General features: G+C 48.9%; 2 protein-coding genes across 2 annotated transcripts; both read left to right on the plus strand.

The window, feature by feature from the left end:
• Nucleotides 1–5,361: 5,361 nt before the first annotated feature.
• Nucleotides 5,362–18,419, plus strand: LOC146356682 (vomeronasal type-2 receptor 26-like). The gene is made up of 8 exons (XM_084830257.1): nt 5,362–5,614; nt 7,454–7,562; nt 10,628–10,795; nt 11,731–11,818; nt 12,323–12,424; nt 14,359–14,592; nt 15,309–15,435; nt 17,515–18,419. The coding sequence occupies exons 1-8, from the start codon at nt 5,362–5,364 to the stop codon at nt 18,417–18,419; spliced, it is 1,986 nt and encodes a 661-aa protein (XP_084686383.1).
• A 17,504-nt stretch (nt 18,420–35,923) lies between these two features.
• On the plus strand, nt 35,924–45,179 carry LOC146356683 (vomeronasal type-2 receptor 26-like). Its single transcript, XM_084832660.1, has 3 exons — nt 35,924–36,150; nt 41,836–42,158; nt 43,938–45,179. The coding sequence occupies exons 2-3, from the start codon at nt 42,043–42,045 to the stop codon at nt 44,731–44,733; spliced, it is 912 nt and encodes a 303-aa protein (XP_084688786.1). The 5' UTR covers nt 35,924–36,150; nt 41,836–42,042; the 3' UTR covers nt 44,734–45,179.
• Nucleotides 45,180–71,306: the final 26,127 nt, after the last annotated feature.

Here is a 71,306-nt window from a genome sequence, read left to right on the forward strand (position 1 = left end):
CAATCAGAAATACATAGGCACATGGATTAATCTTGGAATGCCCAGGAGGATGGGGAATGGTGTCCTTACAGACTAACAATGGCTCCTGGAGGATGCCTTCCCTCCCACCCAGTTCCCCCCACCCCTACCCATTCAGAAATGCATAGGCACATGGATTAACCCTGGAAAGCCCAGGAAGATGGGGGATGGAGTCCTTGCAGACCAGCAATGGCTGCTGGAGGATGCCTTCCCTCCCACCCAGTTCCCCCCACCCCAACCCACTCAGAAATGCATAGGCACATGGATTAATCCTGGAAAGCCCAGAATGATGGGGGATGGAGTCCTCACCCAGTTCCCCCCGCCCCAACCCACTGAGAAATACGTAGGCACATGGATTAATCCTGGAAAGCCCAGGATGCTGGGGGATGGAGTCCTTCCCGGCCCCGGCACACTAACAAAGGCTGCTGGAGAGAGGATGCCTTCCCACCCAGTTCCCCCTGCTCCTCCAACTCACCCTACAATCACTAAGCATAGTGGCACATTCAGGTAAAGTAAACATACCTTCAGTGTAATAAAGGTTGAACTGCAGTGCCGTAGAACGGGGGGATGCAGAAACACATTCCTTGCAGCTGCTGGGACGGACACTCTGTGTGCAGCAGCGGCACCTCTGTTCTAGTCTGGACTCTGGAGTCTGGACTGGAGCAACTGAGGCTGCAGGACATACACCGCCATCCTATGTAAAGGTGGGACTCCGCGGGATAAATGGTCAAGAAGTTCCCTCCTGTCAATGATGTTATTTTCCGGGGGGGGTGGGGGGGTGGCCTGGAGGGATCTCGCTCACCTGACTTCACCTGATCTGAACCTGACCTCACCTTTACACACAGACAATAAAATAAAAGATGAGGCTACGTGCAGTTCGTGACCCCGTCCCTCTCAGCGAAAGAAAGCCACGTCGTAGCAGGAAACTGTGTATTTATTAAATAGTTTCGTAAAGTCCCTTTCGCCATCTTTCGTCCCAATTTGCGAAGTTTCCTTCGTAAAATTTTCGGCAGAGAAAAAAAAAGTACCGCGTGAGCTCCGGTTTGAGTAGACCGGGGTGCCCCGTCCTGGGGGAGGGTTCGGCGGGCCAAATGTGTTTGAATTCGGTCCCATTTGACTTTCGAGTGGATTTCTCTGACATCCCTAGTTAGTACCACCTCTCTGATCAGAGCCACTTGGCTTAGGGAATTCTCCCTAGCCCCCACCTATGCATGCATTTCCAAGCCCCATTCTTCTTTCCTTCTTCCCACCCCTATCCTGTTCTTTCTTTCTCTCCTTTATTCCATCCAGAGCATATTTCGGGGAATTCTTAAGGAACATTCTCTTTGGTGGGGAAGAGAAGTACTGATCTTTTGACTTTAAACAGACAAGAGTGTTTTTTTTTTCTCCTTCTTCTCACTCAAGCCTTCGAGAAAAGTGGGTTCACGGGGTTGCAGAGACACAAATCTGGGGCTGTTTTTTTTGTCAGTTGCCATTATCCAGCCACAGGAAGGGCTGTAGCAGAAGTTCCCAGGAGGGCTAGGAAAGAATCGGGCCTGAAACCCCGGACAGCTGATGCCGCCAGTCAGTGTCAACAGTACTGTGCTAGATGGACCCAGGGTCTGGCTCCATGTAAGGCAGCTTCCTATGTTCCTATAAACAGAAAGCTTTAATAGAAATAGGAGATTTTGGTTTGTTATTTAAGTGCAGGGAGATAAATATTGCCAATTTATGCAATCCTATGTACGCCTACTCTGAAGTCCCATTAAGTTTACTGAGGCTTACCTGCAGGAAAGTGTGCATAGGATTCCAGCACAAGTTACTTTTGCAGGGAGGTTTGCACCTTGATGTTCTGCATGTTTACTCAGAAATAAGTCCCAAGTTGTGAGCATGGTACTGCAGGCTTAATACAGTGCCTACCCAATTTTGTCTAAGGAATTGACTACCCTTCCTGCTCAGTCCTATGCATGTTTTGTCATTTGTGGGTTTTTGTTGTTTTTGCATGAACTCTAGGTTCAGTGGTGAGGGAAAGGCCCTTAGTACATGCTCAGAGATTCTCCATAACTTAGCCCAAGTTTTGAAAACAGGCTCATTGGCTGAATCCTGGTGAAGTCTTGGCACACATGAACTCACGGGGAGGAAGATGCAGTGAAAGCTTGTGCAGAAAAAGGAGGAGGTGGAGGAGAGTTGCACAAAGCAAGACATCTGTTTTCATGAAGAGTTGCTGGAGGATGGTAGGATGAGGAGGGATGGTTGCATGGAGGGGAACTGAATTGGTAGGGGGAGAATGTAAGTGCCCAGTGCTGAAAGAAAAACATTCTGCACATGCTCCCTATTTAAGAACATAAGAAGAGCCATGCTGCATCAGACCAAGGTCCATCTAGTCCAGCATTCTGTTCATGCAGTGGCCAGCCAGATGCCCATGGGAAACCCACAAGCAGGGCATGAGTGCAACAGCACCTTACACCCATGTTCTCCTGCAGCTAACATTGGTGAAATGTAAATAAATTCGAGTGACTCTAACTTTTCATGCATGTATCCTTGAGAAACTTTGGATGTTTCTTGCCCGGGGGACACCTCTCATGACCTGTGTAGTTTCATACAAATTTACCCAAACATATTGGGGAAGGGGGGAAGGGAAAGCAAATCACTCCCTCCCCCAAATTGGAGAATTCCCCTTCCACATGAACTGCTGCACCTATCCTTCTGAAACTCTGCTGGTTTTTTACTTAGGGACAACTCTAGGCTGTCTGTAATTTTCACAGCAGTGGTCCACAAGGAATATAGGGAGACAAGTATGTCCTCCTTTGAAGACCCCCCAAACCCTTGTGGCTATCATTCTGAACTTTGGCAGACATGATCTCCTCTGATGGTGCAATGAATCCTGAAGGTTTTATCCAATTCTTCCAAGTAATAAAAATGTTATTAGCAGTTCCCTTTAAAAGAAAATCAAAATATAAACTCTGCACCTATTTTTCTGACATTGGGCAGATGTAATCCCCTCCTAGGGCCTACTGTGCCTGAAATTATCATCCACTTCTGACCAAGAGAAAAAGGTACAGGTTTTTTCTAGGGATGGACGAAAGGCCCTTACCTGTTCCCGACGCTTGCTTCATGGTGGGGGGGAGGCGCTCTGCCCCTCCCCGCCGAAATTCTGGCCGGTGGGGAGGCGCCCAATCTCCCCGGCTGCGAAACCTCATCGTCTGCCATGACGCAAATGGCGGCGGCCGTAGTCACCGCCATTTTCGTCACTGGCCTGCAGTCAGCCATGATAGGCTATGTAAACTTTTACGTAGCCTATCACGGTGTTTTTTGAAAATTTACCCGTGATAGGCTACGTAAAGATTTATGTAGCCTATCACGTTTGTTGTTGTTGTTGTTTTCACTTAGAAATTGTGGCGGTGGCAGCTGGTCAGAAGACCGGCCACCGCCGCCGTCGCACCACCGCCGCCCCACAGCCGGGAGCCGCTGCCACGAGGGACATTCGCACAAGGTAAGTCCCATCCCAGGGGGTGGTGGGAGGGGTGACGGACCGTTTCTCCACCAATTTCGGGGGGCTGAATGCGTTGGCATTAAGCCTCCCGGAGATTCGTGGAGAAATTCTCCGACATCCCTAGTTTTTTCTAGTTTTCCATGGTAGTCAACAGGAAGCATAAAGACTCATTTTTCCACACATTGACTCAGGTTTCATGATGAGCTGAAGCAGTCTGACTACCAATTGGCCTGAGCAGAAGCACGATATTTTCCAATATGCTGAACTGGGTGTCTGACCGTGCAACTCTTAGGTAAGTATGTATATAACCTCTATATATACACAAGCACGCCGCATGCACAGCCATATATATTTTAGAGGTGCGCTTCAACATAGATAGGTAGATAGATAGATAGGTAGTTAGATAGATAGATAGATAGATAGATAGATAGATAGATGCAAATATGTGTTATTCACCCCTGCCCCTGATCTTTTAAGAACCTAGCAATGCCCCTGATCTTGATCCTGGTTCATGTGAAGGTGTTCCACAGGTAGGAATGGACGAAAGGGACTTACCTCATCCTGCAGCTTGCTTCGCAGTGGGGGGGAGGTGCCTCAGTTCTCCCCCTGAAATTCAGGCAAGGGGGGGGAAGTGACCCGCCTCGCCCGACCCTAATTCAGTCTGGGGGGGAGGTGCCCCATCCCTCGCCGCCGAAATTCAGGCCAGGTAGGAGCGCCCCGTCTACCCGGCCGCAAAAAAAAAAAAGTAAAAACACACACACACCCGTGATAGGCTACGGAACGATTTAGTGTATCGTTAATTTTGCCGTCATTTGCGTTCCTTATTTTGGCACGTCTAGTCTACGTAAAGATTTATGTAGACTACGGCGAAAATAAGGGCAACGCAAATAGTGTTCCCTTATTTTCGCCGTAGTCTACGTAAATCTTTTTTATGTAGACTACGGCGCCGCCGCAAATGGGCGCCGCCATTTATGTTCGCGCTTTTGTTTTGTTTTTTCAAAGTTACCCGTGATAGGCTACGTGACTATTTACGTAGCCTATAACAGCTGACTTTGGAAATCTAGCGGTGATAGGCTACGTAAATCGTTACGTAGCCTATCACGGGTGTGTGTGTGTGTGTTTTTACATAACTTTTTTTTTTTTGCAATGGCGGCGGCGGCCAGTCAGGAGACTGGCCGCCATCCCCGCCCCCGCCGAAACGCCTCCAAAACGCCGCCGGGACCCGCTGCCGAGAGGGACATTCGCCGAAGGTAAGTCCCATCCTGGGGGGGGGCGGGAGGCCGGCGGAGAATTTCTCCACCAATTTCGGGGGGCTGAATGCACTGGCATTTGGCCTCCCTGAGATTCGTGGAGAAATTCTCTGACATCCCTTTAAAGTCCAGGCCAAGCTCACCTGTCCCCCCCCCCCGTCCCCTGTCAATATTGTTGAGCTGCATCTGTGAGTTGTCAGAAACATTTTTTCTCCAGCCGAATGGAGAGTTCAGGAAATTGCAGAGGTGATGCAACTTCCTCCACACATAATTATCAAAATCATAGTGGTTTATTCTTCTGTCTGCCAAAACTCAAGAGACGCTTTTTTCAAATTCCCCCTTTGACTCCGCTGAGGTAAACATCAGAATACCGAGCGACATGAAGCAGTGTCTTGCACACGCCTCCTGAGCCACAGAGAGCTTGGCTGAGCTCGAGCTCTGGTGAGGAGGGCTCTGCGAGGGGCTGTGTGGAGTGGATTTGCTCCCACCCCCTCCAGATGTGAACCCTCTCCTCCCTGGGCTTCATCTTTATGGGGGAAGCCACTGTCCCCTCCGTCTTGTAAGAGGACTTTGCCTCCCTCTAACTCCACATCCATTCAGCTCAGAGGAGCAGGCAGGAGGATGGAGGCTGCGCCAGGCGTACCCAGAACGAGAACGCTGCTGCTCTCGCTTCTGCTGCTGCCCCAGGCCAACTGCGGGATGCTCCGGGCCAGATGCCCCTTGACTTTGGAAAGGGATGAATCGGCCCCACTGAACCACTACAGGCCTGGGGACCTCCTCATTGGTGCAGTCATCTATGCCACGGGAGCGAAATTTCTGCCATCCCCGTTCGACCAGCCCCCGTCTACCAGGCTTCATGGGTATGTCATCCTGTGTGTGAGCTGGAGGGCAGTTGCTGATGCTCCATTCTCTACCATGTTCATAAGGGCCATGCATTCTGACTGGCCCTGGACTGTCCCTCTTAGCTGGGAACTGAGAAATCCCTGCCCTGTTTTGCCTTTGCTGGTGGTGGGGGGTGCATCATCACTCCATTCAGTGCCCAGCCTGCTGGCTCATTTTTAGCAGTGTGGCAACATAAGACAGGAAAATTTAATCTGCTGTCATGTGGTTGTGCAGAAGGAACATCTGCTCCTCTTTCCTAACCCATGTGAGCAGACCCAGGCTGTGCGAGGGGGGAAGAGCACTCTCTCCCCCGCCTCAACCACCCATGACTCTCCAGTAAGACTGCAAATGTTTGTCTGGACACCAACTCCTCTGAGGAAAGATCAAAAGAACTTTGGTATGTCTAGCCAGATGAAGGGGAGACATGAGAGCCATCCTCAAATATCTCCCAGGCTTTTGTGCTGAAAATGGAGCAGGATTGGTCTCTGTTGCTCTCATGGGGAAACCCGAAGACCAGAACCAGTGGTTGGAAGTTGCAGGGAAGTGGAACTGAGCTAAACATTAGGAGAAAGGTAGCAACCTGGGGCCCTCTACATCCTTTGGACTCCCAGTCTCAGCACCCCTACCATTTTCTGTGTTGGCTGGGGATGATGGGAGTTGATGTCTGAAACATCCGGAGGACACTGGGTGGGGGAAGTCTGCCTTAGGAGAAGCTTCCTCGTGAAACAAGCTGTTCAGGAGTGGAACAGGTGGCCTTGGGGAGTGGCAGGGTCTCCCTCCCTAAGGGGGTTTCAGCAGGGCTGGACGGCCACCTTTCAGACACGAGGTTGTTGCGTCCTACATAGGGATGTCAGAGAATTTCACCACGAATCTTGGGGAGGCCGAATGCCAGCGCAACCCCCTGAAATCGGTGGCGAAACGGTCTGCCCTTCCCACCTCCCCCGGGACATGACTTACCTTGGGCAAATCTCCCTGGCGGCAGCGGCTCCGGCAGCGGTTCGGCGGGTATTTGCGTTCCCCTTATTTTTGCTGTAGTCTACGTAAATGTTTACATAGACTAGACATGCCAAAATAAGGAACGCAAATGGCGGCGCCCATGGGTGCTGCCATTTGCGTACGCGCGGGTTGTTTTTTTTTTTTTTTTTTACTCAGCCGTGATAGGCTACATAAACATTTACGTAGCCTATCACGGCTGACTGCAGGGACGCAAACTGCGGCAGCTATGGCCGCCGCCGTTTGCAGACCCAGCCGGCCAGGATTCGTGGTGGGAGGGACACTGCAGCTCCTGCACTAAGCAGGGGGCAGAGCTAGATGGCCTCAAAGGTCCCGTCTCAGTGTGAACTGCTAGGGTTCATTTCCTAGTGATCCCCAACATGGACTTGGCCTTTTCCCACACATATTCCTACTCTCTGCTTTGTGTTCCTGTGAGCAACATTTTCACCGAGCTCTGCACCACCCGCTGGGATCCTATCAGCATATATGTGAAGTGAGGATTTTCTACCGAATATGCACAACTTTATACTTACATTAAATTGCATTTTCCATTTTAATGCATATTCTCCCAGTCTCGAGAATCTCCTCTTCATAATCTATTTTTTTCTTCTAACATGCTACATAATTTGATGGTCTCTGCAAACCAGGCCACCTAATGGTCCCAATACAAGCAATAGAAGAAGCGGTCCCAATACAGATCCCTGGGGATCCCCCCGCTTACATCCCTCCCCTGGGAGAATTTACCATTTCTTCCCACTCTCTGTTTTCTGTTCTTTAACCGCCACTGCCACACCTGCTGCCCCCGCTGCCGCCCACGCTGCGGCCCTTGCCGCTGCAGCACCTGCCACCCCACCCCCGCCCCTTCTGCCACCGCTGCTGGCGCTCGCCCGCACCCACCGCCACACCTGCCGCCACACCCGCTGCCAAATCCACCGCATCCGCCGCAGGTAAGTGCCATCCCGGGGGATTCTGCGGGGTGGGCGGGGGGTCAGGTGGCCGTTCCGCCACGGATTCCAGGGGACCGAATGCCAGTGCATTCGGCCTCATTGGAATCCGTGGCAGAATTCTCCGCCATCCCTAATTCCAGCACTGCTACATTTGCTGAGGACACGTTGGTGAGGGACTTCATCAGAACTCTGTTTCTCTATCCACCAGATCACCCCGCTTCACCTGAGTCTTGACACTGTCAAGGAACTCCCAAAGATCAATGGGACGAAACACATCCTTGCAGAAGACACCTTGATTCTTTTGCTGCAGGGCCGGTCATTTGATAGGCTTGAAAAAAAAACTTTAACTTTTCAGAAATCTACCCAGGCCAGAACACATGTCAAGCTAACTGGCTTCCCATTTCCTGGATTCTTCTTGGATTCCTTAAAACCACCAACCAACCAACCAACCAACCAACCAACCAACCAACATTAACATTATATTGGCCACTCTTTAGCCCTCCGGCGAATCTTAGGGCATGTTACATGTTTGTGTTGGAATATGTAGATATAACCATTTTCAACAATAAAAATGGGAGGATGTGGGATTTTCAGCTTCCGCAGGTTGTTGCAGGTGAGGTGCTTCTGCTGCTGCATGAGTTTGTGAGAGGCGGTGGAGGAACTTCCCTTGATTTGCAGGTTGACATAAGAACAGTGCACTACATTCCAGGGTTGTTGTGAGTGACACCACCTCAGCTTTTAACAGCACACAATACATTATGTGCCCAGTAAGTGTCTTGGGATTCTTGAACTAACTATGAAGATGATAATTAAAACAGGGATAACATGAGGCTAAAGATAAAAATTGCCTTGTAGATACGATGTGCTTTCATTACCTTAAAACACAAGATAAAAGCTAAAAATTGTACAGCTGCAGTAAAATTCACCTCCCTGCGGGGCAATGTAGATGAATACTAATTCTTCTTCTTCTTCTTCTTCTTCTTCTTCTTCTTCTTCTTCTTCTTCTTCTTCTTCGCCCCGCCTTCATCTTCTACTTGCTGTTGTGTTGTTATTACAACACAGTGACTTTGGAATGTATCCCACCACAGTCAACTCAGAACAGAAATCTCAGAAGAGATGCAGAGCAATTTACTTGAGGAAGAGCAGGAAGAGACATACGAACATAGGAAGAGCCCTCATGCTGGATCAGAACCAGGGTCCACCTTGTCCAGCACCCTGTTCACCTAGTGGCCAACCAGCTGCCCATGGGAAAGCTACAAGGAGGACATGAGTGCACCAGCACCTTCCCACCCATGTACAAAGCAACTGGTGTACATAGGCATACTGCCTCTGCTACTGGAAGTAGCATACAGCCATCAGGACTAGTAGCCATTGATAGCCTTACCTGGCTTCTCCCAAAACGTTCCCCAGCTCCTAACAAATCTGAACCCCTCCTCCCTGCACCACCATCTCATCCTCGCTTTGAGATTCCTCAGCTTCGCCTGTCTAGCTGGCCCTGAGCGTGAAGCAGGTAGCATTTCCGAGAAGCCACCTTGGTGGTCCTGGATTTCAGCTTCCTCCCTAGAAACCTAACTTTGACTTCCAGGACATCATGACTACATTTCCCCACATCAGTGGTACCAACATGGACCACAGCCACTGACTCCTCCCTGGCTATGCTACCTAGATGGTACATGCTGTCCACGACCTTTGCACCAGGCATTATAATTATAATTATAATTATTATTTATATTTGTATACCAATCCACAGCCAAAGCATTCGGGGAGGTTTACAGAGGTTAAAACATTAAAAGTACAATATGCACAATTTAAAGATTCACTATGTGGTCTTCACGCCCATGACAGACACAGCTGTCTATGTGTCTGCTGATCAAATCTCCCACTACCACAAGCCGCCCTCCCCGCAGAGACACATCCTTGGCATTAGAGGATATTTGTCATTTGAGGAATGGGTCCCTTACAAGGAATCATTTCCCTTTTCCTCAGAATGACTCCCTCGGACTCAGAGACCCCCTTTCTCCGTGACAGCAGACGAGCTGTCACCCAGGGATTGGGACACCACTGTCCGGTCTCTGAAGGCCTCTTCCACCAACCTCTCTGCCTCTCTTAGTTCCTCCAGGTCCGCAACCTTGTCTTCAAGGAGCTCATTGCACACAACCATAACTTCTATCCAGCAGGCAGAGAGTCATACCTTTATTTATTTATTGGTGGCATTTCTATGCCACTCAATATAAAATCTCTCAGTAGTTCACAATATTGAAATAGGACGGCATTCCAATGACAGTAAAAATCAAGGAAAGTAAAATGGAGCGGCCTGATTAATTGACTTACAGTACAAGGAAAGCCGGGGTGAAGAAGTGTGTTTTCAGGAGGCATTTGGAAGATGTCACATTTTCTGCCTCCCACACTACACGAGAGAGGGTTTTCCAGATGCCAGGTGCTGCTACATACATGTGGCGCTCCATGCAATACATGGGATATCCCCAACACCTGTGCTGACTTTCTATTTTCGTAACTTTTTTAAAAAATGAATTGCTTTGGTTGGGTTTTTTTTTTACCTGGAAAACTAACTTGTTACTAGATGAAGGTGGGGAGTTTATTTATATGTCTGTGTTTTTTACAGTTACTTAATATGAGCAGGAAGGGAAGAGCCAACTGCCCTGCTCTCCTCGCCTTGTTGCAAGGAGAAGAACGCCCCATCAGTTAAGAAATTGTCTCAATCCATTGTCCTGTCGCAGTTTCTGTCTCGATTCCAAGGGCTGCACACATGCCTAATTCTGGCACTGGGGTGTCCATCTGCTCTGTGGGTTTGTTTTGAAATGGATCCTGGATCCTGACCCTCGGCAAAGGCTCCTCCCCCTTTTCCTGGCTGCCTCTACACAAGCAAAGCACTAAGTGGGGATTGGGTGTTGTGCTTCTGGTTTGGGCTCTGGATGACTGCTAGCATGAGGAAAGCTCTGGAAATGTAACCCAGAGATATTTGCTTCGCAGTAAAAGAAGCAACAACGGAATGTTTTTGTCTCATTGCAGACAGGATGACAATGTGACACTTTTTGTTTAATCAGGAAAGGAGACACAGAGTACTGGAAGATTCTGCCCTTCTTGTTGGCCACCCAGGAGATCAACCAGAGTCCCAGACTCTTACCCAACGTCACGCTGGGCTACGACATCCATGACAACTATTTCGATGCAAGAATGACTTCAGATGCCCTGCTAGACCTGATCTCTCCTGGGCAGGGGAATGTTCCCAACTACAGCTGTGGAAGAAGGCATCACCCATTGGCTGTTCTGGAAGGTTCTCACTCTGACAACTCCATCCAGATTTCAACCATGCTGGGCATCTACAAAATCCCACAGGTGCAGTGGGGGGGGGTTATTTACAGGCTGACCCTAACTCTGCTTGGGGTTCTCTCCAAAGGAATCCAAAAGTTCTCCAGAGAACTTCAGTGGGAACTTCCCCCGCCCATGAAAGAGGTGACCTGGATCCACAGTGGGTTGTAAAGTGATAGGGCTCCTCCCTTGGGTCCGAATGTGTTTTGGGCACACACAGGGTATTTGTGGAAGAAAGCTCCTGCACTTATGAGCGAGTCTCGTAATTAAGGTCATGTGTGGTTTGCTCCTCATTCATGCTTATATCTCCGAAAATAAGGGGGCAGTCGGAGACACCGGTGAGGGGGAGGGCAAGCTGTTTGCAGCTGCTGGTCACACTTCAAAATCAAGTGTGTTCCTATTCGGGGTTCTGTTTTTGGCCACATTCAATACTGCTGGGAATGTGAGATTAACTGATGGGAACTTGCTTCCCTTCTGGACACTCAGGAGAAGCTCCATAGTTTGGGGCATATTCGTTTTGCACTGTCCTGTCATCCTTCAGCCTGAATGTTTTATTCATCATATAATTCTGACTGTTTGTTCCACTGCCATGAAAGATGGCACAGATATTTCCAATTAATCGGGGTCATCTGGCCATCTTTCAGAAGTATCCAATGAAGAACTGAAATGTGGTTGTGAAGCAAAACAAACCCTGAGTCTCTTCCTTGGTTTGCCAGGTCAGTTACGCTTTTGTTTCCCACGTTCTGAGTGATAAAACGGAGTTCCCTTTCTTCTACCGGATGGTCCCCAAAGAAGGAGCCCAGTATCCGGGGATTGTCAAACTGCTCCTGCATTTCAGATGGACGTTGATCGGTCTCATTGCTCCGGACACCGACAACGGAGAGAGATGCATGAGGGCCTTGACCCCCGAGCTCATCAGGGACGGTGTTTGTGTTGCTTTCTCACAAAGGATCTCAGGACTGAATACAAAAAAAATTTCCTTCCCTCAGGCTTCGTTCCACCACTGGAGACAAGTCAACGTCTTTGTTTATTGTGCAGAGACTAGATACTTCTTGAATGGAATACATCTTATGCAACATTATGTTGAAAAGTTAATGAAACCCATTGTAGGGAAAGTCTGGGTCACAACGGCTTTGTGGGAATTTGCCTTGGAGTTGACATCTCATCATCCTCCTCTCCACCTTATCCTAGGTATATTTTCCTTCACTCTCCAGCAAAATAAAAGCTCAAAATATGATGGCTTTTCACACTTCCGCTTTATTCTCAAGCAGTTTGTGAAGAAAGCATTTAATTGTGCCTATTCGAAGCATGCATTGTCTGTGAAAGGCTGGACAAGATGCAGAGAAAATGAGAAACTGGAGGCCCTGCCCCAAGAGGACGTGGAGAGAATCCTGTCTCTAGACAGCTACATCATTTACAACACTGTCCAGGCTGTGGCCCGTGCCTTGGATGCTGCCTATTTGTCTAGATCCAAGAGGAGGGTGGTGGAAAGTGGAGACAGGCTGGACGCTCAAAGGCTGCAGCCATGGCAGGTATTCCCTTTCCCATCACAGATAGAGATAGCCCTGCCGAATCAATGGTACAATTCAAGCATGATTGCCCTGGATTTAGAAGCTGAGAACATAAGACAGTGAGGTGAAATGTTGGATATCCATGGTGCAAAACCAGCTGCGAAACCCCCTGTGCTGCTCTCTCTTTTGGCCTCCTGACACCGGCCCCTGGGGACTCAACCCATCTGGCCGCAGTCCCAACACGGGCGCAGCCCCTCTGTCTCTGCCTGGCCCATTCCCCGTACTCCACCACTGGAGTCAGCCGTGCTGCTGGTCCTTCCTCCCTCCTTGACTGGGCTGCCAGTTGGACACCTACTGGGTCCACTGTTGCCCCTCCCTCCTTCCCTTTGTCCGTGATGGTGTCATGGGTGTAGTGCTGGCATCTGAAAAGGGTCTGCAAAGAAATGGATGGGTCACGTATTGATAGTGTTTAACTGGAAAGTACATTTCTGATTTTTCTGGTGACTTTTACAAAAGTGCCAAGCTGAACATTCCCCCATTATGCTGAATTAAACTTGCCTTTTTCCACAATGTGCAGAAAAGTTTCTTGCATCTGGTTTTATTTCATGGCAAGAATCATTTTCTGGCAGGACAGGAGCACTTTCAAACAATCAATTTGAACAATTTGATGGCTGATGCAAGAAATCCAGATTCTTTCCTAAATTTTAAAAATGTAAATGTTTACGTAGCCTATCACGGCTGACTTTGGGGAACAAAAAAAAGCGCGTACGCAAATGGTGGTGCCCATGGTCGCTGCCATTCGCATTCCTTATTATGGCACATGTAGTCTACGTACACATTTACGCAGACTACGGTGAAAATAAGGGGAACGCAAATAGTGTTCCCCTCATTTTCGCCGTAGTCTACGGAAATGTTTAAGTAGACTACACATGCCAAAATCAGGAATGCGTACGCACTTTCTGTTTATTTATTTTTTAAAGTCAGCCGTGATAGGCTATGTAAACATTTACGTAGCCTATCACAGCTGACTGCACGCACACAAACGGCGGCCCCTACGGCCGCCGCCATTTGTGTCCCAGCAGGAGAGGAGGTTTCGCTGCCAGAGGGATGAGGCGCCTCCCCCCCAGCCAGAATTTCGGGGGGAGGGTCGGAGAGCCTCCCCCCCACTGTGAAGCAAGCTTTGGGATCAGGTAAGGGACTTTCGTCCATCCCTAAACTTACTACAAGGTTTGGATGCGTAGGACCTCCGCCTTCATTACCTGACAGCTTGCTGCCTTTCAGCTGGGCTGAGATGGTGCCCCATGGAGAGGTCAGCCTCTCTTTGCAAGTGGAAATACCAAGCTCAGATTGCGGAACTAATTTATGCACCTACATTTTCTTAGCATTATTTATCACATGTCTATACTTCCCAATAGCCAAAGCTGCCTGGGTGGTTTACCAAAGATTAAAACCTGAAAACCAAATAGAAAACATAATCTAGAAACCGTTTCCATAGAACAAGGGAAGCACAATCCACACTAGAAATCCCAGGCCTGGTTTTTACCATATGCTGTCAAATGCCTGGGGGGAGAGGAAAGTCTTAGCCTGGCGCCAAAGGGACGGCACTGGGGCACTGGATGAACCTCACGGGGAAGCGGGATCCATCACCGAGGGGCCACGACCTGCCACGTTCCAGTCCTCCAAACCTCCCTCAGAGGAGGCACCTGGAGGGGGACCTCAGAGGGCGATTGTAGCATATGAGTCGGCTTCAGATCCCCAAAGGGCTAAAGCACAGAAATAACACTCAGGAATGAAACCAGGTCCCTTGGGAAGGTTAAGAGACACACCCAGCCAGTTGAGCCCTGACCCAACACTGAGCCATAGAAGATTCAAGCATGAGATGGGCAGCACTGAGAAATCGAGTGTGGTTTCTGCTTTGCTTCATGCTTTCCTCCATGCTTTCTCTGCTGTTCTAGCTTCACCCTTTCCTGAGAAACTCCGAGTTGTACAATAATTCCAAAGAGAGGCGGTATTTGGACGAGAACGGAGACCTGGCGGCAGCCGCCTTTGGCATTGTGAACTGGGTGAAGTTCCCCAACACGTCTGTGGTCAAAGTGAAGTTTGGGAGTATGGAAAGACGGGGATCCCCAGCAGACCTCAAGGTCACCATTGATCAGGATGCCATTGTGTGGCCCAAGTGGTTCAATAAGGTGAGGGAAACAATTCCTTTCATTCCACGGTATTTATTACCATCTCTTGGCCTCTGCTAAATGTAGCAGGTTCCCGGTCAGCCTGGAACTTGCAACTAGCAGCAATTTTTCAAGATTTTCAATTTGTTTTACCATCTCTTAACCTCTAATCAAGGTAGTTGGTTCCAGGTGACTATTCCCGACCCTGGTGCCCTCAAAATACATTGGAGTGCACCTTCCATGTTTCCAAGCCTTCATGGGCATTAGCTGAGAATGATGGGAGTTGCTGATGGGCACCAGGCTGGGGAAGGATGCTCCAGGCGGGGCTGCCTTTGACTCCCTGCCCATTCCAATGAGGAGCAGTTCTTCCAGATCTCAGAGAGAGGGGAACCCTTTCCCCGCTCCGCAACCCAGCTGTGCACCAGGATTGCCTCTGCACAAACACAGGTTGCAGGTAACTCGGTACTTCAACTCTTTGTACAGTTATATAGCTACACCAGGCTGTATGATACTTGATGGACTACAAGAGGACAGGTCCCTGAAAATTGGACACAAGGGAAACAAGAGAGGAAGGGGAGGTGAAGCCCCGGGGGGCGGGGAGGGAGGGGGTAGTAAACTGGGAAACGGTTTCACATTCAGTCCTAGAGGCCCTGTTGCGTCCTTCCGACTCTCTCTCATTTTTGTATCTCAATTGGCCCTAACACCTTTTCCTTGATGCTTCTTGTCTTTATGCATAGCCCCTGCCTCATTCCAGGTGTGTGGGAAGCTGTCGCCCTGGATCCGTCAAGGTGGTTCAGGAAGAAAAGCTGGTTTGCTGCTATGACTGTCCTCCCTGTGCGGAGGGGACCATCTCCAGCCAGGAAGGTGGGTGACTCCAGAGGAAAGTGCAGGCCCTGGGGAGGAGGGGAGAAGCCACAATCTATTCCACAAAATGACTAATGAAAAATAATCTGGGAGGATGGACAGAGGGTTGGGGCAGGGGGAGGCAGAGGATGGGGCAGGGATCAGCACCCCCAGCCTGCATGTGTCTCCTGCACTTTACGTCGCGTGCAAGCCCTCCATGGTTTCTATTGTTATGTTAGCGAGGCGGCTGGCTACAAGCAGGAGGGCTTTTTCTGCTGTGGCACCCTGGCTGTGGAATGAGCTCCCTAGGGAGGCTCACCTGGAATCTATGCTGTACTTCTTCCGGCACCTATTTATTCTCCCAGGCATTTTTAAATCCCTATCTTAAATCTCTGCATTGCTGCCCGGTCGTATTCTGGTGGTATTGTAATAATGTGGTGTTAATGCGTTAAATTTTAAATTGTTTAATCCTGAGCTTTTTAGTTTTAATTTTTGTGAACCGCACAGATAGCTTTGACTATTGGGTGGTATGGAAATGAAAGAAATCAAGTAAAATAAATAAATGTTCACCCGACGTCTCTGAGCAGTAAGAAATTCCATGGATGGAGTTTGTGCCAAGGTTTGGTTTCCTTTGGAAGGAGGTCAGTGGTGGCTTCGTGGCATTTTGTAATGTTTCAGTTTGTTCACAAATGAACACAGGAATAAAATCGCCATGCTGCATCAGATCAAAGGCCCGTCTACTCCTTTACCCTGTTCAGACAAGGGCCAACAAAATAAATGAGTGGGAAAACCACAAGTAGGACATGAGGGCAATAAAACCCTCCCACCCATGTTCCCCGTCAGTGGTGTACACAGGCTCACTGCCTCTGATACTGGAGGAAGCACATAGCTGTCAGGACTAGTATCGATGGATAGCCTTCTCCTCCAGGACTTTGTCCAACCCTCATTCAGAGCCATCCAAACTGGTGGCTGTCACAACCTCTTGCGGAAGTGAATTCCATTGTTCAGCTCTGCCTTTTGTGAAGGAGCCCTTCCCGTTATCTGTCCTGCCTCTCCCAGGAGGCAGGTTCACGGGATGATCCTGGTTGAGCCTTGGGTGAGCACAGGTGGAGTCACAGTGTAAACAAGGCTGGATGTAGGTGGTGGGAGTTGTAGTCCACTTTTCCCACATCCAGCACAATAAGGTGCTTGCAGAGCCCACGTTCAGCTCTCCGTGACCCTGTTCGCATGACCCAACAACCTGCAGTTGGTTGTCAGCACTGTTTGTCTCATGGTGGCTTATCGTGATATGCAAACTGGCTCTGTGTCCCCTCCTCTGTGTCAGTGAAACTTTGCTCTATTCTTTGTCTAAGCTGTGGGAGCAGGGTGGGGAAGACAGGCAAGCTCTTTCCCCAAATGGGTGTCCCCGTGCAGAGGAGTCACCAGGATCCTAGTCATCGTGGGCCATTGACCTGGAATTTCCCTCACAAGCGAGGAACTCCTTGGCAGCCATCTGAGGACTCCAAAGGCAGTCTCCGGGAATACTGCTGGATCCTCTCACCTGTCCTCCTCAAACAAAATTATTGTTACAGCAGAAGTGGGGGACTAAATTTTGTCGAGTGCCTTCCTAGCCTGCCCTCCGTGCCCTGAAAGACATCAGGGAGAGGGCCAGGCCCCAGACATCATGTCATTCCCAGCCACCGTACCACATGGATAATCCACAAAATCCACAAAATGCAAAAAACACACTCGGCCAGCCCACATTCCCCGCATTGATCTCCAGTCACAGGTTGGAGATAACAGCAGTGATTCTTTTAGGCATCCACTCTTCCCTCTGGAGTGATTCATGAAGGTTTCATGGAACAAATGGGGAACATTTGCAGGCCACATTAGGCCCACAGAAGGGAGTTTCCCCATCCCTGGGTTAAGGTCATGTTTAAACACATGGAACACTGAATGTGGATTGTGGCCATGGAAGACTGACGAGGCCCTGCAGGCCTGACCATGGCCTGCTTGTCATTAATATGTCCCGCCAATCACACCAGAAAAATATCTTTGGTGGAATGTAAAAGATCAGAGATTGGCAAGCATGCAAGGCAAAGGTTTCTCTTGTTTTTCCAGATGCAGACCATTGCACCAAGTGTCCGGATGATCAGCATCCAAACAAGGACCGGGATCAATGTATCCCCAAAGATATCACCTTCCTGTCCTACGAAGAATATTTGGGTATCATCCTGGCTTCCTTTGCCCTATTCTTGTCCTTAATCACTGGCTTTGTGTTAGGAATCTTCATCAAATACCTTGGCACTCCCGTAGTCAAAGCCAACAATCGGGACCTCTCCTACATTCTCCTTGTCTCCCTCCTGCTTTCCTTTCTGTCCTCCTTCCTCTTCATTGGTCAGCCATGGAAAGCAACCTGCCTCCTGCGACAAATGGCCTTCAGCATCATCTTCTCGGTTGCGGTCTCTTCTCTGTTGGCCAAAACGATCACTGTGGTGCTGGCCTTCCTGGCCACAAAGCCAGGGAACAGGGTGAGGGGATGGCTGGGGAAGAGTTTGGCCAGCTCCATCGTCCTTTCCTGTTCCGGTGTCCAAGTTGTCATCTGCTCCATCTGGCTTGGCATCTCTCCGCCTTTCCTTGACACTGACATGCACTCCCAGCCTGGACAGATCATCCTGCAATGCAACGAAGGGTCTGTCGCCATGTTTTATGCTGCCCTTGGCTACATGGGTTTCCTGGCTGCCATCTGCTTCATGGTGGCTTTTCTAGCCAGGAAGCTGCCTGGCGCCTTCAATGAAGCCAAGCTGATCACCTTCAGCATGCTGGTCTTCTGCAGTGTTTGGGTGTCCTTTGTGCCCACTTACCTGAGCACCAAGGGGAAATACATGGTAGCCGTGCAGGTCTTCTCCATCTTGGCCTCCAGTGCTGGCTTACTTGGATGCATCTTTCTCCCCAAGTGCTACATGATTGTACTGAGGCCTGATCTGAATACAAAGGAGCATCTGATGATGAAAACAAAAGAATAAAACTGATTCTTTATTCCAAATACACCAATAGTCTGCCATTTTTATAGGGGTGTAAAGGCTTCGGATGGTGGCCGTATTGGTTCATCCACCATTTTGTGCAACCCCTAATTCCACAGCACCATCTATTGGTTGGAGTTCATAGTCCAGTGTCACGATGAGTCATCCTTTTGACACTGAATCTTGCCAGCTTTAGACCATCATCACTTTGAATTCCAGTGCCCCAGACACATCCCACTTTATGCAATTGACCCCCAGGTCTGTCCCTCTTCGTACCAAAGATTCAAAAATGAAAATTGTAAGAACGTATGGCTTAGGTCTTGTTGTCATGACACTGTGAAATACGACTCCCTTCCCCTTCCCCTCTCCCCACTCCTCAAAGGGAGGGGGTTGGGGACTGGGGGATTGGTGGGGAATAGGTGGAGGAGGCCGATTAGGGCTGAAGCCCAACTACTCCTCCCTAACCACCTATTTCTTTGGAAGAATTGCCCCCTCCGGCCCATGTGCCCCAGCAACTGGTGTACACAGGTCTACTTCCTCTGAAACTGGAGCTTGCAAATATCCATCATGACCAGCAGCCATTGATAGCCTTCTCCGCCATACATTTGTCTAACCCCTTTTCAAGCGATCTCATCCAATATTTTTTGCTTATTTATTTTAAAGTTTTGTAAGACACCTTGCAGGGAAAACCTTTATCTCTAACTCTTGTTCTCCCTGCATTAGGGGTGGACGAAAGTCCCTTACCTGTTCTCGAAGGACGTTAGCGGTGGGGGGGAGGCGCTTCGCTGCTCCCCCCGCGAAGTTCCGGCCGGGGGGGAGGCTTCCCGCCTCGCCCCGGCCGAAATTCAGGCTGGGGGGGAGGCTTCCCGCCTCGACCCGGCTGAAATTCAGGCCGGGGAGGAGGCTTCCCACCTCGCCTGGCCGCGAACGCGAAAGATTTTTTTTTTTTTTAAACGCCCCCTGATAGGCTACGTGACGATTCACGTAGCCTATCACGGCTAGATCTGCAAAGTCAGCCATGATAGGCTATGTCAATCGTCACGTAGCCTATCACGGGTGACTTTAAAAAAAAAAAAGCGCGTACGCTAATGGCGGCCCCCATAGGGAGCTGCCATTCGCGTTCCTTATTTAGTCGCTGTAGTCTACGTAAATGTTTCGCCGTAAACATTTACGTAGACTACAGCGACCAAATAAGGAACGGGAATGGCGGCTCCCTATGGGGGCCGCCATTATCCATACACACTTTTTTTTTTTTTTTTTAAAGTCACCCGTGATAGGCTACGTGACGATTGACGTAGCCTATCACGGCTGAGTTTGCAAATCTAGCCGTGATAGGCTACGTTAATCATCACGTAGCCTATCAGGGGGCGTTTTTTTTTTTCTTTTATTGCAATGGCGGCGGCGGCAGCCGGTTGAAAGACCGGCTGCCGCTCCCGCCCCGCTCGAACACCCGCCGAACCGCCGGCCGGAACCGCCGCCGGGAGGGACATTCGGCGAAGGTAAGTCCCGTCCTGGGGGGGGTGCGGGGGGCGGGCGGGGTTCGGAGGATTTCTCCCCGAAACTTCTTCGAGGGGCCGAACATGTTGGCGCTCGGCCCCCCGAAGTTTCGGGAAAAATTCTCCGCTAACCCTACCCTGCATGTGTATGGTGCGTAATCCGGTACCATGCAACCAAAATAAAGAAGAAGCAGCAGAAAACCCAACATAGCTGCTGCCACCGCCACCAGGCCTTCCCTGTGGACTTCTGCCTGGCAGACCGCCAGTCCCTGCAGAACCAGGCCCCCAGGTACCGAGCCAGCTGTGCTGCTCCACCTGCCCCTCCCTGGAGGGGCTACATAAGCTGGCTGGCTGAGGTGGCCTGGGAGAGCCAGGGCCTGCAGGAGAAGCCACCACCACCACCACTGGGGAAGAGGCGTGCTTGCTGCTGCTGGGCCTGCTGCCGCCGCTACCACCGCCACCAGGCCTTCCCTGTGGACTCCTGCCTGGCATTTTTAAGGGGATTTTAATTGTTTTGTTTGTTTGTTTTATTTTGTTGGGGGGGATTTTGTTGTGTTTTTAGGGGTGGGTAGCCTGCCTGATAGGTGGGAGCGAGGGGGCATGTGTCCACCTGATGGAGGCAGTGGGGGGAGTGTTGGGGGCCAGAACATACCGAGGCTGGGCGGCAGGCGCTGGCGGAGCGCTAGGGGCAGGCCATGCCAGGTAAGGGGAACAAGGGAGAGATGTGTAGTATCTGTCCCCTGCTCCGGGCCTGTCCAGAGCCAAAGGATGGCTGGGGGAGGCGTGACCCCATCTTCTGGCCTTCGTTTGCTGCTCTGCAATGCCAGGTCTGTTACCCAGAAAACCTCCCTCATCCATGACATGATCCTGGATGAGGGTGCAGACCTGGCATGTATTACGGAGACCTGGCTGGCCGAGGCTGCTGCTCCAAGCCTTGCAGCCACGTGTCCAGCTGGATTTTCGTATGCACAGCAGCCGAGGGCTGGGGATCGGGGAGGGGGAGTGGCTGTTATCTACCGAGAGTCCTTGGTCTTCACCAGACCCCCTCTCCGGGAGACCAAGGTTGCTGAGTGCATGTACTGGAGGTTGGGCCCGAAGGGCAGTCTGGGGATTCTGCTCGTGTACCGTCCACCCTGCTGCACGACTGACTCCCTGGCCAAGGTGCTTGAGGTGGTCTCTGATGTGCGTGTACAGTCCCCTAACTTACTGGTGTTGGGGGACTTCAACGTACATTCGGAGGCCATCCTCACAGGAGCGCCTCGGGACTTCATGGAGACCATGGCCTCCTGGGAGCTGCACCATATTCTAACTGGGCCCACCCATGTAGCTAGTCATGCACTAGACCTTGTGTTTGTTTCTGGAGAAGTGGGGAGTGATCTGGAAGTCGGGGGTATATCCACCACCCCCTTGTCATGGTCAGATCACTATCTGGTGATGTTGGACTTCTCGGTTCCACAACCCCTCCGCAGGGGTGGAGGACCCATTAAAATGGTCCGCCCCAGGCGTCTTATGGATCCAAATGGATTCCTGAACGCGCTTGGGGATTCTCTGGGGCATGCCAACGGCCACTCGGTCGAGACCCTGGTGGGTGGCTGGAATGCCGCAATCACTGGGGCATTAGATTGGGTGGCTCCGAAACGCCCTCTCCCCCTGAACAGGGCTCGGACTGCACCATGGTTCAATCCGCGGTTACGAGCTCTGAAACAGGAGGTGAGACGGCTAGAGCGCCGGTGGCGGAAGTCTCGCTCCAAAGACGATCAGACACGGGCTAGAGATGTATCTTCAGCTTATCGCGTGGCGGTGAAGGCAGCAAAAAAGGAATATTATGCTGCCTCCATCGCGTCTGCAGAGTGCTGCCCCAGGAGGCTGTTCCAAGTGGTCCGGAGCCTGGTCGGTCCTGTGGCTCTGGAACCACTGGAGCATTCTAAGGCCTCCTGTGAGGCTTTGGCAAGGCACTTTGCAGATAAAATTGATCAGATTAGGTGTGTTACTCTGCACACTGTGGATACAGTTAGTGAGCAAGAGGCGGCCTGTGGCAAACCGGTTTTGTGGGATCGGTTCCAGCTTCTTCCTCCTGATGAAGTGGACAAGGTGCTTTCATCTGTAAGGCCGACCACCTGCTTACTTGATCCTTGCCCATCTTGGCTCATTATGAGCTGCAGAGAGAGACTGGGTGAGGGGATCAAGGCGGTGGTGAACGCCTCCCTTGAGGAGGGAGTGATGCCATCAGCCCTCAAGGAGGAAGTGATAAGACCGCTCTTAAAGAAGCCCTCCTTGGATCCTCAAGTTCTGAACAACTTTCGCCCAGTCTCAAATCTGCCATTTTTGGGCAAGTTGATTGAGCGGGTGGTGGCGGTGCAGTGGAAGGCACACTTGGAAAAAACTGATTATCTAGACCCATTTCAGTCGGGCTTCAGGCCTGGGCATGGGACAGAAACGGCCTTGGTCGCCTTGGTGGATGATATGAGGAGGGCTCTGGATAGGGGTGAATGCTCCTTCCTTGTTCTCCTCGACCTCTCAGCAGCTTTTGATACCGTTGACCACGGTATCCTCCTGGACCGCCTGGAGGGGTTGGGCATTGGAGACACTGTATTGCGGTGGTTCCGGTCCTTCCTCTCCGGCAGGTACCAGAGGGTAGCACTGGGAGAGGAGGTTTCGGACCCGTGGCCACTTACTTGTGGGGTGCCACAGGGTTCCATCCTCTCCCCGATGCTATTTAACATCTATGTGAAGCCACTGGGGGCTATCATCAGGAGGTTTGGGGTGCAGTGTCATCAATATGCGGATGACACGCAGCTCTACCTCTCATTCAAATCTTCACCAAGGTTGGCTGTAGAATCCCTGTCCAAATGTCTGGAGACGGTGAGTGGCTGGATGGGGAGGAATAAGCTGAAGCTCAACCCTGACAAGACCAAGGTACTTTTGGTGGGAGACAAGAGGAGGCTGGGGGATGTTGACCTGGTGTTGAATGGGGTACGGCTACCCTTGAAAGACCAGGTCCGCAGCCTGGGGGTCATTTTGGACTCCCAGCTGTCCATGGAGGCTCAGGTGTCAGCTGTGAGCCGGACAGCGCTGTATCAACTCCATCTGATACGGCGGCTGCGCCCCTTCCTTCCCAACCATCTGCTCCCATCGGTAGTACATGCCCTGGTCTCCTCTCGTTTAGACTACTGTAATGCGGTCTACGTGGGGTTACCCTTGAAGACGGTTCGGAAGCTGCAGCTGGTACAGAACGCGGCAGCTCGCCTGATTAAAGGCAGCCGCCGGCGAGATCACATCACTCCAGTGCTGAAGGAGTTGCACTGGTTACCAGTTGTTTTCCGGGCCAAATTCAAGGTGTTGGTTTTGACCTTTAAAACCCTATATGGTTCCGGCCCAGCCTATCTTAAGGAGCGCCTCCAGCAACACCAGACAGGCTGCTTAACAAGATCAGCCTCTGATGGCCTTCTCTCTGTCCCATCAGCCAGGACAGCTAGACTGGTGGGGACGAGGGAGAGGGCCTTTTCTGTGGTGGCCCCCACTCTGTGGAACTCCCTCCCTAGGGAACTCCGTCATCCCCCCTCTTTAATGAGCTTCCGTCGTGCATTAAAAACGTGGTTGTTCGGGCAGGCATTTGGGGTGGGTTAGGGTATTTAAAAAAAAAATTATGGTAAAAATTTATTGTTTTAAATTGTTTTATGGTGGGTTGTACATCGCCCATAGTGGCTGGGTGACCAGTCAGATGGGCGATTAATAAATTTAATAAATAAATAAATAAATAAATAAATAGCCAGAAGACAGTATGGTCCCTCATCTACCCCAGCCTCCACCAGCCCCGTGCTCTCTACGTGTTTTGGACTGCTGCAACAGCATCCCTGACCATTGGCCATGCTGGATAGGGAAAATAGAAACAGCCATAACGTTTGTAGTTTGTATGATAAATGCATGAATTTTGGAGACGTCGTAGCCCTCATGGAGCTGATTGAACTTGCTCAATTTCAGGCAGTTTGGTTCAGGGTTTTTTGTGCTAGTTACTGGAACATTTTGCTATTTTCAAGGAATTCTGTCAAAGCAAAATCTATAGTTTTTTTTGGGGGGGGGGATGCTTCCACATCAAAGCATAGAGGTTGTGGACCTGGCATCCCCTGAACAGCCTGCCCCAGACTTCCTGCTCTGCCCCCAACCTCCATCTGCTGTGGTCCCAGGTGTCCTGCTGCCACCGGAGTCATCTTCAGAGGAAGAGCTAGAACCGCCAGAGCCAGGTGGTTCCTCAGGAGACCCTGGCACTAGCCAAGATGGGCCAGACCTTCAGGGATGATTAGGGTTGGCGGAGAATTTCTCCCCGAAACTTGTTCAGGGGGCCGAACACGTTGGCGCTCGGCCCCCCGAAGTTTCGGGGAGAAATTCTCCGCCATCCCTACCGAGCGCCAACGTGTTCGGTCCCCCGAAGAAGTTTCGGGGAGAAATTCTCTACATCCCCTCCACCCCCGCACCCCCCCCCGGGACGGGACTTACCTTTCCCGAATGTCCCTCCCGGCGGCGGGTCCCGGTGGCGGTTCGTCAGGTCTTTGTCAGGGGCGGGGGCGGCAGCCGGTCTTTTGACCGGCTGCCGCCGCTGCCATTTCAATAAAAGTAAAAAAAAAACAAACGCCCCCGTGATAGGCTACGTGATGATTAATGTAGCCTATCACGGCTAGATTTGCAAAGTCAGCCATGATAGGCTACCTAAATCGTCACGTAGACTATCACGGGTGACTTAAAAAAAAAAAAAAAAAGTGCGTACGGATAATGGCAGCCACCATAGGGAGCCGCCATTCACGTTCCTTATTTGGTCGCTGTAGTCTACGTAAAGATTACGTAGACTCCAGCGAAAACAAGGGCAACGCTATTTCACATAGCCTATCACGGGGGCGTTTTTGTTTTTTTTTTACTTTTATTGGAATGGCGGCGTCGGCAGCCGGTCAAAAGACCGGCTGCCGCTCCCGCCCCTGACGAAGACCCAACGAACCGCCGGCCAGACCCACCGCCGGGAGGGACATTCGGGAAAGGTAAGTCCCGTCCCGGGGGGGGGGTGCGGGGGGTTGCAGAGAATTTCTCCCCGAAACTTGTTCGGGTGGCCGAACACGTTGGCGCTCGGCCCCCCGAAGTTTCGGGGTGAAATTCTCCGCCATCCCTAGTCCTTGGAGTCTATGATCTCAGCCCTGTAACCAGCACAGAGATATAGAACCAGTGGAGAGACACGTCCCGTGCCGGGCCTTCCGTCACGCAAAGTGAGCCTCCCACGTCAGGCGGCGCACGGCAAGGGGAGGCGGATTGGGCACTGCCGCCACCGCCACCCCCACACTGACTCTTATATGGTTCTCCCCCCCCCCGTAACCCTCCCAGCTCAAGTTAAAGCAAGAGCGTGCCTGCTCTGAGCAGTAGTTGCCAGCGTGTTGCTGAGCCCAATTCAAAGTGCTGGTTTTGACCTTTAAAGCCTTCAATGGTTTGGGACCAAGTTACTTGAAGGACCGCCTCCACCCATGTCAGCCTGCCCATACTCTAAGGTCAGACAGAGAGGCCCTTCTCATCTGCTCACCTGTGAGACCAGTCAGGTGGGTGACCACACAGGAGAGGGCCTTCTCTGCAGTGGCCCCACACCTTGGGAACACTGCTCCATCACTGAGGCCTTGAAAACACAGTATTTTACCATGGCCTTCTGTTGATAGGACTGCTCTTGTCGCTGCTACTGCCACTGTTGTTGGTCTTATTGTCGTCGGCGTTATTGTTGCTTTTATTGCTATTTTATTGTGATTCTGTTTGTACCACTGCTAATCTTTTGACTGTCTTTCTGATTTTATTGCTCTGAGCCACCATGGGTGGGCTTCTGCCCTGAAAGGTGGCCAAGAATTTTTCAAAATACATACCTACATACACACACGCACAGGAAATGTCTGCTTGCCTGTCCAAGTAGTGTGCCAGAGCTGCTCTTGCGCCCTGCGGGAATCCTGAGCGAGGCCCCGCGCCTGTCAAGGGGAAGGGAAGGCACGGCTCCCCTGCGTGGGCTGGGTGGCTGGGCATCCCGAGGCAGCATCAACCGTGGCAGATCAAGCCAGGCATTCACAGTTGCACCATCTTGCGCCCGCTGCCCAATTCAGAAATTCTACCATCTGTGCCTCCTGGACTTAAAATTGATATCCCAATGGTAATGCAGCACAGGTTGCTGTTGTGACCCACAGGTAGGACAGGTGCCTCATCTCTGTCGCTTGCCGGATCAGAGCCAGGAGAGACGGATCTCAGCCCCCTTTACTGATGAGGAAGGAAGCCAAGAAGGAGGGGCCAATGTTACGTTTACAGCTACGGATGTCACTTTGCAGGGTTAGAGAGGGTGCCGTAAAACAAGGAGCTACGTAACGAGGCCAGAGGGGCTATCGGAAAGGTACCCGGAAACCTTACCCCAGATCGTAAATGTAATGAAATAAGTAATAAGAAAACAAGCTCACAGGACAGGATGATATCAGGGAAATATTTTTGTGTCACAAAGATACCCGTCTCATGTCACAGAAGGCTGCAACTTTGGTATAAGCATGTTGTTCTGCTCGTTTATATTGCCAAGGAGGTTAATAATTCAGTAATCTTACTTAGACATATGATGATTTAAGGTAGAAATGCTACCTTTGGAATGCTTTGCTAAGTCACATAAATAGTAGTAAAACATAGTTTGCACGAGTTTTATAGCATCCAAATGCATAGAACGGAGACTCAGAGCACGCAGCCGTGGGAGCTCTCCTTCAGGATCCGCTTTCCTTACCGCGTTGCCTGTCGAATCAGCCTGGTCACCTTGATACTGATTATCACCGAGGACTTGCCAATGTCCTTGACTCTGCTTGGAGGCCTTGTTTAGGAATGATGTCCGATGTTTCATGGGTTTGCATTGATGCATCCACAAGTTCTTCTACTGAGTGCTGTTATGTTAATACTGTACTTTGCAGTAAAAAGACAAAAGACAAATCCTGTCTGAGAGGGCGCTTCTTCAGAAACAGAATTCTGTATCACCCATATCAAGAATAAACTATTGAGCTGATGGTTAGATGGGGCATCTGTAGGGAAGGGACCTCAGAACGGGCCCCAGATCTTTTGAGTTGTGCCCAGGATCTTTTGAGCTGTCCTAATTGCCTTTTTTTTTTTTTTTTTACATTTTCCCATTTTTCCATTCCCATTGGAAAACAGAAAAACAGAACTGGAAAAATTTGCTATTTTCAAGAAATTCTGTCAAAGCAAAGAGCTATACTTTTCTTTTTTGGGGGGGGCGGTGCTTCCATATCAGTGCATAGAGGTTGGGACCTGGCATCCCCTAAACAGCTGACTGAATCTGACACAGTTCAGGCACTTAGGTCCAGTGCCTTTTGTGCTAGCCATGAGTAAAGTTTCCTTTTCTCAAAGACGAAAACAAAAGCAAAAACTGTCAAGTTACACAGGGGATCAGAGATTCTAATCAGAAGGTGTTTAAGGTGAGGAGGTCACTATCCCTAGTCTCTGGTGTAGGGTTTTTTTTTTAGGAGCAAAAATCCTCTCTCCCCCTACTTTTCTGCTCTTCCACGCCCACTGTTGGGAGCTTGCTTGCAATGAAATTTTGAAGAGGGAGAAGGTAGGGAAGAAAGGGCTCCATGTGAAATACTGGTATTTCACCCAGCATCTGATTTTACTGCCCCAAACTGGAACCTTTGGGTTCTGCAGAAGTTTAGTAGCTTCAGTACAGCAAAGGATCCAATCAGCCTCCACAGACATCTTTCTCCCCCTCCACTCTAATTTGCCCTAAGTAGCTGTAGGACTCAAATAATTCCAAAAAATTAGGGCTAGGACCACGTGGCGTCGTGCTTGAGGAACTCCTGAGGCTTTTAAATAGGTTCTACACAGTTTCAAAAGAGCTCGAAAAAGCCCTCAGCCACCTCACCTGATAAAGTTAATGGAAGTACATGCAATCTTTACAAACCCTCCACAAACTCCTAAAGTCCTCTGAAGTACCGCCTCTCTGAACGGAGCAACTTGGCTTGGGGAATTCTCTCTAGCCCCCACCCATGCAAGCATTTCCAATCCCCATTCTTCTTTCCTTCTTCCTTCTTATGCTGTAGCAGAGGGTCCCAGATTTTAGGGATGTCAGAGAATTCCGCCACGGATCTCGGTGAGGCCGAATGCAATGGCAATGCACCGAAATCTGTGGTGGAACGGCCTGCAACACCCCACCCTGCGGATAAGTGGGTTGCAGGAAGCCCAGGGCGCTGCCCTTTATCCTTCTGACTGGCTGTGAGCTCACCAGGAGCTTCTGAGAGCTCCAACTGAATTGGAGGGGTGTGGCCTGAGTACTCCCAGCAGCTGACTGGGCGGGAAGCTTCAGTCTGTTTCCCGCCTCCCAGCTGAGCAGAGCAGAGCAAGCTGCTCCAGCTGGTCCAGGGACTACAGAAGCAGGCAAGCTCCCAGAGAGCGAGCGAACAGAGCGAGCGAACAGGGGGAGCAAACAGGAGTTGGCCAGGGGAGTTGCAGTGGTTGAAGAGACAAAGGAGACAAAGGAGACAGAGGCTAAGATGTAAGTGGGTTGCAGGAAGCCCAGGGCGCTGCCCTTTATCCTTCTGACTGGCTGTGAGCTCACCAGGAGCTTCTGAGAGCTCCAACTGAATTGGAGGGGTGTGGCCTGAGTACTCCCAGCAGCTGAGTGGGCGGGAAGCTTCAGTCTGTTTCCCGCCTCCCAGCTGAGCAGAGCAGAGCAGAGCAAGCTGCTCCAGCTGGTCCAGGGACTACAGAAGCAGGCAAGCTCCCAGAGAGCGAGCGAACAGAGCGAGCGAACAGGGGGAGCAAACAGGAGTTGGCCAGGGGAGTTCAGCAGGGGAGGTCAAGGGGGAGGCCCCTAACATTTTTTTTTTTAACTAACTTTTTTCCATTTATTTGTCTTGTAACACACACTTCCACACCAGTGGGACTCTGCTTTTAACCTCTACTGAGTAGAGGAGCAGGCACAGGCTAGTCTAGAACAATCACAAAGCTAGACACAAAAAGGGAAACGGGGCTATGGAAGGACAAGACTCTCCAGTGGTGGTGACCTGCAAGGTGTGTGCCATGTTTGTTTTCTTGCCTGAGAACAACATGGCCTACACCTGCAACAAGTGCAAGTTGATCACGCTGCTGGAGGAAAAAGTAAGTGGACTGGAGCGGCGACTGTCAACCCTCCGGGGAATAAGAGCACACGAAGAGTTCTTGGACAGAATGGGGGAACTACAGCAGCAAAGGGCAGACCAGAAGCTTGAAGAGCAACAGCAAGATGAGGCAGAAGTGGGAAATGCTGAGGAGAAGAAAAATGGAGTAGAGGATACTCCTTGGAAAACGGTGACAGTTAGGAGAAGAAGAACTAGACGCCACTCTGCACCAGTGGAAGCGGTGGAGCTGTGGAACCGATTCCAGGTACTTGCAGATGAGACTGGAGGACAGCCTGCAGAGGAAGAATCACAGGGGAACCTGCATGAGAGTGAGCAAGAGGCTAAAGGTCAGTCAAACAGAGGCGATGAAACCCAGGCCTACAAGAAGAAGAAGAGAAGAGTGGTAGTAGTGGGAGACTCCTTGCTGCGTGGGATCGAGACCCAAGTATGTCGCGAAGACCCGTGGACTCGCCAGGTATGTTGTCTCCCGGGAGGACAGATTAGAGACGTGACTGAAAGGTTGCCTGCACTCATAAAGCCTACTGACAGGTATCCCTTTCTTCTCATCCATGTGGGAACAAATGATACCGCCAAGCGGAGCTACGAAGAGATCACGTCAGACTTTGAAGCTTTGGGAAGGAAACTCAAGAACTTTGCGGCCCAGATAGTTTTCTCATCCATCCTTCCAGTAGTTAGAAGAGGGATAGAAAGGGAACGAAAAATACTCCGGGTGAATGACTGGCTACGAAGGTGGTGCCGACGAGAGAGATTTGGATTCTGGGACCACGGGCTATACTTCCTGGAAGATGGGCTGTTGGCTAGGGATGGGTTGCACCTCACAAAGGCTGGGAAGAATGTGTTTGGCCACAGCATGAAGAACTTCATCAGGAGGGCTTTAAACTGAATCCTATGGGGAAGGGAGATGTAATGTTGGGGGTAACAATGGACGTAGGCGCATGCACTGCAATGGAGAGAACAGCGCTGATAGCGCCCAATAATAGTCTTCAGACACATGTAGGAAGAAAGCCAGACTATGAAGCACATGGTCTTCGATGTCTATATACTAATGCCCAGAGTATGGGAAACAAACAGAACGAACTTGAACTCTTAATACAGGAGGGAAATTATGACTTGATAGGTATAACTGAGACTTGGTGGGATGACTCTCATGACTGGAATACAGCAGTTGAAGGATATAACTTGTTCAAAAAGAACAGGAGGAACAGAAAGGGAGGCGGGGTTGCACTGTATGTGAAAAATACATATCTCTGCACAGAAATACAGGAGGAGGAGCTTGGTAGCCCCATCGAGAGCATCTGGGTTGAAATAAATGGAGCAAAGAATAAAAGGAACCTGGTGGTCGGAGTCTACTACCGGCCACCCAATCAAGGAGAAGACAAGGATGAAACTTTTGAAAAGCAAATAGCCAATGTTTTAAGGAAGCATGATGTAGTAGTAATGGGGGACTTCAATTTCCCCGATATTTGTTGGGAGACAAATTCTGCAAAACATGGCCCCTCCAGGAAATTCCTGACTTGTGTGGCGGATAACTTCCTCCTACAGAAAGTAGAGGAAGGAACTAGAGGATTGGCTATCCTTGACTTGATCCTAACCAACAGAGATGACTTAGTGGATAAAGTAGCAGTTACAGGAACTCTGGGGGAAAGCGACCATGTTGTACTTGAGTTCTTGGTTCTAAGGGAAGCAAAAGCCGAGTGTACTCAAACGCGTACCCTGGATTTTAGGAAAGCTGATTTTAATAAACTCAGAACAATGATCAGTAAGGTCCCATGGCAAACAATGCTAGCGAGAAAAGGAGTCCAAGATGGGTGGGAACTTTTAAAAAAGGAAATTCTCAAGGCACAATCACAAACAATTCCAACAAGAAGAAAAGGTGGAAGACAACAGAAGAAGCCAATGTGGCTTCACAAAAAGCTTAGGGATGACCTGAAAACAAAAAAGGACACATCTAGGAAGTGGAAAGAAGGCCAAGTAACAAAGGAAGAGTACAGGCAGGTAGCACAGAATTGCAGGGATGGCGTCAGGAAGGCTAAAGCGGAGAACGAGGTGAGGTTAGCGAGGGATGCTAAAAACAACAAAAAGGCTTTCTTCAGCTACGTGCATAGTAAAAGGCAGAGGAAAGAAATGGTTGTTTAGCTATTAAATAAGGATGGCAAAATGATAACAGAGGACAAAGAAAAGGCAGAGGTGCTCAATTCCTACTTTGGCTCAGTCTTCTCCCAAAAGAGGGTCTATGACCCCCCTGGCAAAGGCGAAGTACAGGCTGAAGGGGCAGGATTGCAGCTTGAGGTCGACAGGCATATGGTCAAGGAATACCTCATTACTTTGAATGAGTTCAAATCTCCAGGGCCAGATGAACTGCATCCTAGAGTCATAAAGGAACTGGCAGAAGAGCTCTCAGAACCGCTGTCTATTCTCTTTGAGAAATCATGGAGGACCGGGGAAGTGCCAGATGACTGGAGGAGGGCTAACGTTGTCCCTATCTTCAAAAAGGGTAAAAAGGAGGAACCTGGGAACTACAGACCAGTCAGTCTGACATCAATCCCTGGGAAAATTCTGGAGCAGATCATAAAGCAATCCATCTGGAAGCACCTTGACAACAATGCCGTGATTACTCGAAGCCAACATGGATTTGTCAAAAACAAGTCCTGCCAGACAAATCTGATCTCATTTTTTGATCAAGTAACCTCTCTTGTGGACCGTGGGAATGCTGTAGACATCATATACCTCGACTTCAGCAAAGCTTTCGACAAAGTGCCCCATGATATCCTGATGAGCAAACTTGCTCGAAGTGGGCTAGATGAAACAACGATCCGGTGGATCCACAGTTGGCTACAGAATCGGACTCAAAGAGGGCTTATCAATGGGACCTTCTCAAGCTGGGGAGAGGTAACGAGTGGGGTACCGCAGGGCTCAGTCCTGGGCCCAGTGCTCTTCAACATTTTTATTAATGACTTGGAGGAGGAGGTGCAGGGAATGCTGATCAAATTTGCAGATGACACAAAATTGGGAGGGATAGCTAATACTTTGGAAGACAGAAACAAAATTCAAAGTGATCTGGATAGACTGGAGTGCTGGGCAGAAAACAACAGAATGGCATTTAATAGGGACAAATGCCAAGTTCTGCACCTAGGAAAAAGAAACCAAATGCACAGTTACAAGATGGGGGATACGTGGCTCAACCACACTACGAGCGAGAAGGATCTTGGAATTGTCGTCGATCACAAGCTGAATATGAGCCAACAATGTGATGTGGCTGCAAAAAAGGCAAATGCTATTTTGGGCTGCATTCATAGAAGCATCGCTTCCAAATCCCGGGAAGTACTAGTTCCCCTCTACTCAGCACTGGTTAGGCCTCATCTGGAGTATTGTGTCCAGTTCTGGGCACCACACTTTAAGAAGGATGCAGACAAGCTGGAGAGGGTTCAAAGGAGGGCAACAAAGATGATCAGGGGACTGGAAACAAAGCCCTATGAAGAGAGACTGAAAGAACTGGGCATGTTTAGCCTTGAGAAGAGAAGACTGAGGGGAGATATGATAGCACTCTTCAAGTACTTGAAAGGTTGTCACAGAGAAGAAGGCCAGGATCTCTTCTTGATCATCCCAGAGTGCAGGACATGGAATAATGGGTTCAAGTTACAGGAAGCCAGATTCCGGCTGAACATCAGGAAAAACTTCCTGAGTGTCAGAGCAATACGGCAATGGAACCAATTACCTGGGGAGGTGGTGGGCTCTCCCACACTGGAGGCCTTTAAGACGAGGCTGGACAGCCATTTGTCGGGGATGCTCTGACTTGGATTCCTGCATTGAGCAGGGGGTTGGACTCGATGGCCTTGTAGGCCCCTTCCAACCCTACTATTCTATGATTCTATGCCCCCCGGGACAAGACTTACCTGGAGCTGATCTTCCGGGTGACAGCAGCTCCGGGGGTTGCTCCAGCGGTGGTTTGGCAGTGGCGGCTGCAGCGGCCGGTCTTTCGACCAGCTGCCGCCGCTGCCATTTCCAGTTAAAAAAAGAAAGAAAGAAAGAAAGAAAGAAAGAAAGAAAGAAAGAAAGAAAGACGTGATAGGCTACGTAAAGATTTACATAGCCTATCACGGCTAGGTTTAAAAAGAAAACCCGTGATAGGCTACGTAAATGTTTACGTAGCCTATCACGTCTGACTTAAAAAAAACAACGCGAGTACGCAAATGCGCTACGCTATCTGCGTTCCCCTTATTTTTGCCGTCTTAGTCTATGTAAATCTTGACATAGACTAAGACGTGGCAAAATAAGGAACGGAAATGGCAGCGCCCTATGGTGGCCAACGTCTGTCCGGGGGGGAGGCGCCCCGTCTCCCCAGCCACGAAACCTTGTCGTCTGCCAGGACGCAAATGGCGGCGACCATAGCCGCCACAGTTTGCGTCCCTGGCCTGCAGTCAGCCGTGATAGGCTACATAAAACTTTGCCCTTATTTTTGCTGTAGTCTATGTAAATATTTACGTAGACTACCTGTGCCAAAATAAGGAACGCAAATGGTGGCACCCATGGGCCCCGCCATTTGCGTATGCACTTTTTTTTTTTTTTCCAAAGTCAGCCGTGATAGGCTACATAAACTCTTACATAGACTTTCACGGTGTTTTTTGAAAATCTACCCGTAATAGGCTACGTAAATCTTTAAGTAGCCTATCACGTTTGTGGTTGGGTTTTTTTCACTTAGAAATGGTGGCAGTGGCAGCCGGTCCAAAGACCGGCCGCCGCCGCACTGCCGCCGCACCGCCGCTGGGAGCCGCTGCCGCGAGGGACATTCGCACAAGGTAAGTCCCATCCCGGGGGGTGGCAGGGGGGTGGCAGACCGTATCTCCACCAATTTAAGCGCGCCGAATGCGTTGGCATTCGGCCTCCCGGAGATTCGTGGAGAAATTCTCCGACATCCCTAGTTTGTTCTAGTTTTCCATGGTAGTCAACAGGAAGCATGAAGACTCATTTTTCCAAACATTGGCTCAGGTTTCGTGATGAGCGGAAGTGGTCTGACTACCAATTGGCCTGAGCAGAGGCGCGATATTTTCCAATGTGATGAACTGGGTGTCTGACCGTGCACCTCTTAGGTATGTATGCTTATAATTTCTATACATACACAAGCACACTGCATGCACAGACATATATATATTAGAGGTGCGCTTCAACATAGATAGGGGCCACGGTGGCTTAGTGGTTAAGATGCTGAACTGCAGACTGGAAGGACAGCAGTTCGAGACCCGAGTGCTGTGTGAAGGAGTGAGCTCCCGTCTTCAGTCCCAGCTCCTGCCAACCAAGCAGTTCGAAAGCAAGAAATTGCAAGTAGATAAATAGGTACCGCCTCAGCGGGAAAGGTAACAGCGTTCGGTGCACCTCGGTGTTCAGTCATGCCGGCCACATGACCACGGAAGCATCTTCGGACAGCGCTGTGTCTTCGGCTTAGAAACGGGGATGAGCACCGCACCCTAGAGTTGGACACGACTGGTTGGGGACACCTTTACCTTTTTTTTTCAACATAGATAGATAGATAGATAGATAGATAGATAGATAGATAGATAGATGCAAATGTGTGTTATTCACCTATGCCCCTGATCTTTTAAGAACCTAGCAATGCCCCTGATCTTGATCCTGGTTCACATGGAGGTGTTTCACAGGTAAAGGCCAGGCCAAGCTCAACTGTCCACCCCCCCAGCCCATGTCAATAGTGTGGAGCTGCATCTGTGAGTTGTGGCAAACATTTTTTCTCCAGGCGAATGGAGAGTTCAGGAAATTGCAGAGGTGATGCAACTTCCTCCACACAAAATTATCAAAATCATAGTGGTTTATTCCTCTGTCTGCCAAAACTCAAGAGACTCTTTTTTCAAATTGCCCCTTCGAGTCTGCTGAGGTAAACATCAGAATACCGAGCGACATGAAGCAGCGTCTTGCACACGCCTCCTGTGCCACGGAGAGCTTGGCTGAGCTCGAGGTCTGGTGAGGAGGGCTCTGCAAGGGGCTGTGTGGAGTGGATTTGCTCCCATCCCCTCCAGATGTGAACCCTCGTCTCCCTGGGCTTCATCTATATGGGGGAAGCCACTGTCCCCTCCATCTTGTAAGAGGACTTTGCCTCCCTCTAACCGCACATCCAGGCAGCTGAGAGGTGCAGGCAGGAGGATGGAGGCTGCACCAGGCGTACCCAGAACGAGAACGCTGCTGCTCTCGCTTCTGCTGCTGCCCCAGGCCACCTGCGGGATGCTCCGGGCCAGATGCCCCTTGACTTTGGAAAGGGATGAATCGGCCCCACTGAACCACTACAGGCCGGGGGACCTCCTCGTTGGCTTGGTCATCTATGCCACGGGAGCGATGTTTCTGCCACCCCCGTTCGACCAGCCCCCGTCTACCAGGCTTCATGGGTATGGCATCCTGCATGTGAGCTGGAGGGGAGTTACTGATGCTCCATTCTCTACCATGTCATGAGCGCCACTCATTCCGAATGGCCCAGCACTGTCCCTCTTAGCTGGGAACTGAGAAATCCCTGCCCTGTTTTTCCTTTGGTGGTGGGGGTGTGTGTGTCATCACTCCATTCAGTGCCCAGCCTGCTGGCTCATTTTTAGCAGTGTGGCAACATAAGACAGGAAAATTTAATCTGCTGTCATGTGGGTGTGCAGAAGGAACATCTGCTCCTCTTTCCTAACCCATGTGAGCAGACCCAGGCTGTGCGAGGGGGGGGAGAGCACTCTCTCCCCCCCCAACCACTCAGGACAGGTTCCTCAAAATTGGATACAAGGGAAACAAGAGCGGAAGGGGAGGAGAAGCCCCGGGGGGCGGGGAGGGAGGGGGTGGTACACTGGGAAACGGTTTCACATTCAGTCCTAGAGGTCCTGTTGCGTCTTTCCGACTCTATCTAATTCCTGTAGCTCAATTGGCCCTAACACCTTTTCCTTGACTCTTCTTATCTTTATGCGTAGCCCCTGCCTCATTCCAGGTGTGTGGGAAGCTGTCGTCCTGGATCCGTCAAGGTGGTTCAGGAAGGAAAGCCGCTTTGCTGCTACGACTGTCCTCCCTGTGCGGAGGGGACCATCTCCACCCAGGAAGGTGGGTGACTCCAGAGGAAAGTGCAGGCCCTGGGGAGGAGGGGAGAAGCCACAATTTATTCCATGAAACGACTATTGAAAAATAATCTGGGATGACAGACTGAGGGTTGCGGCGGGGGGAGGCAGAGAATGGGGCAGGGATCAGCACCCCCAGCCTGCATGTGTCTCTGGCACTTTACGTCGCGTGCAAGCCCCCGAGGGAGGCTCACCCGGCATCTACGTTATACTCCTTCCGACACCTATTTATTCTCCCAGGCATTTTTAAATCCCTATTTTAAATCTCTGCATTACTGTCAGGTTGTATTCTGGTGGTATTGTAATAATGTGGTTTTAAAGCGTTATATATTATATTGTTTTATCCTGAGATTTTTAGTTTTAATTTTTGTGAACCGCCCAGATAGCTTTGACTATTGGGTGGTATGGAAATGAAAGAAATCAAGTAAAATAAATAAATGTTCACCCGACGTCTCTGAGCAGTGAGACGTTCCATGGATGGACTTTGTGCCAAGGTTTGGTTTCCTTTGGAAGGAGGTCAGTGGTGGCTTCGTGGCAGTTTGTAACATTTCAGTTTGTTGACAAATGAACACAGGAATATGAGAGCCATGCTGGGTCAGATCAAAGGCCCGTCTACTCCTGTACCCTGTTCAGACAAGGCCCAACAAAATAAATGAGTAGGAAAACCACAAGTAGGACATGAGGGCAATAAAACCCTCCCACCCATGTTCCCCATCAGTGGTGTACACAGGCTCACTGCCTCTGATACTGGAGGAAGCACATAGCTGTCAGGACTAGTATCGATGGATAGCCTTCTCCTCCAGGACTTTGTCCAACCCCCATTCAGAGCCATCCAAACTGGTGGCCGTCACAACCTCTTGCGGAAGTGAATTCCATTGTTCAGCTCTGCCTTTTGTGAAGGAGCCCTTCCCGTTATCTGTCCTGCCTCTCCCAGGAGGCAGGTTCACGGGATGATCCTGGTTGAGCCTTGGGTGAGCACAGGTGGAGTCACAGTGTAAACAAGGCTGGATGTAGGTGGTGGGAGTTGTAGTCCACTTTTCCCACATCCAGCACAATAAGGTGCTTGCAGAGCCCACGTTCAGCTCTCCGTGACCCTGTTCGCATGACCCAACAACCTGCAGTTGGTTGTCAGCACTGTTTGTCTCATGGTGGCTTATCGTGATATGCAAACTGGCTCTGTGTCCCCTCCTCTGTGTCAGTGAAACTTCGCTATTTCCAATTAATCGAGGTCATCTGACCAAAGCGCATACGCAAATGGCGGTGGCCCATGGGCGCCGCCATTTGCGTTCCTTATTTTGGCATGTCTAGTCTACGTAAAGATTTACGTAGACTACGGCGAAAATAAGGGAACGCTATTTGCTGCCCCCGCCGCCCCCGCACCTGCTGCCCCCTCCCCTGCCGCCGCACCTTCCACCCCGCTGACGGCGCACTGTCTACCGCACCGTCCACCGCTGCCACCTCCCCTACCCCCGCCTCCGCCGCCCCAGCCGCCCCTGCCGCCCCTTCTGCCACCGCCTGCCACGCCACTGCCGCACCGGCCGCCACAGCAGCCGCTGAATCCGCCGCATCGGCCCCAGGTAAGTGCCATCCCGGGGGATTCTGCAGGGCAGGCGGGGGGTCAGGTGGCCATTCCGCCACGGATTCCAGGGGACCGAATGCCAGTGCATTCAGCCTCATTGGAATCCGTGGCGGAATTCTCCGCCATCCCTAATTCCAGGACCGCTACATTTGCTGAGGACACATTGGTGAGGGACTTTGTCAGAACTGTTTCTCTGTCCACCAGATCACCCCACTTCACCTGAGTCTTGTCTTGACACTCTCAAAGAACTCTCAAAGATCAATGGGACAAAACACAGCCTTGCAGAAGACACCTTGATTCTTTCGCTGCAGGGCTGGTCATTTGATTGGCTTGAGAAAAACATCTTTAACTTTTCAGAAATCTACCCAGAACACATGTCAAGCTAACTGGCTTCCCATTTCCTGGATTCTTCTTGGATTCCTGAAAACAACCAACCAACCAAACAAACAACATTGACATTACATTGGCCACTCTTTAACCCTCCGGCGAATCTTAGGGCATGTTACATGTTTGTGTTGGAATATGTAGATATAACCATTTTCAACAGTAAAAAACGGGAGGATGTGGGATTTTCAGCTTTCACAGGTAGTTGCAGGTGAGGTGCTTCTGCTGCTGCATGAGTTTGCGAGAGGCGGTGGAGGGACTTCCCTGGATTTGCAGGTTGAGATAAGAACAGCGGACTACATTCCAGGGTTGTTGTGAGTGACACCACCTCAGCTTTTAACAGCACACAGTACATTATATGCCCAGTAAGTGTCTTGGGATTCTTGAACTAACTATGAAGATGATAATTTAAACAGGGATAACATGAGGCTAAATATAAAAATAGTCTTGCAGATATGATGTGCTTTCAGTACCTTAAAACACAATATAAAAGCTAAGAATTGTACAGCTGCAGTAACATTAACCTCCCTGGGGGGCAATGTAGACGAATACTAATTCTTCCTCCTCCTCCTCCTCCTCCACCTCCTCCTCCTCCTCCTCCTCCTCTTCTTCTTCTTCTTCTTCTTCTTCTTCTTCTTCTTCTTCTTCTTCTTCTACTTGCTGTTGTGTTGTTATCCTAACACAGTGACTTAGGAATGTAGCCCACCACAGACCACTCAGTGCAGAAATCTCAGAAGAGATGCAGAGCAAATGACTTGAGGAAGAGCAGGAAGAGACATACGAATGTAGGAAGAGCCCTGACCCAGGGTCCACCTAGTACAGCACCCTGTTCACATCATGGCCAACCAGCTGCCCATGGGAAGGCCACAAGGAGGACATGAGTGCACCAGCACCCTCCTGCCCATGTTCCCCAGCAATGGGTGTACATAGGCATAGTGCCTCTGCTACTGGAAGTAGCATACAGCCATCAGGACTAGTAGCCATTGATAGCTTTACCTGGCTTCTCCCAAAATGTTCCCCAGCTCCTAACAAATCTGAACCCCTCCTCCTTGCACCACCATCTCATCCTCGCTTTGAGATTCCTCAGCTTCGCCTGTCTAGCTGGCCTTGAGCGTGAAGCAGGTAGCATTTCCGAGAAAGCCACCTTGGTGGTCCTGGATTTCAGCTTCCTCCCTAGAAACCTAAATTTGACTTCCAGGACGTCATGACTACATTTCCCCAAATCGCTGGTACCAACATGGACCACAGCCACTGACTCCTCCCTGGCTATGCTATCTCGATGGTACATGCTGTCCACGACCTTTGCACCAGGCATTATAATTATAATTATAATTACTATTTACATTTTTATACCTCCCCACAGCCAAAGCTTTCGGGGAGGTTTACAGAGGTTAAAACATTAAAAGTACAATATGCACAATTTAAAAATTCACTATGCGGTCTTCACACCCATCACAGACACAGCTATCTATGTGTCTGATGATCAAATCTCCCACTACCACAAGCTGCCCTCCCCGCAGAGACACATCCTTGCCATTAGAGGATATTTGTCATTTGAGGAATGGGTCCCTTCCAAGGAATCGTTTCCCTTTTCCTCAGAATGACTCCCTCCTACTCAGAGACCCCCTTTCTCCATGACAGCAGACGAGCTGTCACCCAGGGATTGGGACACCACTATTCGGTCTCTGAAGGCCTCTCCCACCAACCTCTCTGCCTCTCTTACTTCCTCCAGGTCTGCAACCTTGTCTTGAAGGAGCTCCTTACACACACCCATAACTTCTGTCCAGCAGGCAGAGAGTCATACATTTATTTATTTAGTGGTGGCATTTCTATGCCACTCAATATAATATCTCTCAGCGGTTCACAATATTGAAATACGACAGTATTCCAATGACAGTAAAAATCAAGAAGCAGTAAAATGGAGCGGCCTGATTAATTGACTTACAGTACAAGGAAAGCCGGGGTGAAGAAGTGTGTTTTCAGGAGGCATTTGGAAGATGTCACATTTTCTGCCTCCCACACTACACGAGAGAGGGCTTTCCAGATGCCAGGTGCTGCTACATACATGTGGCAATCCATGCAATACATGGGATATCCCCAACACCTGTGCTGACTTTCTATTTTCATAACTTTTTTAAAAAAATGAATTGCTTTGGTTGGGTTTCTTTTTACCTGGAAAACTAACTTGTTACTAGATGAAGGTGGGGAGTTTATTTATCTGTGTGTGTTTTTTACAGTTACTTAATATGAACAGGAGGGCCGCGGTGGCTTAGTGGTTAAGATGCTGAACTGCAAACTGGAAGGTCGGCAGGACAGCAGTTCGAGACCCGAGTGCTGCGTGACGGAGTGATCTCCCGTTAGGGTTGGGGGAGAATTTCTCCCCGAAACTTCGGGGGGGCGAGTGCCAACGCATTCGGTCCTCCGAAGGTTGTTCGGGGAGAAATTCTCCATCCCCCCGCCCCCCCCGGGATGGGACTTACCTTTCACGAATGTCGCTCCCGGCGGTGGGTCCCAGCAGTGGTTTGGCAGGTCTTCGTCAGGGGCAGGGGCGGCAGCTGGTCTTTTGACCGGCTGCTGCCGCTGCCATTACAAGAAAAGTTAAAAAAAAAAAAACCCTGTGATAGGCTAGATAATGATTAACGTAGCCTATTACGGCTAGATTTGCAAAGTCAGCCATGATAGGCTACGTTAATCGTCACGTAGCCTATCACGGGTGACTTAAAAAAAAAAAAAGCACATACGGCTAATGGCGGCCCCCATAGGGAGCCGCCATTCGCGTTCCTTATTTGGTCCCTGTAGTCTACGTGAAGATTTACGTAGACTATGGCAAAAATAAGGGCAACACAAATAGCGTTTTTTTAAAGTCACGGGGCTTTTTTTTTTTTTTTTTGAAGTTGTTCACGGCAGGGGAGATGGGGCGCTTCTCCCTGGCCTGAATTTCGGCCGGGCGAGGCGGGAAGCCTCCCCCCCCGGCCTGAACTTCGGGGGGAGAAGCGAAGCGCCTCCCCCGACCGTGAAGCAGGCTGTGAGACCAGGTAAGTGACTTTCGTACATCCCTAGCTCCCGTCTCCAGTCCCAGCTTCTGCCAACTTAGCAGTTCGAAAGCAAGAAATTGCAAGTAGATAAATAGGTACCACCTCAGCGGGAAAGGTAACAGCATTCCGTGTACCTCGGTGTTCAGTCATGCCAGTCACATGACCACGGAAGCGTCTTCGGACAGTGCTGGCTCTTCAGCTTAGAAACGGGGATGAGCACCGCACCCTAGAGTCGGACATGACTGGTTGGGGACACCTTTACCTTTACCTTTTTAATATGAGCAGGAAGGGAAGAGCCAACTGCCCTGGTCTCCTCGCCTTGTTGCAAGGAGAAGAACCCCCCATTTAAGAAATTGTCTCAATCCATTGTCCTGTCGCAGTTTCTGTCTCGATTCCGCAGGCTGCACACATGCCTAATTCTGGCACTGGGGTGTCCATCTGCTCTGCGGGTTTGTTTTGAAATGGATCCTGGATCCTGACCCTCGGAAAAGGCTCCTCCCCCTTTTCCTGGCTGCCTCTACACAAGCAAAACACTAAGTGGGGATTGGGTGTTGTGCTTCTGGTTTGGGCTCTGGATGACTGCTAGCATGAGGAAAGCTCTGGAAATGTAACCCAGAGATATTTGCTTCAGAGTAAAAGAAGCAACAACCTGAATGTTTTTGTCTCATTGCAGATAGGATGACAATGTGACACTTTTTTATCAGGAAAGGAGCCACAGAGTACTGGAAGATTCTGCCCTTCTTGTTGGTCACCCAGGAGATCAACCAGAGTCCCAGACTCTTACCCAACGTCACGCTGGGCTACGACATCCATGACAACTATTTTGATGCAAGAATGACTTCGGATGCCCTGCTAGACCTGCTCTCTCCTGGGCAGGGAAATGTTCCCAACTACAGCTGTGGAAGAAGGCATCACCCATTGGCTGTACTGGAAGGTTCTGACTCTGACATCTCCATCCAGATTTCAACCATACTGGGCATCTACAAAATCCCTCAGGTGCAGTGTGTGTGGGGGGGTTGTTTAGAGGCTGACCCTAACTCTGCTTGGGGTCTCTCCAAAGGAATCAAAAAGTTCTCCAGAGAACTTCAGTGGGAGCATTAGGGATGGCGGAGAATTTCTCCCCGAAACTTCGGGGGGCCGAGCGCCAACGTGTTCGGCCCCCCGAACAAATTTCGGGGAGAAATCCTCCGCCCCCCCACCCCCCGCCCCCCCCGGTACGGGACTTACCTTCCCTGAATGTCCCTCCCGGCGGCGGGTCCGGCTGGCGGTTCGTCTGGTGTTCGAGCGGGGCGGGAGCGGCAGCCGGTCTTTCGACCGGCTGCCGCCCCCGCCATTGCAATGAAAGAAAAAAAAAAAACGTCCCCTGATAGGCTACGTGACGATTCACGTAGCCTATCACGGCAAGATTTGCAAAGTCAGCCGTGATAGGCTACGTGAATCGTCACGTAGCCTATCACGGGTGACTTTAAAAAAAAAAGTGTGTACGGATAATGGCGGCCCCCATAGGGAGCCACCATTCCCCTTCCTTATTTGGTCGCTGTAGTCTACGTCAATGTTTACATAGACTACGGTGAAAATAAGGGCAACGCTATTTGCGTTGCCCTTATTTTCGCCGTAGTCCACGTAAACATTGACGTAGACTACAGCAACTAAATAAGGAACGCGAATGGCGGCTCCCTATGGGGGCCGCCATTCGCGTACGCGCTTTTTTTTTTTTAAAGTCACCCGTGATAGGCTACGTGACGATTCACGTAGCCTATCACGGCTGACTTTCCAGATCTAGCCGTGATAGGCTACGTGAATCGTCACGTAGCCTATCAGGGGACTTTTTTTTTTTTTACTTTCGTGTTCGCGGCCGGGCGAGGCGGGAAGCCTCCTCCCCGGCCTGAATTTCGGCTGGGCGAGGCGGGAAGCCTCCCCCCCCGGCCTGAATTTCAGCCGGGCGTGGCGGGAAGCCTCCCCCCCCGGCCTGAACTTCGCGGGGGGAGCAGCGAAGCGCTCCCCCCCACCGCGAAAAAGCTGCGAGAAAAGGTAAGTGACTTTCGTTCACCCCTAGGGAGCGTCCTCCACCCATGAAAGAGGTGACCTGGATCCATAGTGGGGGGGAAATTATAGGGCTCTTCCCCGTGGGTCCGAATGTGTTTAGGGCGCACACAGGGTATTTGTGGAAGAAAGCTCCTGCACTTATGAGCGAGTCTCGTAATTAAGGTCATGTGTGGTTTGCTCCTCATTCATGCTTATATCTCCGAAAATAAGGGGGCAGTCAGAGACACCGGTGAGGGGGAGGGCAAGCTGTTTGCAGCTGCTGGTCACACTTCAAAATCAAGTGTGTTCCTATTCGGGGTTCTGTTTTTGGCCACATTCAATACTGCTGGGAATGTGAGATGAACTGTTGGGAACTTGCTTCCTTTCTGGACACTCAGGAGAAGCTCCATAGTTTAGGGCGTATTCGTTTTGTACTGTTCTGTCATCCTTCAGCCTGAATGTTTTATTCATCATATAATTCTGACTGTTTGTTCCACTGCTATGAAAGATGGCACAGATATTTCCAATTAATTGGGGTCATCTGGCCAACTTTCAGAAGTATCCAATGAAGAACTGAAATGTGGTTGTGAAGCAAAACAAACCCTCAGTCTCTTCCTTGGTTTGCCAGGTCAGTTATGCTTTTGTTTCCCAAGTTCTGAGTGATAAAACTGAGTTCCCTTTCTTCTACCGGATGGTCCCCAAAGAAGGAGCCCAGTATCCAGGGATTATCATACTGCTCCTGCATTTTAGATGGACATTGATCGTTCTCGTTGCTCCGGACACCGACAACGGAGAGAGATGCATGAGGGCCTTGACCCCCGCGTTCATCAGGGACGGTGTTTGTGTTGTTTTCTCACAAAGGATCTCAGGACTGAATACAAACACATTGGACTTTCCTCAGGCTTCATTCCACCACTGGAGACAAATCAACGTCTTTGTTTATTGTGCAGAGACTAGATACTTCTTGATTGGAATAAATCTTATGCAGTATTATGTTGAAATATTAATGAAACCCATTGTAGGGAAAGTCTGGGTCACAACGGCTTTGTGGGAATTTGCAGTGGAGTTGACATCTAACCATCCTTCTCTCCACCTTATCCTTGGTATATTTTCCTTCACTCTCCAGCAAAATAAAAGCTCAAAATACGATGGCTTTTCACACTTTCGCTTTATTCTCAAGCAGTTTGTGAAGAAAGCATTTAATTGTGCCTATTCGAAGCATGCATTGTCTGTGAAAGGCTGGACAAGATGCAGAGAGAATGAGAAACCAGAGACCCTTCCAGAAGAGGTCGTGGAGAGAATCCTGTCTCTAGACAGCTACATCATTTACAACACTGTCCATGCTGTGGCCCGTGCCTTGGATGCTGCTTATGCATCCAAATCCAAGAGGAGGGTGGTGGAAAGTGGAGACAGGCTGGACGCTCAAAGGCTGCAGCCATGGCAGGTATTCCCTTTCCCATCACAGATAGAGATAGCCCTGCCGAATCAATGGTACAATTCAAGCATGATTGCCCTGGATTTAGAAGCTGAGAAGTTAAGGCAGTGAGGTGAAATGTTGGATATCTGTGGAGCAAAACCAGCTGCGAAACCCCCTGTGCCTCTTTTGGCCTCCTGACACCGGCCCCTGGGGACTCAACCCATCTGGCCTCAGTCCCAACATGGGTGCAGCCCCTCTGTCTCTGCCCTGGCCCGTTCCCCGTGCTCCACCACTGGAGTCAGCCATGCTGCTGGTCCTTCCTCCCTCCTTGACTGGGCTGCCAGTTGGACACCTACTGGGTCCACTGTTGCCCCTCCCTCCTTCCCTTTGTCTGTGTGAATGTCAGGGGGGAGTGCTGCCATCTGAAATGGTTGCTGGATGCAAATGAAAGGTTCATGGACTGATGGCATTTGAGAGAAACGTACATTTCTATTTTTTCTGTTGATTTTTACAACAGTGCTAAGCTGAACATTCCCCCATTGTGTAGAATTAAAATTACTTTTTCCACAATGTGCAGAAAAGTATCTTGCATCTGGTTTTATCGCATGTCAATAAGGATTTTCTGGCTGGAGCAATTTTTAAATGTCCAGTTGTACAATTTGACATCTGACACAAGGAATCTAGATTCGTTCCCAGACATATGCTGAACCTATAATGGTTACAGCTCAATTTCTGTGTGCCTACTGCTCAAAACCGGGTCCTACTGAGTTCAGTTGAAATTACTAGCATTTTTTGTGCATAGGACCTCAGCCTTCATTACCTACCTGACAACTTGCTGCCTTTCAACTGGGCTGAGAATGTGCCCCATGGAGAGGTCGGCCTCCCTTTGCCTGATGGTAGGACCAGGCCCAGATTGCTGAACTAATTTATACGCCTACAATTTTTAAGCATTATTTATTACATGTCTATACTTCCCAATAGCCAAGCTGTCTGGCAGTTTACAAAAGATTAAAACCTTAAAATAAATAAGAAAACATAATATAGAAACTATTTTCATAAAACAATGGAAAAATAATCAACAACCTCAGATGATGGTCAAAGTTTATGGGAAGAGTTTAGCTCCCTAACTGTTTAAGCAGAGAAAGGGCATTCAGGGATGAAATGAGGTCCCGTGAGAATGTGAAGAGACACCCCCATCCACTTGGGTCGGGAACCACTCCTGAGCCATAGAAGATTCAAGTATGTAATGGGTAGAACTGAGAAATCGAGTGTGGTTTCTGGTTTCCCCCATGCTTGTGTTTTCTCTGCTGTTCTAGCTTCAACCTTTCCTGAGAAACCCGCAGTTCTACAATGATTCCATGGACAGAGTGTATTTGGATGAGAACGCAGACCCGGTAGCCGCCTTTGACATTGTGAACTGGGTGAAGTTCCCAATAAGTCTGTGGTTAAAGTAAAATTTGGGAGTATGGAAAGACGGGGATCCCCAGCTGACCTCAAGTTCACCATTGATCAGGATGCCATTGTGTGGCCCCAATGGTTCAACAAGGTGAGGAAAGCGATTCCTTTCATTTCATGGTATTTATTTACCATCTTTTAACCTCTGCTAATTGGAACAGGTTCCCGGTCTGCCTGGAAGTTCCAAGTAGCAGCAGTTTTCCAAGATCTCAGAGAGAGGGGATCATTTTCCCAGCTCTGCTTCCCAGCTGTAGGCCAAACACAGCCTGCAGCAGGTGACTTGGGACTTATCTCTTATCTTATTTGAATAGTACCACAAGTCTGTATGATACTTTATGGACGAGGAGCGGACATGTCGCTTAAGATTCAACACAAAGGAAACAAGAGAGGAAACTGGGAAGCTGCACATGCTCAGGCTTAGTGATGAGCTTCATGTTCAGTCCTGGAGACCCTGTTGGGCCATTTGAACTGTGTCTGTCATTTCTGTAGCTAAATTGGCCCCAACACATTTTCCTTGGTGATCCTTGTTTCTGTGCGTAGCCCCTGCCTCGTTCCAGGTGCGTTGAAAGCTGTCGCCCTGGGTCCGTCAAGGTGGTTCAGGAAGGAAGGCTGGTTTGCTGCTATGACTGTTCTCCCTGCAGTGAAGGGACCATCTCTAGCCAGGAAGGTGGGTGACTCCAGAGGAAAATGCAGCCCTAGTGAAGGATGGTAAAGATCCACCCAGGCATGTTCACTGAAGCTTTTCTTAAAGGCATTTCTGCATTTGGATCATTTATTGCAATAGCCACAATTTATTTCCCAAAATGACTCATGAAAAATAACCTGGGAGAATGGACTGAGGGTTGGGGCAGGGGGAGGCAGAGGATGGGGCAGGGATCAGCACCCCCAGCCTGCATGTGTCTCCTGCACTTGACGTTGGGTGCAAGTCCTCCATGGTTAATATTGTTATGCTAATTCCCACTTCTCTGAGTGGTGAGAAATTGTTGGAGGGACTCAGGCCATGAGTCACTTAACCTGAAGTGGAAGGGTTAATATGTACCTGAGTGAGGTGGGAGGGGATCTCTAAGAGGTCGTCCTGCCTTTTCCTGGTCTCCTCCCTCTACTTTCCTTTCTTCTTCCTTCTTCCCCCTCCAAGTGATGCTGACCATGGCGCTGACCACAGCCAACTTACCTGGAGAAGTCAGTTTGCTGTATCTCCAGTAAAGTCTGTTCCTAACCCACCACTCGAGCGTGTTTTGTCCACATCTGTGGTTACTGGTGTGGGGGCTGATTTGGACTCCAGAAATTTCAGGGATGGAGTGTTTACCAAGTGTTTGGTTTCCTTTGGAAGGTGGTCAGTGAAGGCTTAGTGGCATTTTGTAGCTTTTCAGGTTGTTCACAAATGCTCATAGGAATATAAGAAGAGCCATGCTGGGTCAGATCAAAGGCCCTTCTAGTCCTGCACTGTATTCAGACAATGGCCAATGAAATACATCAATGGGAAACCCACAAGTAGGACATGAGTACAATAACACCCTCCCATCCATGTTCCCCAGCAACAGGTGCATATAGGCTCACTGCCTCTGGTAGTGGAGGTAGCACATAGCTGTCAGGACTAGTAGCCTTTGATAGCCTTCTCCTTCAGGAATTTGTGCAACCCCCTTTTAAAGCCATCCTAACAGGTGGCCCCTCTTCATGGATCACTGCCTTGTTGTGGCGAAGGGGCTTGCGTAACTCAGTGAAGCCATAAGCCATAAGCCATAGAAGCTACCCAAGATGGACAGGTCATGGCGGAGAGTTCTGACAAAATGTGGTCCACTAGAGAAGGAAATGGCAACTCACTCCAGTATTTTTGCCAAGAAAACCCCATGGAACGTATCACAAGGCTAAAAGAGATGACGCCGGAAGATGAGCCCCTCAGGTCGGAAGCTGTCCAATATACTACTGGGGAAGAGCAGAGGGTATTTCCAAGTAGCGCCAGAAAGAATGAAGCAGCTGGGCCAAAGCCAAAAGGACACTCAGCTGTGGATGTGTCTGGTGGTGAAAAGAAAATCCGATGCTGTAAAAAACAATATTGTTTAGGAACCTGGAATGTAAGATCAGTGAATCAAGGTAAGCTGGAGGTGATCAAACAGGAGATGGCAAGATTGAACATCGACATCTTGGGAATCAGCGAACTAAAATGGACAAGCATGGGCGAATTTAATTCAGGTGACCATCATACCTACTACTGTGGGCAAGAATCCTGTAGAACAAATGGAGTAGCACTCATAGTCAATAAAAAGGTGGGAAAAGCTGTACTGGGGTACAATCTTAAAAATGATAGAATGATCTCAGTACGAATCCAAGGCAAACCATTCAACATCACAGTCATTCAAGTCTAAGCCCCAACCACTGAGGCCGAAGAAGCTGAGGTTGATCGGTTCTATGAAGACCTACAACACCTTCTAGAACTAACACCAAAAAAAGATGTCCTTTTCATCATAGGGGATTGGAATGCTAAAGTAGGAAGTCAAGAAATCACCGGGATAACAGGCAGGCATGGCCTTGGTGTACAAAATGAAGCAGGGCAAAGGCTAATAGACTTCTGCCAAGAGAACACACTGACCATAGCAAACAGCCTTTTCCAACAGCACAAGAGGCGACTCTACACATGGACATCACCAGATGGTCAATATCGAAATCAGATTGATTATGTCCTTTGCAGCCAAAGATAGAGAAGCTCTATACAGTCAGTCAAAACAAGACCTGGAGCTGACTGTGGCTCACATCATGAGCTTGTTGCGTTCAGGTATGACCTAAATCATATCCCTTATGAATATACAGTGGAGGTGAGGAATAGATTTCAGGGATTAGACCTGATAGACAGAGTGCCTGAGGAACTATGGACGGAGGTCCGTAACATTGTTCAGGAGGCAGCAACGAAATCCATCCCAAAGAAAAAGAAATGCAAGAAAACAAAGTGGCTGTCTGATGAGGCTTTACAAGTAGCTGAGGAAAGAAGGGAAGTGAAAAGCAAGGGAGAAAGGGGAAGATCTATCCAACTGAATGCAGAGTTCCAGAGAATAGCAAGGAGAGACAAGAAGGCCTTCTTAAATGAACAATGCAAAGAAATTGAGGAAAACAACAGAATGGGAAAGACTAGAGATCTCTTCAAGAAAATCGGAGATCTCAAGGGAACGTTTTGTGCAAAGACGGGCATGATAAAGGACAAAGAAGGCAGGGACCTTACAGAAGCAGATGAGATTAAGAAGAGGTGGAAAGAATACACAGAAGAACTATACAGGAAAGATCTGAATGTCCCTGATAGCCATGATAGTGCGGTCACTGAACTTGAGCCGGACATCCTAGAAAGTGAAGTCAAGTGGGCCTTAGGAAGCATTACTAACAACAAAGCTAGTGGAGATGACAGTATTCCAGCTGAGCTATTTAAAATCCTAAAAGGTGATGCTGTTAATGTGCTGCACTCAATATGCCAACACATTTGGAACACTCAACAGTGGCCACAAGACTGGAAAAGGTCAGTTTACATTCCAGTTCCAAAGAAGGGCAACGCCAAAGAGTGTTCAAACTACTGTACAATTGCGCTCATTTCACATGCCAGCAAGGTGATGCTTAAAATCCTACAAGCTAGGCTTCAGCAGTATGCGAACCGTATGCAGAAAGGATTCTTGCATCTGGTTTTATTTCATGTCAAGAGTCATGTCCTGGCAGGACAGGAACACTTTTAAACAATCAATTTGAACAACTTGATGGCTGATGCAAGAAATCCAGATTCTTTCCCAAATGCATGCTAAACCTATATTTACAGCTCAATGCTGTGTGTGCCTCCTCAAGCCCAGCTCCTACTGACTTCAGTAGAACTTACTACCAGGTTTGGGTGCATAGGACCTCTGCCTTCATTACCTGACAACTTGCTGCCTTTCAGCTGGGCCAAGATTGTGCCCCATGGAGAGGTCAGCCCCCCTTTGCCAGAGGTAATACCAGGCCCAGATTGCTGAACTAATTTATGCACCTAAATTTTCTTAGCATTATTTATCACATGTCTATACTGCCCAATAGCAGAAGCTGCCTGGGTGGTTTATGAAAGATTAAAACCTTAAAAGAAAATAGAAAACATAATCTAGAAACCGTTTCCATAAAACAAGGGAAGCACAATAGAAGTCCCAGGCCTGGTTTTTACCATATGCTGTCAAATGCCTGGGGCGAGGGGAAGGTCTTAGCCTGGTGCCAAAGGGATGGCACTGGGGCACTGGATGAACCTCACAGGGAAGCAGTCTGCATCACCAAGGGGTCACCACCTGCCACGTTCCAGTCCTCCAAACCTCCCTCAGAGGAGGCACTTGGAGGGGGACCTCAGAGGGCGATTGTAGCGTATGAGTCGGCTTCAGATCCCCAAAGGAAATAACATTCAGGAATGAAACAAGGTCCCTTGCTAGTGTTAAGAGACACCAGTCTGCATATGCCCGGCACCTTACATCATGTACAAGCCCTCCATGGTTCACATTGTTATGTTAGTGAGGTGGGTGGCTGCCAACACGAGGGCCTTTTCTGCTGTGGCACCCTGGCTGTGGAATGAGCTCTCTAGAGAGGTTCGCCTGGCACCTACATTGTACTCCTTCCAGTGCCAGGTGAAGACTTCTTTATTCCCCCAGGCATTTTTAAATCCCTATTTTAAATCTCTGCATTGCTGCCAGATTGTATTCTGGTTTGATTCTGGTGGTATTGTTATAATGTGGTTTTAATGCGTTATATTTTATATTGTTTTATCCTGCGCATTTTGGTTTTAATTTTTGTGAACCTCCCAGATATCTTCGACTATTGGGTGGAGTGAAAATGAAATAAATAAAGTAAAATAAATAAATGTTCACCCAATGACTCTGAGCAGTCAGAAATTCTATGTATGGAGTTTGTGCCAAAGTTTGGTTTCCTTTGGAAGGAGGTCAGTGGCGGCTTCATGGCAGTTTGTAACGTTTCAGTTTGTTCACAAATGAACACAGGAATATGAGAGCCATGCTGGGTCAGATCAAAGGCCTGTCTACTCCTGTACCCTGTTCAGACAAGGGCCAACAAAATAGATCAGTGGGAAAACCACAAGTAGAACATGGGGGCAATATCACCCTCCCACCCATGTTCCCCGTCAGTGGTGTACATAGGCCCACTGCCTCTGATACTGGAGGTAGAACATGGCTGTCAGGACTAGTATTGATGGATAGCCTTCTCCTCCAGGACTTTGTCCAACCCGCTTTCAAAGCCATCCAAACTGGTGGCAGTCACAACCTCTTGAGGGAGTGAATTCCATTGTTCAACTCTGCGTTGTGTGAAGGAGCCCTTCCCATTATCTCTCCTGCCTCTCCCAGCGGGCAGCTTCACGGGATGATCCTGGTTGAGCATTGGCTGAGCACAGGTGGAGGCACAGTGTAAACAATGCTGGATGTGGGTGATGGGAGTTGTAGTCCACTTTTCCCACATCCAGCACTGTAAGATGCTTGCAGAGCCCACGTTCAGTTCTCCGTGACCTCGTTCGCATGACCCAACAGCCTGCAGTAGGTTGTCATCATTGTTTATCTCATGGTGGCTTATCGTGATGTGCACACTGGCCCTGTGTCCCCTCCTCTGTGTCAGTGAAACTTTGCTCTGTTCTTTCTCTAAGCTGTGGGAGGGGGGTGGGGAAGACAGGCAAGCCCTTTCCCCAAATGGCTGTCCCCTTGCAGAGGAGTCACCAGGATCCTAGTCATCGTGGGCCATTGTCCTGGAATTTCCCTCACAAGGGAGGAGCTCCTTGGCAACCTTCTGAGGACTCAAAAGGCAGTCTCCAGGAATACTGCTGGATCCTCTCACCTGTCCTCTTCAAACAAGATGATGGTTACAGCTGAAGTGGGGGACTCAATTTTGTTGGGCACCTTCCTAGCCTGCCCTTTGTACCCTGAAAGACATCAGGGAGAGGGCCAAGCCCCTGACATCATGTCTCTCCCAGCCAACGTACCACATGGATGATCCACAAAATGCACAAAACACACTCAGCCAGCCCACATTCCCCACATTTATCTACAATCACAGGTTGGAGAAAACAGCAGGGACTCTTTCAGGGGTCCAGTCCTCCCGCTGGAGGGGTTCATGAAGGTTTCATGGGATGCATATGGAACATATTCAGGCCAAATTAGGCCCACAGAAGGGAGTTTCCCCATCCCTGGGTTAAGGTCATGTTTGAACACATGAAATGGATTGTGGCCATGGAAGACTGACGAGGCCCAGCAGGCCTGACCGTGCCCTGCATGACATTAATATGTCCTTCCAATCACACCAGAAAAATATCTTTCAAGTAATGTAAAAGAGCAGAGATTTCTAAGGGTGTATTAGAGATGTTTCTCTTGTTTTTCCAGATGCAGACCATTGCACCACGTGTCTGGATGATCAGCATCCAAACAAGGACCGGAATGAATGTATCCCCAAGGATATCACCTTCTTGTCCTATGAAGAAAATTTGGGTATCATCCTGGCTTCCTTTGCCCTATTCTTGTCCTTAAACAAAGGCTTTGTGTTAGGAAACTTCATAAAATACCCTGACACTCCCATAGTCAAAGCCAACAACCGGGACCTCTCCTACATTCTCCTTGTCTCCCTCCTGCTTTCCTTCTTGTCCTCCTTCCTCTTCATTGGTCAGCCACGGAAAGCAACCTGCCTCCTCCAGCAAATGGCCTTCAGCATCATCTTCTCGGTTACCGTCTCTTCTCTCTTGGCCAAAACCATCACTGTGGTGCTGGCCTTCCTGGCCACAAAGCCAGGGAACAGGGTGAGGGGATGGCTGGGCAAGAGTTTGGCCAACTCCATCGTCCTTTCCTGTTCTGGTGTGCAAGTTTTCATCTGCTCCATCTGGCTTGGCATCTCTCTGCCATTCCCTGACACTGACATGCACTCCCAGCCTGGACAGATCATCCTGCAATGCAACAAAGGGTCTGTCGCCATGTTTTATGCTGCCCTTGGCTACAGAGGTTTCCTGGCTGCCATCTGCTTCACGGTGGCTTTTCTAGCCAGGAAGCTGCCTCGCACCTTCAATGAAGCCAAGCTGATCACCTTCAGCATGCTGGTCTTCTGCAGCGTTTGGGTGTCCTTTGTGCCCACCTACCTGAGCACGAAGGGGAAATACATGGTGGCCGTGCAGGTCTTCTCCATCTTGGCCTCCAGTGCTGGCTTACTGGGCTGCATCTTTCTCCCCAAGTGCTACATCATCGTACTGAGGCCTGATGTGAATACAAAGGAGCATCTGATGATGAAAACAAAAGAATAAATCTGATTCATATTGTTTCCAAATACACCAGTAGTCTGCCATTTTTATAGGGGTGTGCAGGTTTCGGATGCAGATTTCCAAAGCATGGTGGCAATATTGGTTCATCCACCATTTTGTGCAACCCCCTAACTCCACAGCACCATCTACTGGTCAGAGTTGATAGTGCAGTCTTACGATGAGCCATTCTTTTGAAATTGAAACTTGCTAGCTTTACTGAATCTTCACTTTGAATTCCACTGCCCCAGACACATCCCACTTCATGCAAATGACCCCCAGATCTGTCCCTCTTGGTACTGAAGATTGAAAAATTAAAATTACAAGAGCATATGGTTTAATCCTAGTTGTCATGACACTGTGAAAGGCAACTCCTTTGCCCTCCTTTCCCCTTCCCCTCTCCCCACTCCTCAAGGGGGGGTTCGGGGAGCGGGGATGGGTGGGGAGGAGGTGGAGGAGGCCCATTAGGCCTGAAGCCCAACTACTCTTCCCTAACCCCCCATTCCTTGTAGCAATTGCTCCCTCCAGCCCATGTTCCCCAGCAACTGGTGTACACAGGTCTATTGCCCCTGAAACTGGAGCTTGCAAATAGCCATCATGACCAGCAGCCATTGACAGCCTTCTCCTCCATGCATTTGTCTAACCCCTTTTCAAATGATCACATCCCATATTTTTTGCTTATTTATTTTAAAGTTTTGTAAGACACCTCGTAGGGAAAACCTTTACTCTTGTTATCCCTGCATGTGCATGGTGCGTAATCCGGCACCATGCAACCAAAATAAAGAAGCAGCAGCAGAAAAACCTAACATAGCCAGAAGACAGCATGTGTCAAGGGCTCCTTGGAGGGCTCTCTCAGTCTAATCTAGTAGCCAAGTCTAGACACAGGCAAAGGGATTCTTTTCAAAGCTTTATTCTTCTTTTACAACTTAACAACTCTACAGGTAGCAACTAAGTTGGAACAGTTGGTCCCCGTTTGAAAGGCAATTACTGGCAGACCCCTGAATTTAAGGACTAGGGAGAATCCCTCCCCTTTTCCCTTGGATCCTCTGGGCGCAGCCTTTGTTTGAGCGCCAACTGGGCACTACACCTCCTTTCCGCGCCCTCCATTTGGCGCCACTCTCTGCGTCTGCGCCGCGCATCCACTAAGTCTGCTATCTGTGCTGGGTCACTCCCTGAACTGCTTTCTAATCTAGGAATGTTGGTGGGAGGAATCTCCGTCAGCTGCGGGCCCTGGGAAAGAGGGGCGCGCTCCTCTCCCAGGAGCAACTACTCTTCCTCCAAATCAGAACTACTCTGGGATTCTATGGGCTCAGTGTCCACCCTGACAGTATGGTTCCTCATCTACCCCAGCCTCCACCAGCCTGGTGCTTTCTACGTGTTTTGGACTGCAACGCCCAGCATCCCTGACCATTGGCCATGCTGGATGGGGAGAACAGAAATGGCCATAACTTTTGTAGTTTGTATCATAAATGCATGAATGTTGGAGATGTCGTAGCCCTCATGGAGCTGATTGAACCTGCTCAGTTTCAGGCAGTTAGGTTCAGTGGGTTTTGTGCTAGTCAGTGGAACATTTTGCTATTTTCAAGAAATTCTGTCAAAGCAAAAAGCTATAGGGTTTTTTTTTTTGGGGGGGGGATGCTTCCACATCAGTGCATAGAGGTTGGGGACCTGGCATCCCCTAAACAGCTGACTGAATCTGACACAGTTCAGGCAGTTAGGTCTAGTGGATTTTGTGCTAGCCATGAGTATGGTTTCCTTTTCTCAAAGAAGAAAACAAAAGTAAAAACTGTCAAGTTACACAGGGGATCAGAGAAGGTGTTTAAGGTGAGGAGGTCGCTATCCCTAATCTCTAGTGTAGGTTATTTTTTTTAGGAGCAAAAATCCTCTCTCCCCCTACTTTTCTGCTCTTCCATGCCCACTGTTGGGAGCTTGCTTGCAATGAAATTTTGAAGAGGGAGAAGGAACGGACGAAAGAGCTCCATGCGAAATACTGGTATTTCACATGGCATCTGATTTCAATGCCCCAAACTGGAACCTTTGGCTTCTGCAGAAGTTTAGCAGCTTCAGTACAGCAAAGGATCCAATCAGCCTCCACAGACGTCTTTCTCCCGTTCCACTCTAATTTGCCCTAAATAGCTGTAGTACTCAAATTATTCCAAATGGAGGGTTAGGACTACGTAGTCCCCTGTCCGTATGCGGTGGTGTTTGTATTTCCCTTCTATCTGATCACAGCTTTCGACGACCCCATGTCTTTTTCTAGCTACCGATCACATAGCTTCCCGTTTCCTCAGCACCAAGCAAAGGGCTGGATGTGCACGCACTTGTCTGATCTCGGAAGCTAAGCGGGTTTGGTCCCGGTCAGTAGTTGGATGGGCAACCGCCTGGGAATCAGGCTTCCTTCACTGAGCAGGGGGTTGTTGTATTCCTTCAAATGAGACTAGGTTTTACCCCTCCTATCCCCCGCTCTGGATGTTTGTTTTAATTAAGGTGTTATCCTCGCAGAATCGGGGCTTCTCCGCAACGTGTTTTTTTTTTCCCCCTAATTCAGGCATGATCTTCCAATCCTTGAAGTTGTGAAGCTTCACAACTTCGAAGCTTTGCTATGGCCCATAGTGCTTCCCTCTCACCCTCCCACCACCACCGCCACTTGCAACCATCGTAGGGATGTCAGAGAATTTCGCCACGAATCTTGGGGAGGCCAAATGCCAGCACATTAGGCCCCCCGAAATTGGTGGCGAAACTGTCTGCCCCCCCTGCCTCCCCCGGGACGGGACTTAGTTGGGCGAATCCTCCTGGCGGCGGCGGCTCTGGTGGTGGTTCGGCGGTGGTTCGGCGGTGGCGGCGGCAGCCGGTCTTCCGACTGGCTGCCGCCGCCGCCATTTCCAGTAAAAAAAAAAAAAGTGATAGGCTACGTAAAGATTTACGTAGCCTATCATGGCTAGATTTTAAAAAAATACCGTGATAGGCTACGTAAATGTTTTTGTAGCCTATCACGGCTGAGTAAAAAAAACAAAAACAAACCGCGCGTATGCAAGTGGCGGCGCCCATTGGCGCCGCCATTTGCGTTCCTTATTTTGGCACGTCTAGTCTACATAAACATTTACGTAGACAATGGCGAAAATAAGTAGCGTCTATGCTATTTGCGTTCCCTTTATTTTCGCCGTAGTCTACGTAAATGTTTACGTAGACTAGATGTGCCAAAATAAGGAATGCAAATGGTGGTGCCCATGGGTGCTGCCATTTGCATATGCATGGTTTTGTTTTTTTTTTACTCAGCCATGATAGGCTATATAAAGATTTACATAGCCTATCACGGCTGACTGCAGGGATGCATTTGCAGCCCGGCCGGCCAGGATTCAGGGGTGGAGGGACAGAACCCCTCCCCCCCAGCCACAATTTCGTGGGGGAGGGACGGAGTGCCTCCCCCCCGGCCAGAATTTCGTGGAGAGGGACGGAGAACCTCCCCCCCACTGCGAATCAAATTTCGTTCAAGGTAAGTGACTTTCGTACCTCCCTAAACCATCGTCTCTGTCTCTCTGCTGGGGCTAGGGATGGGTGGATTACTCACCCAGTTCTGGTCCGGGGCATCCACTGGGGGGGAAGGTGATCCGTCCCTCCCCCCTGCAATCCTCCCCAGCCGGCTGTCCTCTGCAGCAAAGCCATGGAGCCACTGACTGGGGCTGGCTGCAGCCAGACTTCCGGTCGCTGCTGCCATGCTGCGGATGCAAATGACGGCTGTTATGCTGGCCGCCATTTGCGTCTGCGCCTTAAGCTGTGATAGGCTACGTAAGTATTTACGTAGCCTATCACAGCAAAGAGCAGGAGCGCAAATGGTGTCCATTATGCCATTTTCACCCCTGCTCTTTGCCACGATAGGCCACAAAATTATTTACATAGCTTATCACAGCCTAATGCAGGGACACAAATGGTGGCTGCTACGACGGCCACCATTTGCGGCCGCAGCAGCCTGGCAGTGGCCCGAAGACGACCCGCCGCCACCGCATCACCGCCAGGTAGGTCCGTTCCAGGGGAGACTTCGTGGGGTGGCGGGGGGGATTGCTCCGTTCTGCCACGGACTCCGGGGGGGGGGCGATTCTTAAGAATCCGGCCTCACTGGACTCCATGGTGGAATTCTGCAACATCCCTAGCTGGGGCCAATGGGAAAGAAAACAGAAATCAAGAGGGATGTGGAAAAAACATTAAGATTACAACCGCAGCTTTACAGGAGGTCTGAGAGAACGGCCCTGCTTCCCCCTCTCATCTGCCTCAGCACAGCCTGCTGGAGTGGAATTTGTGGTCCATCTTCAAGGTTAGAACTTTTAAAAGGAGGCATATGAGATTCTTTTAGAAAAATGTTTAAACTAGGCAATTTTTGAAGAATATAAACTTCTCGTCTTCCATATATATACAGTTCTCCCAATTATATATATATATTTGGGAGAATTGTATACGAGGTACATAGCCAGATAGAAAGATAAATAGACAGACTGACTGACAGACAAACAGACAGACAAGACAGACAGAGGGGTTGGTGTACGCAGCACAACAGCAAAGCAACAAGGAGGCTCTGGGTCCACTGTTAAATATATGTAGGAAAGATAGGAAGACTAACAACAGAGTATTCGAAAAACAAATAAAGATCATCTAAATATATTTCAGCCTGGAGATGAAAGTTCCTTAGGAGAAATAAACTGGAGGCATGGGTGGTATAATGCCTTTGCATTGTCCTCTAGATTAAAGCCATCGGGACTAAGAGTTCTCAGTCTATAGATCCAGAACGTTCCCCTTTTGTTAAGCATGTCATTGCCTTTTGTTTGTTCTGTTGGAAGCAGCTGTAAATCCGAGAGACTATGTGAGGGTGAGTTGAAGTATATTGCAACAGGCTGCTCCAGGGTTTTAGTAAGAATCCCAGATTTGTGGTTATGGAACCTTGTTCTTAGGTCCTTTGTAGTTTTCCCTATATATTGCATACAACATCCTTTCTTTTATTTACCTTTTTTTACATTCAGTCAAATAAGCCACATTCATAGAAGTGCATGTGAACGATTGTCTAATGCAGTAAGTTTTGTTAGTAATTTTTGCTCCAGAAAGAAGTGCTTTCTGGGAGGTAACTGCAGATAATGCAACTCTTTGATTCACAAGGATCACATTGGGTGGTTTTCTGAATGAGATGTATGGTGGAAAATTAATGACTTCCATTAAATGAGCAAACAGGATATAATATAATTATCTTTCATTACGCTGTGGTATTAGGGGCAGCAAGGTGGTAGTCCCCAAGAAAGGGAATGCGGTTTTCTTCTGAAGAGTTAGCCTTTCCATCCCAAAGAAGGGCATCCCTGGATATTACTGATGCTCGACTGATGTTGTAGTCAGTGATGTGACTAGTGTTATTACGAATGTGATTTATCCTAAGAGCCAAAGTGTATACAATATTCTCCTTTAAATGGTTTGGATGACATGACTGGAACTTAAGGTACCGGTGGGAAACTGTAGGTTTATAATACAACTCTGTGACAATTTGATAATTGTCAATGGTTAAGAAGGCATCCAGAAAAGGTAATTCTGGGTTTTCCATTCTGGTGTTACTGGCAAATTTTATCCTTGGGTAGATAGTGTGGATCTCCAGCAAAGGAGATCGTTACCTTGTCGTGGTGCTGGAGCTTGAGCACCACAATGATGTCAGGAGCTAAACCGTGAAGGGACACCCAAGACGGGAAGGTCATGGCAGAGAGGTCAGACTAAATACTATCCCTGGGGAAGGAAACGGCAACCCACCCCCCGGTATTCGTGCTGCAAAAACGAAATGGATCAGTGCAACCAGAGATATGTTAGTATACCATCGGAAGATGGGACTCCCAGGTCGGAAGATGGTCAAAATGCTACGGGGGAGGAACAGAGGATAAGTTCAGCTAGCCCCAGATGTGATGACGCAACTAGCTCAAAGCCAACGGCTAGCGGCTGACGGTGCTGGTGGTAAACGATGAATCTGATGTTCTAAAGATCAACACACCATAGGAACCTGGAATGTAAGATCTATGAGCCAGGGCAAATTGGATGTGGTTATTGGGGAGATGTCAAGATTAAAGATAGACATTTTGGGTGTCAGTGAACTGAAATGGACTGGAATGGGCCACTTCACATCAGATGACCGCCAGATCTACTACGGTGCACAAGAGGACCACAGAAGAAATGGAGTAGCCCTCATATTAAGAGAGCTTCGGCTATTGGGCGGTATAGAAATGAAATAAATGAAATAAATAATAATTAATAATAAATTGGCTAAAGCAAGTGCTTGGATACAATCCAAAAACTGACAGAATGATCTCAATTCGAATTCAGGGTAAACCATGTAACATCACAGTGATCCAAATATACGCCTCAACCACAGATGCTGAAGAAGCAGAAGTAGATCAACTCTATGAGGATCTGCAGCACCTACTGGATAATACGCCAAAAAGAGATGTGATTTTCATTACAGGAGAATGGAATGCTAAGGTGGGTAGTCAAACGACATCTGGAATTACAGGGAAGCATGGTCTGGGAGAACAAAATGAAGTGGGACATAAGCTGATAGAATTTTGCCAAGACAGCTCACTGTGCATAACACACACTCTCTTCCAACAACCTAAGCGACAACTTTATACATGGACTTCACCAGATGGTCAACACCGACATCAGATTGACTACATCCTTTGTAGCCAAAGGTGGTGGACATCTATACAGATCTATAAAAACAAGACCTGGAGCTGATTGTAGTTCAGATCATGAACTTCTTATTGCACAATTTAGAATCAGACTAAAGAGAATAGGGAAGACCCACAGATCAGTTAGATATGAGCTCACGAATATTCCTGATGAATATGCAGTGGAGGTGAAGAATAGATTGAAGGGACTAGATTGAGTAGATAGGGTCCCGGAAGAACTATGGACAGAAGTTCGCAACATTGTTCAGGAGGTGGCAACAAAAAAGTCCCAAAGAAAAAGAAAACCAAGAAGGCAAGATGGCTGTCTGCTGAAACACTGGAAGTAGCCCAAGAAAGAAGGAAAGCAAAAGGCGAGAATGAAAGGGGGATACATGCTCAATTAAATGCAAAATTCCAGAGGTTAGCCAGAAGAGATAAGGAATTATTTTTAAACAAGCAATGCGTGGATGCGGAAGAAGATAATAGAATAGGAAGGACAAGAGACCTCTTCCAGAAAATTAGAAACATCGGAGTTAAATTGTAGGCAAAAACGGGTATGATCAAAAGCAAAGATGGCAAGGACCTAACAGAAGCAGAAGAGAACAAGAAAAGGTGGCAAGAATATTCGGAAGATCTGTATAGGAAGGATAATAATATCGGGGATAGATTTGACGGTGTGGTCAGTGAGCTAGAGCTAGACATCCTGAAGAGTGACGTTGAATGGGCCTTAAGAAGCATGGCTAATAAGGCAGCAGGAGATGACGGTATCCCAGCTGGACTGTTTAAAAACTTGCAAGATGATGCTGTCAAGGAGATGCGTGCCATATGCCAACAAATTTGGAAAACACAAGAATGACCAGCAAATTGGAAAAGAATCAACTTATATCCCCATACCAAAAAAGGGAAACACCAAAGAATGTTCAGACTATGGAACAGTGGCACTTATTTCACATGCCAGTAAGGTGATGCTCAAGATCTTGCAAGGTAGACTCCAGCAATTCATGGAATGAGAATTGCCAGATGTACAAGCTGGATTTAGAAAAGACAGAGGAACTAGAGACCAAATTGCCAATATCCGCTGGATAATGGAGAAAGCCAGGGAGTTTCAGGAAAAGATCTATTTCTGTTTTATTGACTATACTAAAGCCTTTGACTGTGTGGATCATCACAAATTGTGGCAAGTTCTTGGTGGTATGGGGATAGCAAGTCATCTTGTCTGCCTCCTGAGGAATCTGTATTATGACCAAGTAGCAACGGTAAGAACGGACCACAGAACAACGGACTGGCTTAAGATGGGGAAAGGAGACCTCCAGGGTTGTATACTCTCACCCTACCTATTCAACCTGTACGCAGAACACATCATGTGATGTGCTGGGCTTGATGAAGCCAAGGCTGGAGTTAAAATCGCTGGAAGAAACATTAACAATCTCAGATATGCAGATGACACCACTTTGATGGCTGAAAGCGAGGAGGAGCTGAGGAATCTCATGACGAAGGTGAAAGAAGAAAGTGCAAATGCTGGGCTGCAGTTAAACCTCAAAAAAAACAAGATTATGGCAACCAGCTTGACTGATAACTGGCAAATCGAGGGAGATAACGTGGAGGCAGTGACAGACTTTGTCTTTCTAGGCGCAGAGATTACTGCAGATGCTGACTGCAGCCAGGAAATCAGAACACGTTTACTTCTTGGGAGGAGAGCAATGACAAATCTTGATAAAATAGTGAAGAGCAGAGACATCTTGCTGACAACAAAGGTCCGCATAGTTCAAGCAATAGTCTTCCCCGTAGTAACCTATGGCTGTGAGAGCTGGACCATAAGGAAGGCTGAGCGAAGGAAGATCGATGCTTTTGAACTGTGGTGCTGGAGGAAAATTCTGAGAGTGCCTTGGACTGCCAGAAGATCAAACCAGTCCATCCTCCAGGAAATAAAGCCAGACTGCTCACTTGAGGGAATGATCTTAAAGGCAAAACTGAAGTACTTTGGCCACATAATGAGAAGACAGGATACTGTGGAGAAGATGGTGATGCTAGGGAGAGTGGAAGGCCAAAGGAAGAGGGGCCAACCAAGGGCAAGATGGATGGATTATATTCTGGATGTTACGGACTCGACCTTGGGGAAGCTGGGGGTGGTGACGGCCGATAGGAAGCTCTGGCGCGGGCTGGTCCATGAAGTCACAAAGAGTCGGAAGCGACTGATTGAATACAAAACAACAACAACAATGTATGCCTACTCCGAAGTCCCATTATGTTTACTGAAGCTTACCCTCAGTAAAGTGTGCAAAGGATTCCAGCACAAGTTACTTTTGCAGGGAGTATTGCGCCTTGATGTTCTGCATGCTTACTCACCCCTTCATGGATCACTGCCTTGTTGTGGTGAAGGGGCTTGCATAACTCAGTGAAGCCATAAGCTATGCCGTGCAGGGCCACCCAAGACGGACAGGTCATGACAGAGAGTTCTGACAAAATGTGGTCCACTGGAGAAGGAAATGGCAACCCACTCCAGTATTCTTGCCAAGAAAACCCCATGGAACATATCACAAGGCTAAAAGAGATGATGCTGGAAGATGAGACCCTCAGGTTGGAAGGTGTCCAATATACTACTGGGGAAGAGCAGAGGATATTTCCAAGTAGCGCTAGAAAGAGTGAAGCGGCTGGGCCAAAGCCGAAAGGACACTTAGCTGTGGATGTGTCTGGTGGTGAAAAGAAAATCTGATGCTGTAAAGAACAATATTGTTTAGGAACCTGGAATGTCAGATCAATGAATCAAGGTAAGCTAGAGGTGGTCAAACATGAGATGGCAAGATTGAACATCGACATCTTGGGAATCAGCAAACTAAAATGGACAGGCATGGGTGAATTTAATGCAGGTGACCATCATATCTACTACTGTGGGCAAGAATCCCTTAGAAGAAATTGAGTAGCACTCATAGTCAAGAAAAGGGTGTAGCAGTACTGGGCTACAGTCTTAAAAATGATAGAATGATCTCAGTACGAATCCAAGGCAAACCGTTCAACATCACAGTAATTCAAGTCTATGCCCCAACCACTGAGGCTGAAGAAGCTGAGGTTGATCGGTTCTATGAAGACCTACAACACCTTCTAGAAGTAACCTTCTACTTCTAGAAGTAGAAAAAAGATGTCCTCTTCATCATAGGGGACTGGAATGCTAAAGTAGGAAGTCAAGAAATCACCGGGATAACAGGCAGGAATGGCCTTGGTGTACAAAATGAATGAAGCAGGACAAAAGCTAATAGAGTTTTGCCAAAAGAACATGCTGTTCATAGAAAACACTCTTTTCCAACAGCACAAGAGGCGACTCTACAAATGGACATCACCAGATGGACAATAACAAAATCAGATTGATTATGTCCCTTGCAGTCAAAGATGGAGAATCTCTATACAGTCAGTCAAAACAGGACCTGGAGCTGACTGTGGCTCACATCGTGAGCTTCTTGTTGCAAAATTTCAGCTTAAATTGAAGAACGTAGGGAAAACCACTAAACCATTCAGGTATGACCTCAATCATATCCCTTATGAATATACAGTGGAGGTGAGGAATAGATTTCAGGGATTAGATCTGATAGACAGAGTGTCTGAGGAACTATGGACGGAGGTCCGTAACATTGTTCAGGAGGCAGCAACGAAATCCATCCCAAAGAAAACGAAAAGCAAGAAAGCCAAGTGGCTATCTGATGAGGCTTTACAAGTAGCTCACGAAAGAAGGGAAGCGAAAAGCAAGGGAGAAAGGGGAAGATCTATCCAACTGAATGCAGAGTTCCAGAGAATAGCAAGGAGAGACAAGAAGGCCTTCTTAAATGAACATTGCAAAGAAATCGAGGAAAACAACAGAATGGGAAAGACTAGAGATCTCTTCAAGAAAATTGGAGATCTCAAGGGAACGTTTTGTGCAAAGACAGGCATGATAAAGGACAAAGAAGGCAGGGACCTAACAGAAGCAGATGAGATTAAGACGAGGTGGAAAGAATACACAGAAGAACTATACAGGAAAGATCTGAATGTCCCTGATAGCCATGATAGTGCGGTCACTGAACTTGAGCCGGACATCCTCGAGAGTGAAGTCAAGTGGGCCTTAGGAAGCATTAGTAACAACAAAGCTAGCTGAGATGGCAGTATTCCAGCTGAGCTATTTAAAATCCTAAAAGATGATGCTGTTAAAGTGCTGCATTCAATATGCCAACAGATTTGGAACACTCAACAATGGCCGCAAGACTGGAAAAGTTCAGTTTACATTCCAATTCCAAAGAAGGGCAATGCCAAAGAGTGTTCAAACTACCGTACAATTGCGCTCATTTCACATGCCAGCAAGGTGATGCTCAAAATCCTACAAGCTAGGCTTCAGCAGTATGCGAACCGAGAACTACCGGAAGTACAAGCTGGGTTTCGAAGAGGCAGAGGAACTAGAGATCAAATCGGCACCGTTCACTGGATCATGGAGAAAGCAAGAGAATTCCAGAAAAACATCTATTTCTGCTTCATTGACTACGCTAAAGCCTTTGATTGTGTGGATCACAACAAACTGTCGCAAATTCTTAAAGTGATGGGAGTACCAGACCACCTTACCTGTCTCTTGAGAAACCTGTACGAGGGTCAAGAAGCAACAGTAAGAACCAGACATGGAACAACTGATTGGTTCAAAATTGGGAAAGGAGTACGACAAGGCTGCATATTGTCGCCCTGCTTATTTAACTTATATGCAGAGTACATCATGAGAAATGCCGGGTTGGATGAATCAGAGGTCGGAATTAAGATTGCTGGGAGAATTATCAATAACCTCCGATATGCAGATGATACCACCCTAATGGCAGAAAGCGAAGAGGATCTCAAGAGCCTCTTGTTGAGGGTGAAAGAGGAGAGTGCAAAAGCTGGTTTGAAACTCAACATTAAAAAAACGAAGATCATGGCATCTGGCCCCATCACTTCCTGGCATATAGAAGGGGAAGAAATGGAAGCAGTGACAGATTTTACTTTCTTGGGCTCCAAGATCACTGCAGACGGTGACTGTAGCCATGAAATTACAAGACGCTTGCTCCTTGGGAGGAAAGCGATGGCAAACCTAGACAACATAGGAAGAAGCAGAGACATCACCTTGCTGACAAAGGTCCGTCTAATCAAAGCTATGGTTTTCCCATTAGTAATGTATGGTTGTGAGAGCTGGACTATAAGGAAGGCTGAGCGCTGAAGAATTGATGCTTTCGAACTGTGGTGCTGGAGAAGACTCTTACAAGTCCCCTGGACTGCAAGGAGGTCAAATCAGTCCATCCTAAAGGAAATCAACCCTGAGTGCTCATTGGAAGGACAGATACTGAAGCTCCAATATTTTGGCCACCTAATGTGAAGAGAAAACTCTCTGGAAAAAGCCCTGAAGCTGGGAAAGACTGAAGGCAAAAGGCGAAGGGGACGGCAGAGGATGAGATGGCTAGATAGCATCACCGATGCAATGAATATGGACTTGAGCACACTCCGGGAGACAGCGCAGGACAGGAAGGCCTGGCGTGCTATGGTCCATGGGGTCACGAAGAGTCGGACATGACTGAACGACTGAACAACAACAACAACAAATGCTTACTCAGAAATAAGTCCCGAGTTGTGAGCATGATACTGCAGGCTTAATACAGTGCCTACCCAGTTGTGTCTAAGGAATTGACTACCCGTCCTGCTCAGTCCTATGCGTGTTTTGTCATTTGTGGGTTTTTGTTGTTTTTGCATGAACTCTAGCTTCAGTGGTGAGGGAAAGACACTTAGTACATGCTCAGAGGTTCTCCATAACTTAGCCCTAGTTTTGAAAACAGGCTCATTGGCTGAATCCTGGTGAAGTCTTGGCACACATGAACTCATGGGGAGGAAGATGCAATGAGAGCTTGTGCATAACAAGGAGGAGGTAGAGGGGAGTTGTACAAAACAAGATGTCTGTTTTGATGAAGAGTTGCTGGAGGATGGTAGGATGAGGAGGGATGGTTGCATGGAGGGGGATAGAATTGGTAGGGGGAGAATGTCAGTGCCCAATGCTGAAAGAAAAAACATTCTGCACATGCTCCCTATTTAAGAACATAAGAAGAGCCATGCTGCATCAGACCAAGGTCCATCTAGTCCAGCATTCTGTTCACAGAGTGGCCAGCCAGATGCCCACGGGAAACCCACAAGCAGGACATGAGTGCAACAGCACCTTCCCACTCATGTTCCCCTGCTGCTAACATTGGTGAAATGTAAATAAATTTGAGTGATTCTAAATTTGCATGCACGTATCCTTCAGGAACTTTGCAGGTTGCTTGCCCGGGGGACAGCTCTCACGACCTGTGCATTTCCATACAAATTTACCCAAAAATATTGGGGAAGGGGTGAATGGAAAGGAAAGCAAATCCCTCCCTCCCCCAAATTGGAGAACTCCCCTTCCACATGAACCGCTGCTAGGGATGGCGGAGAATTTCTCCCCGAAACTTCGGGGGGCCGAGCGCCAACGTGTTCAGCCCCCCAAACATGTTTCGGGGAGAAATTCTCCACACACACCCGCCCCCCGCACCCCCCCCGGGATGGGACTTACCTTTGCCGAATGTCCCTCCTGGTGGCGGGTCCGGCCGGCGGTTCGGCGGGTGTTCGTGCGGAGCGGGAGCGGCAGCCGCCATTCCAATCAAAGAAAAAAAAAAAACGCCCCCTGATAGGCTACGTGACGATTAACGTAGCCTATCACGGCTAGATTTGCAAAGTCAGCCATGATAGGCTACGTCAATCGTCACGTAGCCTATCATGGGTGACTTAAAAAAAAAAAAAGCGTGTACGGATAATGGCGGCCCCCATACGGAGCCGCCATTCCCATTCCTTATTTGGTCACTGTAGTCTACGTAAATCTTTACGTAGACTACGGCGAAAATAAGGGCAATGCTATTTGTGTTGCCCTTATTTTCACCGTAGTCTACATAAAGATTTACGTAGACTACAGCGACCAAATAAGGAACGCGAATGGCGGCTCCCTATGGGGGCCGCCATTTGCGTACGTGCTTTTTTTTTTTTTAAAGTCACCCGTGATAGGCTACGTGACGATTAACGTAGCCTATCACAGCTGACTTTGCAGATCTAGCGGTGATAGGCTACGTTAATCGTCACGTAGCCTATCACGGGGGCGTTTAAAAAAAAAACACAAAAAAACTTTTGAGTTTGCGGCCGGGCGAGGCGAGGCGCCTCCTCCCCGGCCTGAATTTCGGCCGGGCGAGGCGGGAAGCCTCACCCCCAGCCTGAATTTCGGCCGGGCAAGGTGATAAGCCTCCCCCCCCGGCCTGAACTTCGCGGGGGGAGCAGCGAAGCGCCTCCCCCCCACCGCGAACAAGATTCGAGGACAGGTAAGTGACTTTCGTCCACCCCTAACTGCTGCTCCTGTCATTCTGAAGCTTTGCTGATTTCTTACATAGGGACAACTCTAGGCTGACTGTAATTTTCAGAACAATGTTCCACAAGGAAAATAGGGAGATCAGTATGTCCTCTTTTGGAGACCTCAAAAAACTCTTGTGGCTTTCATTCTGAACTTTGGCAGACACGATCTTCTCTGATGGGGTAATGAATCCTGAAATTTTTATCCACTTCTTCCAAGTAATAAAAAGTTATTGGCAAACTCTGAACCTATTTTTCTGACATTGGGCAGGTGTAATCCCCTTCTGAGGGCTACTGTGCCTGGAGTTTTCATCCAGTTCTGATCAAGAGAAAAAGGTACAGTTTTTTTCTAGTTTCCCATGGTGGTCAACAGCATAAGGACTCATGTTTCCAAACATTGACTCAGGTTTGGTGCTGAGCTGAAGTGGTCTGACTACAAATTGGTCCCAGGCCAACAGAAGCTGGATGTTTTCCAATACGCTGAATTGGGTGTCTGACCACACCCTTCATATGTATGTATGTATGTAATGTATGTAATCTCTACACACAAGCATATATATATATATATATATATATATATATTAGAGGTGTGCTTAGACAGACAGACAGACAAATTTGAGCTGAAGTGGTCTGACTACCAATTGGCTGCTGAATTGGATGTATGTTCTTCCTGTTTCCCGCCTCCCCTGGCCAACTCCCTGAAACTTCCTGTTTCCCGCCTCCCAGCTGAGCAGAGCAGAGCAGAGCAAGCTGCTCCACCTGGTCCAGGGACTACAGAAGCAGGCAAGCTCCCAGAGAGCGAGCGAACAGAGCGAGCGAACAGGGGGAGCAAACAGGAGTTGGCCAGGGGAGTTGCAGTGGTTGAAGAGACAAAGGAGACAAAGGAGACAGAGGCTAAGAGGTAAGTGGGTTGCAGGAAGCCCAGGGCGCTGCCCTTTATCCTTCTGACTGGCTGTGAGCTCACCAGGAGCTTCTGAGAGCTCCAACTGAATTGGAGGGGTGTGGCCTGAGTACTCCCAGCAGCTGACTGGGCGGGAAGCTTCAGTCTGTTTCCCGCCTCCCAGCTGAGCAGAGCAGAGCAGAGCAAGCTGCTCCACCTGGTCCAGGGACTACAGAAGCAGGCAAGCTCCCAGAGAGCGAGCGAACAGGGGGAGCGAACAGGGGGAGCAAACAGGAGTTGGCCAGGGGAGTTGCAGTGGTTGAAGAGACAAAGGAGACAAAGGAGACAGAGGCTAAGAGGTAAGTGGGTTGCAGGAAGCCCAGGGCGCTGCCCTTTATCCTTCTGACTGGCTGTGAGCTCACCAGGAGCTTCTGAGAGCTCCAACTGAATTGGAGGGGTGTGGCCTGAGTACTCCCAGCAGCTGACTGGGCGGGAAGCTTCAGTCTGTTTCCCGCCTCCCAGCTGAGCAGAGCAGAGCAGAGCAAGCTGCTCCAGCTGGTCCAGGGACTACAGAAGCAGGCAAGCTCCCAGAGAGCGAGCGAACAGGGCGAGCGAACAGGGGGAGCAAACAGGAGTTGGCCAGGGGAGTTCGGCACGGGAGGTCAAGAGGGAAGCCCCTAACATTTTTTTTTATTTTTTTTACTAACATTTTTCATTTATTTGTCTTGTAACACACACTTCCACACCAGTGGGACTCTGCTTTTAACCTCTACTGAGTAGAGGAGCAGGCACAGGCTAGTCTAGAACAATCACAAAGCTAGACACAAAAAGGGAAAAGAGGCTATGGAAGGACAAGACTCTCCAGTGGTGGTGACCTGCAAGGTGTGTGCAATGTTTGTTTTCTTGCCTGAGAACAACATGGCCTACACCTGCAACAAATGCAAGTTGATCATGCTGCTGGAGGAAAAAGTAAGTGGACTGGAGCGGCGACTGTCAACCCTCCGGGGAATAAGAGAACACGAAGAGTTCTTGGACAGAATGGGGGAACTACAGCAGCAAAGGGCAGACCAGAAGCTTGAAGAGCAACAGCAAGATGAGGCAGTGGGAAATGCTGAGGAGAAGAAAAATGGAGTACAGGATACTCCTTGGAAAACGGTGACAGTTAGGAGAAGAAGAACTAGACGCCACTCTGCACCAGTGGAAGCGGTGGAGCTGTGGAACCGATTCCAGGTACTTGCAGATGAGACTGGAGGACAGCCTGCAGAGGAAGAATCACAGGGGAACCTGCATGAGAGTGAGCAAGAGGCTAAAGGTCAGTCAAACAGAGGCGATGAAACCCAGGCCTACAAGAAGAAGAAGAGAAGAGTGGTAGTAGTGGGAGACTCCTTGCTGCGTGGGATCGAGACCCAAGTATGTCGCGAAGACCCGTGGACTCGCCAGGTATGTTGTCTCCCGGGAGGACAGATTAGAGACGTGACTGAAAGGTTGCCTGCACTCATAAAGCCCACTGACAGGTATCCCTTTCTTCTCATCCATGTGGGAACAAATGATACCGCCAAGCGGAGCTACGAAGAGATCACGTCAGACTTTGAAGCTTTGGGAAGGAAACTCAAGAACTTTGGGGCCCAGATAGTTTTCTCATCCATCCTTCCAGTAGTTAGAAGAGGGATAGAAAGGGAACGAAAAATACTCCGGGTGAATGACTGGCTACGAAGGTGGTGCCGACGAGAGAGATTTGGATTCTGGGACCACGGGCTATACTTCCTGGAAGACGGGCTGTTGGCTAGGGATGGGTTGCACCTCACAAAGGCTGGGAAGAATGTGTTTGGCCACAGCATGAAGAACTTCATCAGGAGGGCTTTAAACTGAATCCTACGGGGAAGGGAGATGTAATGTTGGGGGTAACAATGGACGTAGGCGCATGCACTGCAATGGAGAGAACAGCTCTGATAGCGCCCAATAATAGTCTTCAGACACATGTAGGAAGAAAGCCAGACTATGAAGCACATGGTCTTCGATGTCTATATACTAATGCCCAGAGTATGGGAAACAAACAGAACGAACTTGAACTCTTAATACAGGAGGGAAATTATGACTTGATAGGTATAACTGAGACTTGGTGGGATGACTCTCATGACTGGAATACAGCAGTTGAAGGATATAACTTGTTCAAAAAGAACAGGAGGAACAGAAAGGGAGGCGGGGTTGCACTGTATGTGAAAAATACATATCTCTGCACAGAAATACAGGAGGAGGAGCTTGGTAGCCCCATCGAGAGCATCTGGGTTGAAATAAATGGAGCAAAGAATAAAAGGAACCTGGTGGTCGGAGTCTACTACCGGCCACCCAATCAAGGAGAAGACAAGGATGAAACTTTTGAAAAGCAAATAGCCAATGTTTTAAGGAAGCATGATGTAGTAGTAATGGGGGACTTCAATTTCCCCGATATTTGTTGGGAGACAAATTCTGCAAAACATGGCCCCTCCAGGAAATTCCTGACTTGTGTGGCGGATAACTTCCTCCTACAGAAAGTAGAGGAAGGAACTAGAGGATCGGCTATCCTTGACTTGATCCTAACCAACAGAGATGACTTAGTGGATAAAGTAGCAGTTACAGGAACTCTGGGGGAAAGCGACCATGTTGTACTTGAGTTCTTGGTTCTAAGGGAAGCAAAAGCCGAGTGTACTCAAACGCGTACCCTGGATTTTAGGAAAGCTGATTTTAATAAACTCAGAACAATGATCAGTAAGGTCCCATGGCAAGCAATGCTAGCGAGAAAAGGAGTCCAAGATGGGTGGGAACTTTTAAAAAAGGAAATTCTCAAGGCACAATCACAAACAATTCCAACAAGAAGAAAAGGTGGAAGACAACAGAAGAAGCCAATGTGGCTTCAGAAAAAGCTTAGGGATGACCTGAAAACAAAAAAGGACACATCTAGGAAGTGGAAAGAAGGCCAAGTAACAAAGGAAGAGTACAGGCAGGTAGCACAGAATTGCAGGGATGGCGTCAGGAAGGCTAAAGCGGAGAACGAGCTGAGGTTAGC

Source organism: Heloderma suspectum, chromosome 2 (assembly GCF_057233095.1).
Source record: "Heloderma suspectum isolate Gila_16-S chromosome 2, 16-S_ref, whole genome shotgun sequence".
Classification (NCBI taxonomy): domain Eukaryota; kingdom Metazoa; phylum Chordata; class Lepidosauria; order Squamata; family Helodermatidae; genus Heloderma; species Heloderma suspectum.

Bases quoted from the DNA above. Each gene is read 5' to 3' on its own strand.
- LOC146356682 (XM_084830257.1), top strand. From the start codon at position 5,362: ATGGAGGCTGCGCCAGGCGTACCCAGAACGAGAACGCTGCTGCTCTCG. The intron at 5,615-7,453 runs GTGTGAGCTGGA...TTGCCGCTGCAG, and splicing joins TCATGGGTATGTCATCCTGT to CACCTGCCACCCCACCCCCG. The intron at 14,593-15,308 runs GTGAGGGAAACA...CTTTATGCATAG, and splicing joins GGCCCAAGTGGTTCAATAAG to CCCCTGCCTCATTCCAGGTG.
- LOC146356683 (XM_084832660.1), top strand. From the start codon at position 42,043: ATGTTCCCAACTACAGCTGTGGAAGAAGGCATCACCCATTGGCTGTAC. The intron at 42,159-43,937 runs GTGCAGTGTGTG...CCTGCATTTTAG, and splicing joins GCATCTACAAAATCCCTCAG to ATGGACATTGATCGTTCTCG.